Source organism: Capra hircus, chromosome 5 (genome assembly GCF_001704415.2).
Source record: "Capra hircus breed San Clemente chromosome 5, ASM170441v1, whole genome shotgun sequence".
Lineage (NCBI taxonomy): Eukaryota > Metazoa > Chordata > Mammalia > Artiodactyla > Bovidae > Capra > Capra hircus.
The window spans coordinates 27,464,132-27,533,759 of NC_030812.1; the positions used below are offsets into that span (position 1 = coordinate 27,464,132).

The 69,628-nt window shown below is 55.6% G+C and overlaps 2 protein-coding genes and 2 long non-coding RNA genes across 11 annotated transcripts in view; all 4 read right to left on the reverse strand.

Annotated features, from left to right (window-relative positions):
• LOC108635998 lies at nt 14,713-39,000 on the reverse strand. The gene is made up of 3 exons (XR_001918034.1): nt 38,564-39,000; nt 16,049-16,125; nt 14,713-15,009 (listed from the first exon to the last, which is right to left on the reverse strand). It is a non-coding gene; the product is annotated as an uncharacterized LOC108635998 (long non-coding RNA).
• LOC108635999 lies at nt 24,516-31,006 on the reverse strand. Its single transcript, XR_001918035.1, has 2 exons — nt 30,780-31,006; nt 24,516-25,246 (listed from the first exon to the last, which is right to left on the reverse strand). It is a non-coding gene; the product is annotated as an uncharacterized LOC108635999 (long non-coding RNA).
• On the reverse strand, nt 41,304-47,193 carry ATG101 (autophagy related 101). Of its 2 annotated transcripts, XM_013963783.2 has the most exons (4): nt 47,121-47,193; nt 46,699-46,825; nt 43,615-43,942; nt 41,304-42,014 (listed from the first exon to the last, which is right to left on the reverse strand). In XM_013963783.2, the coding sequence occupies exons 3-4, from the start codon at nt 43,864-43,866 to the stop codon at nt 41,610-41,612; spliced, it is 657 nt and encodes a 218-aa protein (XP_013819237.1). In that variant the 5' UTR covers nt 43,867-43,942; nt 46,699-46,825; nt 47,121-47,193; the 3' UTR covers nt 41,304-41,609. The 2 variants fall into 2 exon arrangements, with proteins under 2 accessions (XP_013819237.1, XP_005680001.1); XM_005679944.3 differs by having other exon boundaries at nt 46,699-47,136.
• Nucleotides 55,731-69,628, reverse strand: part of NR4A1 (nuclear receptor subfamily 4 group A member 1) — a 16,669-nt gene continuing 2,771 nt past the window's right edge. For 2 of the 7 annotated variants that reach the window (XM_018047732.1, XM_018047731.1), the window contains 5 exons: nt 60,556-61,433; nt 59,131-59,730; nt 58,592-58,794; nt 58,329-58,507; nt 55,736-56,548 (listed from right to left, as the gene is read on the reverse strand). In XM_018047732.1, coding sequence (XP_017903221.1) covers nt 56,292-56,548; nt 58,329-58,507; nt 58,592-58,794; nt 59,131-59,730; nt 60,556-61,431 — 2,115 coding nt within the window. In that variant the 5' untranslated portion in view covers nt 61,432-61,433 and the 3' untranslated portion in view covers nt 55,736-56,291. The other 5 variants (XM_018047733.1, XM_018047734.1, XM_018047730.1 and 2 more) reach the window with 5 other exon arrangements.

Below are 69,628 nucleotides of genomic sequence, written 5' to 3' on the forward strand. Positions count from 1 at the left end.
CAGGGATGGAACCTGCGCCTCCTTCATTGACAAGTGGATTCTTTACAGCTGAGCCACCAGGAAAGCTACTTCCCTGACCAGGGATCAACCCAGGCCCCCTGCATGGGGAGTGAAGATTCTTAGCCACTGGACCACCAGGGAAGTCCCACGCATCCCATCTTGGCACTGAGTTAGGAGCCTGAGAAGGGGACACAAGGTGGGTGAGCAGGAGGGCAAGGTCAGCCTTTGGAGAGGACCTCACATGTGCAGGCTCACGGTTGTGTGCAGATGTGAACACAGGTACATAGCATGTATAAGTGAACACATATGCACAGATATGCCTGTGTGTACATATGTGAGTCACATGCTCACACATATGCATTGCGTGCACACCTCCATGACTAGGCACAGGTATCCACGCCTATACCTATCTATAGGTGCAGAGAGATAGCATCCTTAGATAGACTGATACAGGTCTGCCATCAAAGCCCACATCTGCACACATAGGCACACACACCTCCCTCATGGGCACACGTGTCTCCACATGCCTGGGGGAAAACTAGACTCTAGAGTCAGAAAGACCTGTCTGAACTCTGATTTGGCTTTACCACTCTCTTACTCCACGACCTTTTGTGTGTGCAGCTTTTCAGAGCCTTGTATCTTGGTCTATAAAGCTGGTAATAGGGTGCCTGTCTGTCGGGTTGCAAGGATTAAAGGAGCTAATAAATGGATCAGGCCTGCCAAATAGAAAGGCAGCAGATGGACCCCCATCCTCAGGGCTGCGTGTGACAGTGACTATAAGGTAACCAGAAGGATCCCCATCTGGGGGTTGAGGCAAGGACGGCCCCAGCACAGGCAGGCACTCGTGCACGCACCCTGGAGCCACTCTGTGTTCCTGCTGTTTGTGCAGGCTGCTTAGCTACCAGCCAGGCTGAGGAGTACGTGAACCCACACGGGAGCCTGGTCCTACCACCCTAGCCTGTTGGGACAGGGCCTGGCCAGGATTCCTGCATTCCTACTGCCTTCCCTCTTCTCCTGGCCACATTTAGGGTATGAAATAGAGGAGTTAGGGAGCCGCCCACCCTCAAGCCACCAAAGGCTTTGCCCTGCCCACAGTAAACTTGCTGGTACTGTAGGTGCCCTCCCTGAGACAGGGGGACCCTGGGGCCCTCCTGGGGGCTCTCCAGCTTGCCTGACAGCCCCTCTCCAACTCCATCTCCTCACATGCCCAAGGCTGCTGAGACTGTATACCCTTATCGAGCTGAGAGGCGGGAGGCCCCGCCCCTACACATTCTCTGCACATGGCCTCCCGGGAAAAGGTAGCCGGCCAGTATCCCGTGAGCTCCTCTCCCTAGCACTCTAAGTCCCCTCACAAAATCCTGTCCCGCAGGCCACCCTCTGGCCACCACAGTGCCCAGGCCAGGGGTGGGGGTGGAGGGAGAGGAACTCGCTGTATTGAGTCCAGAGCAGAGAGCAAGTTGGGCTCAATGCTGGCTCTGAAGACCCTTCTGGGATCAGGGACAGCCACACAGCAGGACATCCCTTGCAAGTGTGCCTTTCTATCGACAAGCCCCAAAGGGATGACTGGGACTCCTCCCCTTGCCTGTCCTCACCCCCAGGCAGGCAGGGGCACCAGGCAGGGACATCAATGTCATGCCATGACAGTGGCATACGCACTCCCATACTGCGGACTGTGAGGGCCCATCCTTTGGTAAACTGGCCCAAAGGTAGTGGGCGCAACCCACCCAGGCCCTCCCACTTCCAGGTCCCTCAAAAATAGGTGTGGGGGTGTGGACGGTAGACAGACAGCACCGTGAGTGTAGCCTACAGCCTCCTTCTACAGACAGACAGACTGGGGCCAGAGAGAGGAAGGGCCTTGCTAGGCCCACAGTGAAGCTGGGCCTTCTGACCACTCCGCATCCTCTTCGGGGCTCTAGCAAATCTCCCACTCAGAGCTTTGCTGTGTCCTGGGACTGCCTGACTGCTGGGATAGAGAGACAAAGAGGGGAGGCACACCCCCAACTGAGCTGATATGTTGGGAGGAGGGCAAGCTGCAAAGAGGTTCTTCCTAGGGCCTAGCCTTAAGGCTGACGGGAGGACTAATGCCCACACAGGGCCTCTTAGGGAATTGCAGGGGCCTAGAGCATGGCCAGAATGAGAGGGATGTCACTGGTGTGACCACAGACAGGCCTGAGTTTGGAAAGAGGGACCCTGAATGTATTCTGAGACCCACACCCTCTCCACCACCGTGACTTTGCAGCTATAAATCCCCCAAAATGTGGAGATTAAAAAAACAAAACAAAACACAGAAAAGAAGTCCTGGACTGGGAATTAGGGGCTTTGGCTCCGGTCTCATTTCTGTCTCTAAACTCATTGCGGGAACTTGAGCCTCCATTTGAAAGCGAGTGTTAAGTCCTCAGTCCTGTCCGACTCTTTGGGACACTATGGACTGTAGCCCATCAGTCTCCTCTGTGCGTGGAATTCTCCAGGCAAGAATACAGGAGTGGGTAGCCATTGCCCTCTCCAGAGGGTCTTCCAGACCCAGGGATGAACCTGGGTCTCCTACACTGCAGATGGATTCTCTATGACTGAGCGGCCACGGAAGCCGGAGCCTCTGTTTACCCATTTATGAAACAGCAGTGGGATCTGTGCCCCCCCTGCCTCCACTACCCCCACTGCAGAGCCTGCCTCTCTGCGGTGGGGTGCGGTACCGGGACCATGGGGCCCCTTCCTGAGGAGTCTTGCCCTAGACTGGGAAGATGTCAGTCCAATAGGGGCAGGTGGGCAGGAACCTTCGTTGGCACTGTCCTGAGCCACCATCCATGAGTGTCTCCTATGGGTCAGTGCAACAGTACCGTGAGGCAGGGTCATGGCGCTCCTTTACAGATGAGGAAACTGAGGCCCAGAGCCAGGACTCCAACTCAGCTCCAGCGGCCTCCAGCAGAACTGGGCGGGGAGGCGGGCACCAGAACGGGGCTGAGCACGTGGGCCTCAGCCACCCACCATCAGGGCAGGTGTGTCATGCCGCTGCAGGCGGAGGAGCCCCTGGGCTAGGAACCTCAGGAACTACAGGCCTGTGTCCCCGGCAGTCGCTCCGCGCCACCCCCCACGGCGCCCGACGGGGGACAGGGCCGGGTGTGGCGCCAGGGTCCAGGGCGGGGCTCGGAAGCCTCTGTTCCTGCAGCGCCGACACCTGTGTCCGCCCGCCCGCGGATCGGCGTGCCCGGGCAGGGAGGCCGCTCGGGGCCGCCCGGACCGGACGGGACAGGACGCGGGCGGCGCCGCCACATCTGAGCCCCGCCGCATTCCGGGGCGCCCCGCCCGGGGGCCGCGGAGGAGGGGCCTCCCAAAGCTGGTGAAGCACCGCCCCGTTCCGGCCGCCGCAGGCGGATGCAGGTCCGGGAGAAAGGGGCACCTCGCTGGTCCCACCACCCGCCTGGGTCACTCATCAAACACTTCCTGCCTGGGGCTAAGGCTGGGGGGTCCTTCGGGGAAAAAATGCCAGAGCCTGGTTTGCGCTCTACCGTCTTGGCTACCTGCCAAGGCTCTCAGCCACCCTGGCAACGCCCCACACTCCCTAGACTGCACCGGCTGTACATCCTGCAGCCAGGCTTGTAGAAGTGGCTTCCAGTACCTGGACTCCCTGGCCCAGAAAGTGGGCAGAGCTGGGGGCTCCTTCTCTCCGCGATGTCCAAGCTGCTCACACTCCAGGCCCATCTGTTATGCTACCCTCCATGCCCACCCCTCCTCTCGCCCTCCACCCAACCAGGAATGTCCGTGCAGTCCTTGCCTGTCTTTTCCAAGACCCCTCAGAGTTGCAACAGCAGAACGCTTGTGCAGCGACTATTATGACCAAACACCATTCTTCCTGCTTTATAAACATACATTTAACAAGCCTGCCCAGAGCCACACACACACACACACACACACACACACACACACACACACACACACACACACACACACACACACACTTTGTGCCTGTCAGTAAGTTCACATTCCCAGGTCTCGGTTTCCGTGGATTTCCTATCGAGGTCCCCCCACCATGGGCAGCTGTGCTTCACAACACTGGGCACTGCCTGTCCTTCCCTTCTCTGGAATCCCCTGCCCCCGCCGCTGCGCCCTGTGCTCAGGCAGCTCTGTGGGCTGAGTTGCTGGGGAAGGAACATAGACTCTAGTCCCAGCCATTACGCACTGCTCTGTGACCCAGGGCAGCACAGGACCCTCTCTGAGCCCCAGGTTTCTGAGCTGCAGGAAAAGGCTATTTCGAAGGCCACATCAGACTTGCCCGTGTGGGATTTTGTATACAACAAGTGCTCACCAAATGCATGAACAGTTGTTCACAGATTGTGACCCCGCTCTCAGCCCCGCTTTGAGACCAGGACCTAGGAGGAACCGTGCCCTCTGCCTCCCCTGTCCTGGCCTTCCTGGCCTCTAGAACCTCCTGATAAATCTTGGTCCAGGCCCAGAGAAGTCAGCGACAGGATGGGGTGATGAGCCGTGAACAGGCCTGGCAGCCTCCTCCTCCTTCTTTTCCTCTCCAGGGCCTGGCACCAGCTACAGGCCAGAAGAGAAAGACAGTCCAAGTTCAGCACCGTGTTCAGATGCCCCAGTGAAGCACTTTGAACCAAAAGCCCTGTGTGTTGGACCTACAGGGTCTATCCTGGAGTTTCCCATTTGGAAAGTCAGGAAGAGTCAGCTGACCGTGGTTTTCAGCATGTGCGAATACTTGAAACTGCCCTAAACAAACTCGTGACACTTACAGAGCACTGTCCGGTGTCAGGCACTGCTCAAAGCAGTGGAAAGACAGGCTAGTGCGGGACACAGAGAAAATGCTGGCAACAGGCTCAGATGCAGAGGCAAGGACAGAACCTGAGGCGGCAGGTTCTCTTCCTGGAGAGGGGAGGCCCTGGCAGGGCCAGATGGCTGGGGAGGGGCAAGGAGAAGGGCACCCCCATGGGAATTCAGAGTACAGCCTCAGGTTTCCCCAGACCTTACAGTGGAGAGGTGGGAAGGACACCTGTAATCCTGACCTCCAACTTACTGTGGCCTGAGCACCAGACAGTCACATCCTCAGCGGACAGGACAAGAAGCTGCTGCTGCTGCTGCTGCTAAGTTGCTTCAGTCATATCCAACTGTGTGCGACCCCACAGACGACAGCCCACCAGGCTCCCCCGTGCCTGGGATTCTCCAGGCAAGAACACTGGAGTGGATTGCCATTTCCTTCTCCAATGCATGAAAGTGAAAAGTGAAAGTGAAGTCGCTCAGTCGTGTCCAACTCTTCACGATCCCATGGACTGCAGCCTACCAGGCTCCTCTGTCCATGGGATTTTCCAGGCAAGAGTACTAGAGTGGGGTGCCATTGCCTTCTCCAGGACAAGAAGAGAGGGGGGTTAAACACACAGCAGGAGAGACTAGAGCCAGGCACCAGGCAGAGTTTCCTGCTAGAACTGTCTGAATTCCAAACTGGCAAGCAACTGAGGGCTTCCCTGACCCCCAAGCCTTTCAAGAAGGGGAGCCACCTAGGGGCTTCAGGAGGGTCTTTTCTGCACTAAGGCAGGAGGCTGTGGGCAGGCCTCTCAGGGCCTCTCCCACAGAGGAGGCTGGGAACAGGAGAGCGTGGCTCAGCCACTCTCACGGGTTTGGCCTTGTTTTCTTCACACAGCAGAAACTGCTTCGTCAGCTCCCTGAAAACCCTCTGTGCAATCACTGGTGGAGGAGCCCTGCCCCAGGCCTCTCCCTCCCCCTCTGCCCTCTCTCCTGATGCAGGAACACAGACCTTCCTGCTCCCAGCACAGGCTTGAGACCCGGCCCTCAGCCTGTCCTCTCCCAGCTGGACCATCCAGGTGTACTGGGCAGCTAGCGCAGACCCCAGAGGCCCCCAGAGGCCCCCAGGCCCAGGCCCAGCCACGGGGAGGGGGCAGGGAGAGCACACAGCCTGCCCCTGGGGAAACGGTGGGGCTGGAGAGTCAGGAGTCCCAGGCTCTAGTCCCAGCTCTGAGTCTCAGTCCCCTAAACTCTGCATGAGAAGCTGAACTCAATAATATCCAAGCACACTCCCAGCTTCAAAAGTTCTAGGACTAACAGGAAGAGACACTCCCTTCCTTCACTGTGCCCACAAGGGGGCTAAAGCCAGCCCAGGGGCTGCCTCCAGGCCTGGGCTCTGCCCCCACTATGCCTCTAACCCCTCTGTTGAACCCACTTGCCAAAGGGTCCTGGCAGAGGGGCTGTCGCAAGAGTCAAATGAGACAATGCTTGAAAACTGCTCCGGGAAAAGTCAGTGTTCTCATCTTTCATCTCCAGAGAGAAATTCCAAGATGGTACATCCGACACAAACAGGATGAGCGGCATGGAAAGATACAACACACACTGCCCCTAGGGCTGGGGAGAGCACAGGCCGGGGCCAGGCTGGGGAGCGCACGGCCAGGGCTAGGGTAGGGGCTTTCAGGGAAGGTCAGCTCCTCAAGGTTGAGAGCTGAAGATGGAGAGCATTACAGACCAGAGACGGGTCTAAAGAGGGGGTACCTGCTTCCTCCCGCTATCTCCACCAGACCCCCCCTGCTGGAAGAAAGCAGGCTGAGCCAGGCTACCTCACCTGGAGAACTGGCCAGAAGAACTGCCCTGGAACCTCAGCTCCCTTGGGACAGAGAAGGGCCACCCAGTGAAGGCTCCTGGCCTTGGGGAAGGGGGCCAGGACTGGGTGGGTATGGTCTTGGCTTGTTAAGTGTCTGTAAGTGAAGGGACATTCTACAGGGCTGAAGATCCTCAGGGAAATTCACAGCCCCTAGCCCACCACCCTAAAAGTGAGAACGAGGAAACTGAGGCTTGGGAAGGAGCAGTCGCTTAGCCAGGGTCACACAGCTGACTCTCTGAGTTCCGACTGCCTCTTCTGCCTCCCAGGTGGGGCAGGCCGGGCCTCCCCCACAGCAGGTCTCAGGCAGGAGCCAGGGTCTCCATGGGAGCTGGGGGGCATTGTAGGGTGCAGGGCCGGACAGGGGTACCACAGACGCCAGCTTCTTCCTAAGCAGGGTGGGGAGGCCTGGAGGCAGGGAGGTAGCCTGGCCTCCACCTGGCAGACAGCATTTGTTACCTTATAAGGTGCTTTCTCTTCTCCCTCAAACAGCTTCTGACAGAACCAGGTGGGGCTGTGGGTGGAGGGGTGGAGCCGCACCTACCCACTCGCCCAAGTGCACTCTCTGAGCCTCAGGGCCCAAAGCAGCCCCCTGGCCTGTCAGAGAAAGGCGGCCAACACACAGGCCCGTCTGAGGCCCCAAGCCTGGCCTGGGAACCAGGACCCCCGAGTTCCCACCCTCATCACCTGCCCTTAACCTGCACTGCTTCCCCCACAGCCCTGGTTTACAGCCAGTCTGGCTCTCCTGCCCCTCACACCCGGGCATGCACACAGCAGAGCCTGGGGGCCAGAGGCGGTGGGACAGGGGAGCACAGTGTTGGCAGCGGGGAGGCTGGTTCGTGTAGAAACTGCACTTTCTGTCCTTCCCTGGGGACAGTGAGGCCTGGTTCCCCAAGGGGGGAGCTGCCTCTCATGGCCTCAGGACCTCCTGCCTCTTGCCCAGAGAAAGCAGGCTGGGCACTGCCCACTGTGTCTGTCTCCATCCTGGGAGGCATGGAGGGGCCTAGGACCCAGGCCTAGAGCCTGGGAGGGGTAACAGGGCTGCTCACTCACCACCCGCCGCTGGGGGACCCCTGCCTGACTCTGAGTGAGGAGTGGAGTCCAAGGGGTCCCAGTGAGGAGCAGCACTGACCCTCAGGACCGGGGCCAGGCCACCGTCACTGATGCCCCCCAGACCTCACACAGGGCAGGCACAGTGAGCATCCGATGAGGGGCTTTAAGGCCTGCTGGCTGCCCTCTAGCTGTGTGACTTTGGGCAGCTGCAAGCCTCCCTCAGCTCTGGTTTCCTCTCCGTAAACTGGGAGTGATAGTTTCCTCCTCCTGAAGTTGTTTCCACTGGTTGACAGTTTGGATATGCTTGTGCTAAGTCACTTTATTCATGTCCGACTCTTTGCAACCCCATGGACTGTAGCCCACCAGGCTCCTCTGTCCATGGGATTCTCCAGGCAAATAGTTGAGTGGGTTGCCATGCCTTCCTCCCACGTCTAGTTGCACATAATGGCCTGCAAACAGGTTTTATTGGGCAGCTGGGGAAGGGTTAGGGTGCTCCCCAGGATCTCTGATTGTACTGTGGGCGCTAAACCCCATTTCAGCTCCTCCAGGCCCTAACTGGAGGGAGTGCAGGGGCACAGGGCCCTTGGTCACCAAGGAACATCAAGGGAGGGGCTCACAGTGCCACCAAGGCAAAGGCACTGAGGCAAGACCCATGCTGGGCAGGCCCCTTTGTCCCCAGGTCGCCCGTGTCTGGGCCCCAGTGCCATCTGTGCACAAAGCTCTGTGTGTGTGTCTCCAAAGTGCCACCTGGCCCACTGGGCCACACCTTGGTGACTCAGGGCTACGGCATGTACCCTGCCCAGCCAGTAGGAGAACAAAGCCACCAACTCAGGGCCTCGGCATCCAGGCTGAGTCACAGGCAAACACACCCAGGCAGGTGCCCCCCTGCCTCCCAGGCCTGTCCCACCCCAAGGGATCTGCCATGGAGAGCAGGGGAGCCCCTCACACTGACAAGGGAGGGAGAGGGTTAGGGTTAGGGACTGCTTTCACTGCAAAGAGGAGCCAGGCCAGCCCAGTGTGACATGGAGCCCCTGCTTTAGCTGATACCCAGGCCTCAGAAGGTCTGAGGCTCAGCTGAAGAATGCCACCACGTTAGGCCCCCACCTGGGTGCAGACGTTGGAGGGGGCCCTGCAGGAAGGAGAGGACAGACCCAGGGAGACACCACAGGACAGACAACCAGATCTCCCAAACCCTCAACCAGTTGCAACCACACCTGCCCCTAACATGGAAACTCTGATCCTGACCCAATCCAACCTAACCCCCAACTGTGCATAATACTAACCTGGGCCTGTCCTCTGACCTTAGACCCACGGCCAGATCTGACACTACACAAACCCCAACCCAAAGTCCAAGTCTGAACCATACTCCAACTCTACCCTGAATCAACTTCCCTCCAAACCTGCCCCATCCTCAAAACCCAGCCCTAAAGCCATCCCATCCACAGCCGCAGCTCTGACCTGCACCCACTCTCAGACTTTTGCCCGAAATGCCAATGTCAGCCCACTTTCTGCTCCAAACCCATAACATTCCTCCAAACTCTGCCTTCCCAGGCTTCCCCCTAACCCCAAACCCCACTCCACATCTCAGCAGCACCCCACACCTTGTGTCCACTCTCACCCCCTAAGTTCACTACCCTAAGCTCCCCAAGCCCCAAGCTCCCCACAAGCCCATGTCTAACTTAACTGCTCCCATTGAGCCCACTCTGTGTCCACTGTCTGATGATCAGTGACCTCTGCTGTGACTGGGGGCATCAGGCGGGGCATAGATCCACAGTGGTGGGTCAGAGACCATTTGCTGAAGCTGGGAGGTGAGGCAAGAGGGCAGGGGCCGGAGACAGGATGCGCCCCCAGTATGAACAGCAAGCCCTCTGCCAGCACCGTGAGTCCCTGCACCCAGTGGCCCGATGTTAGGACTTGCGTGGGGATGGGGGATCATTCAGACTCTGGGCCGGCCCTTGCCTGCCTGTCCTCCCATCTGGGGTGGTGGTCGACCCACCCAGCTCAGGAATGCACCGCAGTACAGCCCCCAGCCCACTCTTCTACCCCAGACCCTGGGGTAGCCACACCTCAGAGGAGGGAGTTTTCAAACCCAGGGCCCTGGGGCCTGTGCCAGCGCTCCCTAGGAGCCCAAACACCTGCTCCCACCTTCTACACCCTGTCCGTGGTCTACATGCCCAGCAGGCCAAGTTTGAGGCCCTCCCTCTGCAGTCTGCAGTGGAAGGAGCAAGGCTGGCGGGCTAGTATCAGCCCCCACCGCCTTTCCCCAGGCCCAGGCTGCATTCCCAGCAAGCCAGGACCTGCCTCTCGGGTAAACAAGCCGAGCTCAGCACCCTCCTCTGCTGTCCTCCCAGACTCCCAGGTGGCTGCTGCAGTCAGATGAGAAGGTCTCTCCCTCAGCTCTAGCCTCAGGCCCTCAGGCTGCAGACTCCCCAGGACCCCTCTGAGGCAGGCCCGTACCCCAGAGGCCCTGCACCCACCGCAGCCAAACGATTCTGGGTGTGTCCTTCCCTAAACCTGCCTCTCCCCATCTGAAGACATGGCCCCTACAGAGACTGTCAGGAGCTGCGGCCCCACACCTCCCCACAGACCACAGTGTGCAGAGGAGACCCTGAGAGGTCGTTAACTCATCACATATCGCCTAATAGGGTTAGGGCTGAAATGGCCTTGCCCCATCTCAGACCTCAGCCAGTCCAGGGCTATCCCAGAAGCCTGGATAAGCATACAGGGCGTGTGAAGGCAATGGGGACCAGGAGAGGCAGGGCAGGGCTCAGGTACGGGTAAGGGAGGACCAGGCCTCAAGGCCAGGGCTTCCCCAGACCTCTGCCCTGGAAATTCTCACGTGACCCAACCTGATACCCTTCAACGCCATCCAAGGGGAGAAGGAGCTTTTCCTCCTTTCCATCTCACCCTGATGCTGGGCAAGACTTAATGGATGTAAGACTGAGCACACTCTAGGAGATAGTGAAGGACAGGGAAGCCTGGCATGCTGCAAGTCTGTGCGATCGCATAGTGTCGGACACGACCTGAGCAGCTGAACACCAGCAACAATCCCTCCAGGAGCCAGCCAGGTCCCCACCCAAGCACCTCTGCCTGACTCCTGCTGCTCTCCCGGGTTCTGAGCCCACCCTCCACCCCATCCCCCATGCTGAGCAGAGGGAGCCCTCCCGCCTCCAGGGATCCGAGCTGCCCAGAGTCCTCCCAAAGCTCCCCTTGCTGGCTGTGGAATTCACAGCCAGACTCCCACAAAGTGCCAACCCACCCCCCCAACAACTGGACGCCTGCTGCACTCCACGTGCCCTTCCCTGGGCCACACTGGCCCCTGATGCCCTGCAGTTTCAGCCTCCTGGCTTTGCTCCAATGCTCCACAGCCCAGAGAGCCCTCCCCTCCACTTCCAGACTGGAAGCAAATCCTATCTCCCTCAGGCACAGGTACAACAGGAGCCCCAACTCCTCCAAAAGCAGTCCTCCGCTCAGAAGCCCAGACCATGGCGCCTTCTGATGGCAGGCCCACCTCCTGACCTGCAGTTTAGAGATGGGCCTTTACCACCCTCCACCTTCAGCTTGCTGAGAGCACAGACTATCTGCCACAACTTTCCATCCCTGGGGCTCAGGGTGGTCTTGTCTGACACCTCCCCACCTCCCCAGCCGGGACACCAGGCGGCAGCAGCGGGAAGCTAGTGCTTCCCACCTGGAGCTCCAGTTCTCACCACAGTCTGTGAAGTGGGTGTTCTCGTCCCCATTTTACTAACTGGGCTACCTCAGGGTGATTGCCCAAGTGGCAGAGCACATCAAGGTCAAAGTGAAGTCGCTCAGTCGTGTCCGACTCTTTGCGACCCCATGGACTGCAGCCTACCAGGCTCCTCCGTCCATGGGATTTTCCAGGCAAGAATACTGGATTGGGTTGCCATTTCCTTCTCCAGAGGATCTTCCCAACCCAAGGATTGAACCCAGGTCTCCCGCAATGCAAGCAGACGCTTTACCCTCTGAGTCAGGCAGAGCGCATATTAGATCTCAAAGCCCACCCTCCAAAGAACTGAGAAATTGCCCCAAGTGGATGTGGATGTGGACGTGGGGACCCCTGGGGAATGATCAGGAGAGTGGCAGGGCCAAGACCAGACTTTCACCTAAGTCCTTGAAACCCTACAGCGGGGTCCCGGGGTCTGGGGAAGCAGCCAGTACCCCAGGGCACCTCCACAGCCAACCAAGCCCTGCGACCAGGCCGCACCTCACAGACATTCCGAGTGCGTGTGCAAACCCAGCACCGCAGCCTCTCCACCGCAGAACGCAGCGACGCGCCTCACGCCCGCCCCCACTTCCGCCCCCGCCGTCCACACCCAGACCAGCCAGACCTGCTGGGCCGGCCACGCCCGCTGAGCGAGGCTGCAGAGGCTCCCCGCCCCCACCGCGAGCCTGCGTGAAGGGATTCCGTGGCGCAGGAGCGCCCCCAGCTGACCAGTGTGGGACCGTCAAGGCACAAGGACCCATCCAGACCCCAGGCCAGAAAGAGTTCTGCGAGGATCCCCATTCCATGACCTTCTTGAGTGCCCAGGACCAAGTCGGAGCGGCTGAGTGAGGAGCAGAGGAGAGGGGAAGGGCAGGTCTGGGGGCCACATTAGCACAAACATGGAGGGGAAGAACAGCAGAGCCGGAGGCCAATGGGTGGCTGGAGCGTGGGTTCCCGCCTTGAACTTGGTGATGGAGCAGGCCCTGGCTGGAGAAAGGAAAATCGAAGGTCCTCTCAGATTTCTGCCACCGGCTGGATGAAGATCAGAGCTACAGGTCTGGGACAGCGACAAAAGGACTTGTCTTGGTCATGCAGGCCTTGAGGGACCCGAGCGACTTCCAGCAGAGACCAGCAGGAGGTGGTCTGGAGAGTCCATGAGCATGGCAGGGAGGCAGGGACAGCATTACAGCGTGGGTCGCCCCTCACTGGCTGACTCATCCCTGGGCAAGTCTCTTCTCACAATGGGATTAGTGTTAGTTAGCTGCTCCTAGGGTCCCTTCCTGCCCTTGTACTTTTCATTACCCGCCCCGCCTCCCTCTGTCTGGGCCTCAGCCCCCTGCAGAGCCCTCCTAAGAACACACTGAGAACATAGTGCTAACTCCCATTTATTGAGCACATGCTAAGTGCCAGACACTGGGCTGGTGGCCTTACCAGCCTGGGGGTGAAAACTGGCCACTTAGACATCAGTGCCAAGTCAGAGGGGCTCTTGGGCCCCACCTGTGTGGCTCCCAAGGTACTTCCAGGGTCTCCCAGGGTTACTGCCTTGCCAGACAGGAGCACGTATAGATGCCCTATCTCAGTGGGCAGTGTCATCCGTGAGCTCTCTGCCCACAGCCCACTGAGCCTTCCCGGGTCCACGGCAGGGTCTTGAGGGGGTGGAATCGGGGTGGCGTAGAGCAGCGCTTCCCTCTCCAACCACCATCTTCCCAGTCCTCGAGGTCACACTGTTTTGGCCCAGAATCTCAGCGGTCTTCAAAACCCAAGGCTCCTTCTTGGCAAGCAGATTCTTTACCACTGAGCCCCCAGGGAAGCCCCTACTATGTTCTGTTCACTACAGCACCACCGTGGTCAAGCCTGAGCCTTCCCTTCGTGGAGTTTACATTTCATTTGGGGGAAAAGGACAGTAAACAAATATGTACAGCATTATTGGGGGCCACTTCATGGGTGTGGCACCCACACAGTTTCCCAGGGCCCCACAGTTAGTTTAACACACTGCTGTCACTAACTTGGAATTCTCAATAATTTTATTAACAAGGTGCCCACGTGTTCATGCTGCATGGAGCCTGCAAATAACGTAGCCAGTCCTAAACATAGTATGTTAGGTGGTCGTTGCCATGGAGAAAAATGAAACAGGAAAAAGAAATGGGGGTGGCAAGGAGGGGAGATAATAAATTTAAATAAGGCTTCATCCGTAGGCGATGTTAGTGAAGACTGAATGAAGTGAGGGAGCCAGTCCAGCGGCTGTGTGGCTGAAGACAAGGTGAGTGCAGAGAGGGGACAGGGCTGGTTTTGAGGAGAGGCAGGACACCAGGGTGGCCAGAGAGGGGCGATAGAGAGAAGGGGCGAGGCGCGAGAGGCCCGTGGGCCAGTCACTCAGGATTTGGCTTTACTGTGAGACAGGAAGGTACGGAGACCAGAGACGAGGGCGCTGTCGTGATCTGACTCGAGGATGTAGCAAGAGCCTCCTCCCGCCACACTGAGGAAAGCCTGCAGGGCCACGGCAGAAGCGGGGAGCCCACCTGACGCTGGGTGGGGCCCCCCACACTTCTCTGTCTCCCCAGTAGATCTGGTGGCTGAGGGTTGGGAGGGACGGTAGAATCCAGGGGTGAGGCCCACGCGTCTGGTTGGGGCAACCAGGTGGGCAGAGGAGCCATCCCACAAACCGAGACAGGGACCATCACAAGAGGGCAGAGCGGGTGGGGAAAAAAAGGCCCATGGCTGCAGGCTGAGTCGGGCCAGGCCCACCTACAGACACCCCACCACCCACCCTCTAGCTCATCCATTCCTAGGTGCTGCTGCAGGAGCTTCAAGGCCTGCCCTTCCCCTCCTCTCCCTGCTCCCTGACCCTTCCCACCCTCACCAAGGGAGCTTCTTCTCCTGCACCCCTCAGACCTCCCCAGCCCTTCTCACAACCGCAGGACGGCCAAGGCTCCAGCAATGGTTAATCTGCTTTTCACTTAGAAACACGACCCCCAGGCAGGGCCACCCAGTCCAGCCGTCAGCCAGGGTCCCCTCTGCAGCCTTCTGTGCACCTCCCCGACCCAGGAGCCCAATCTCTCACCAGGAAGCCCAGCCTATGCTTGGACTGCTCAACCAGCCACCTCCACCTTGGTCCCAGCCTGGTCTTCTCTGAAGCCACATGGTAGACAGCAGCTCCATTCTCCATGAGATGGGAGCAGGTGGAGACAGAATGAGCTAACTAATCACCCGCCTGGCACTTGGGGTGCAGAGGTGAGAAGCAAGCTGGGGTCCCTGCCCTCAGGGGCTATGACAAGTTCCTGCAATACCAATTGAAAAGGAAAAGAACAGCGAGTTTCATGGAGCATTTACGATGTGTAATAAAATCATTTTGTTATCCCCAATGTCCTCAAAACTGGGCTCTGTCATCTTCACCTATGCATTGGCCCAGAGTCCTGCAGACCCTATGGTCAACCAGAGTTCACGCTGAGAAGAGCAAGCTGCAGGAATCAGCAAGTCACTGCCTGTTTTAAGCGTCGGCTAGTGTTTCGTTCCCCAGTTGAAAGGGGTTCTCTCTTGCAAAGGGTTTCTCTGGTTTCTGGCTTCTGTCATCTCCCCCAAACGGATCGCACAGGTGGGAAGGGGTACGGTCCTGTGGCGCCATCTAGGGGCAGAAATATGCACTTCAGCAGTTTAAGCACACACCCCGCCCCACCCCGCCCCCCACCCCAGCTTCCTCCCTCCTCACCCCCCACCTCCACCCCCGCCGCCTTGTAGGGATTCAGAAGGACTGCCTGTTAGAATGTCAAGCATCAAGCACGAACCACCTCCCACCACGCAGGTGTCACTCAGTACTGCAGTATGACTGCACACCCGCTTCATCTAGTTACCAGCCAGAACACGTCTCCCTGTAGAACTGTATCCCTAAAATGTTGCTGCTGCTTCTTTATGTGAACACAGGTGACTTCAAGAGTTTTGAAATCTGATGCTCGGCCAGACAGCTTCATACAGTCCCTGAACACTGTTAAATTGTCCCTGCCACTGGAGTTTGGTAGGCTTGAAACAGACCTTGTTGGGGGAGGCATGTAAGGGTGTATCATTCACAATATTGGCAACATTCTTTTCCTTAGGATGGTCATACTGACGTGGCTGAATTTATTCTCTGTTAAACTTTGTATATAATTTTTATAGATATGAAATATTTTCTTTAAAATATATTACTTCTTTTTGACAAACTTCACAATGTTTGAGACCTACTTTGTCAGCACTCAGGTGTACCCACAAGGAACCACCAACAGCCTGAATACAGGCCCACAGGGAAATCTCGGTTTGAGGCCACACACCAGCCACGTAGAGAATAGAACTAAGCCCCAAGATCAAGAAGCTGCAGGCAGTTCTGTCCTGAGGACTCTGGGCTTTGAGTCACCAAAGTTTAATGTGAAATCTACAATGGATATTTTACACATTTGGAAAATAGCAAGAGGGCTTCTTGGTGGCTCAATAGTAAAGAATCCGCCTGCAATGCAGGAGACACAGGTTTGATCCCTGGGTCGGGAAAAATCCCCTGGAGGATGAAATGGCAACCCACTCCAGTATTCTTGCCTGGAAAATCCCATTGTCAGAGGAGCCTGGAAGGATACAATCCATGGGGTCACAAAAGAGCCCAACTGACTTTAAGACTAAACAATAACAAAAGCACTTACTATGTGCTCAGCACTGTGTGGGGCGCTGGGAATCCAAAAGTGAGCTAGACGTGGCTCCTTCCAGCAGAGAGGTGACTCTGTGGGAAATGAGTCCTGACAATAAACAACATGACAAGAAGGAGAGTGGGTGATGTCATAAGAGGGAAGGAAGGAGACAAAGGGATCACTGCTATCTCGGAAAAGCTGGGAAAGCGGCCAGGAGGCAGAGGCACAGAGCTGGGCCTTTAAGAGCGCTAGAGGTTGACAGCTAGAAGGAAGAGACTCATCCCAGGAGGAGGGAACAGGGTCAGGAAAAGCACAGAGGCTTGGGGAACAGCAAGAAAGGGATGAATTTTTACAAAGGAATCCTGGGGGCTCAGTGGTAAAGAAACCTCCTGTCAATGCAGGAGACGCAAGTTCAATCCCTGAGTCGGAAAGATCCCCTAGAGGAGGAAATGGCAACCCACTCCAGTATTCTTGCCTGGAATATCCCATGGACAGAGGAGCCTGGCAGTCCATAGGGGCTGAAAAAGAGTCGGTCATGACTAAGAGAATAAACAGAAAGGAATCCTGGATTCTCAGGCTGGACAAGTAGCTTGGTCCACCATGGTGGCAGGCCTGGAGCGGGTTTAGATTTGACTCAGGAGGAGCCATGGCAGGTGTTTGAGCAGGAGATTGCCCCATCAAAGTGGTCGCTGTGTGCTAGGTGCTAGGAGCAGAGAGAGCACGGAGGCTGGCCAGTGAGCCGGCCGCATAGGCCTGTGCTGGGAGGGGTGAGGAGCGGGAGAAAGGAGTGACCCCTTGAGTTTGTCTCTGCTGTGAGTCTGTCCAGTGAGTCATGTGGCCAACCCTCCCCCTGCCAAAGGAGGTGGGAGTTAATCAGTCCAGGGTGGTGTGTACAGAGCGCCCACTGGGCCCTGAGGGGCCACAAGAGACCCAGGACAAGAAGCCCAACCTCCACCCATAGGAGCTTGTATCTCCACACGCCGGCAGCGGCTCCATGGAAAGCTACCTCCATGAGGTGGAGGTTTTAGGAGCCCACTTCTCCCACCAGAAGAACACCCCCGCACATCTCCTGTCTAAGGACTGGTCTCACCCTAAGAGATGCATTGTTCAGGTCCAAACTTTAGTCCTTGCAGCGGATTGAATGGTGGCCCCCAAAACGTATGCCCGCATCCCAGAATCTGTGAATCTGACCATATTTGGCTAAAGTGTCTTTGCACATACAATTAAGTTAAAGATTGTAAAGTTGAGATCATCCTGGATTATCTAGGTGGGCCCTAAATCTGACGACAAGTGTCCTGATTCGCTACAGAGGAGGAGGCGTGGACGCATAGAAAGGAGATGGTAATGTGAAGGCAGAAGCAGAGATCGAAGTGATGAAACCAGAAGCCATCATTATTACGACACCGACGCACAGAGAAGTGATTCACTCGGGGTCACACAGCTGCTGCGTGATGGGGCCGAGATCAGTGCCCGTGCCCGCAATCGTTGCAGGCGCCGCCGAGGGCTCCCTGCCCTGCTTCCTGCTTTCTGATGCCTGGTAGCCACCCCTTTTCTGCCCCAGCTGCTGGGAAACTGGAGTCAACACTGACTCTCAGGTACAGCGATAAGACTACCCTTCGCAATCACCAGGTTTATTTTCTTCCCAATTAAGGGGCCCTAGGTGGGCTGCCGTCTATGGGGTCGCACAGAGTCGGACACGACTGAAGCGACTTAGCAGCAGGCAGCAGCTTTCTGTTTCATCACTAATGATAACCCACTTCTTTCTAGAGAGAACGCGGGAGGCAACAAGTACTAAAGACGGAACAGTAAGACCAACACAGAGAACTAAAATGCTGGGCCCACAGGAAAGCGAGATTGTACAAGGCTAACTGAGTGGCCGCAGATGCTGTGATTAAGCCTCGGGGCAGCCAGGGCAGAAGGGGAAGTCTGATGTGTTACAATCTGCAGGAAGCAGGCTCTTTTCTCAGTGGGAACAGTTTTCCTTTATAATGAACTCTAGTGAAAGTTGCTCACATGGTCCTGGGTATTGGGAACACTGAGTGATGTGGTCCGCTATGTCCTGAAAAACTGTTTTTGCAGAAAAGGAAAGTATTTTATGCAACTGTTGGTCAGTGTCAAGGACACCGCACTCAGCCACACTCAGGGAGGGAGCATCCTTCAGGGGAGGGACCAGCGTGTTTCAGGAACAGACTGGCCAGAACTCGGAGACCCAGGCCTGGATGGACTAACAGGGACCTTCAAAGCCATGCCCTAAACAAGCTCCACCAGCTTCGGTTTGTGAAAAATCATATTCCCTGAGAGCAGGGTCTAGTCTTTTTGTATCTACAATGCTGCTCCTGGCTCAATGCCCTCAACAGCCGAGTTGGTTGGGAAGGTGGGCAGAAGGATGGTTGGGGCCAGGCCCTGCGTCCCCCATGCCCACTACAGTAGACACTTTCTTTGCTCCATCCTCATGCCTGCTCTCCTCTTCTGTAGAAGCAGTGGAGCCCTGATCTGTTGTTGGGCACATGGGTGCCCTTGTGCTTCCCAGCACCCCAGGCTCCCGGCTATTGCCACGTGCCTGAGCACAGCCAACAGGAGGTGAGTGGAGGTTGTGAGTCCGCCTCCACGATGGGGGACACCCTCTCTCCACCACTTCCCTTCCACTGGCTGGAAGCCAGACGTGGAAGTCAGTGTGGATGGTGGAAGTCAGCATGGATGGTGGAAGTCAGCATGGATGGTGGAAGTCAGCATGGATGGTGCTCGCCGACAGCTGTGGAGCAACAGGAAAAGCCTGAGACCCGGTTCTGTGTAGCTGCCCCACCAGTCCTGGAATGTTCCTGCCAGACGATATAGGACAGAAAATCATGTTTCATCTGTTTAAGTCACTGTTATTTTGAGTCTCTGATGCATGGCGAATGGATAACCCGACTAATACCCCAGCGAACCCAGGAACTCAGGGGAAAAGCCATTGCCTTTTGTCCCTGGACACCGGGTTCAACCAAGCGGTCTCCCCCGAGGCCAGTTCCCACGCAGAAGGATGGCTGTTCCCACCGCAGCTTTTCACACATCACAGCCACTTGACATATGGGGTCCACAAGGGACCACACACTTGACAGATGGGGAAACTGAGGCTCGGAGACGTGGCCAAATCTGCACAAGGGCTCAAGGCAGCAGAGGTGGAGCCAGTCTCAAATCCAGGTCTGCCTGCTCCCCCTACAAAACTGAGAATTACTCACCACTGACCCCAACGCAGACAAGCCGTTCTCTTGGTGGGAGAGACCCCGTCTGCAGGAGATGTCTTGGTATGTCTGCCAGGAGTCCGAGCCCAGAGGCCCCAAGTCAGAGTGACGGGCTGTGCCAGTCAGTCTGCAGGGCTCACAAAGTGCGGGTGAACTTTGTGATTCTATCAAGGCCTGGTTCCCCAACAGCGCACCAAGTATGGGACATGGGGCTTCCCCACAGAAGAAGGGCACTTATGAGGGCAGTGACCCCAGGCTGCAGGCAGCTGCCACAACATTTCCAACATCTTCCACGTCAGTAGCATAAACATCTTCTGGTTTATTGTGTTCAGAGAATCTGTGGGTCAGGGGGTTGGGACAGGGTGTGTGGCGAGGTGGAGGCTGGGGTTTGGATGGATGTCTGGGGCTGGAGCCATCATCACTCCAGCTCCTTTCTTCATGTGTCTGGACCAGATGATTCAAAAGCTGAACTGGGCTGGCCCCCTCAACTGGAGGACCTTCTTGAGCCTCTTCAGGTGACTGCTTACAGATGACAGCTGGGTCCCAAGAGGAAGCATCCAGAGAGGGATGTCAGAAAAGCAGTGTTCCCAGAGATCCAGCGAGTGCTGCCTGGCCTTTATGACCTAACTTTAAAGATCACAAGGGCTCAGGCGGTAAAGAATCTGCCTCCAATGCAGGAGACCCAGGTTCGATTCCTGGGTCAGGAAGATCCCCTGGAGAAGGGAGTGGCTGCCCACTCCAGTATTCTTGCCTGGAGAAATCCATGGACAGAGGAGCAGGCAGGCTACATGGGGCTACAAAGAGTCAGACACAACTGAGCGGCTAACACTTTACAGGTCACGTGGTATTGTGTCCACCGCGCCAACTGGTGCAGTGGTCTCAAGCCCATCCAGTTTTAAGGAGGGAACGAACGTAAATCCCATTTCAACGGGAAGAGTGTCAAAGAATTGGAGGCCATATTTTTAGGGGCCAAGTCCCATAATACCTGAGGGTATCTCTTCAGTTGACTTCTCTCTCTGATTCCAGAGTGTTTGAATGTCAAAAAACAACTCCTCTTCCAATAGCAGATGCCCAAATTCCCCTGAAGAGCTTTAGTCTTTGCTCTTTTTTTTTTTTTAAGATTTTTTTGACAGGGACCATTCTTAATGTTTTTATTGAATTTGTTACAATATTGTTTCTGTTTTGTGTTTTGGATTTTTTGGCCATGAGGCATGTAGAATCTTAGTTCCCCAAATGGGGATCAAACCCACACCCCCTACCTTGGAAGGCAAAATCCCAACCAGTGGGCAGCCAGAGAAGTTCCAGGTCTTTAATCTTGAAGAGACTTTATTCTAAAACAAGCCCCCCAGGCCCCAGCTGCCCTTCAGACTGTGCTGCAGGCCTGACCCTTCTTATACCTCAGTGTCAACTGGTGAGCCCACCAGACCTTTCCAGAGAGCAACAGCGGCTGAGAAGCAGAGGGAATGCCTGGACCACTGGGTTTCACTAAAACTCCGTCCTGACTGAATACCTGGAAGGAGGAAGCGGAGTAAAGAAGCAGGGCATCTGGGGTCCAGGGGTAAACTTGGCAAGGTCACCATTTGGTTGTCCTCTCTCAAGCTTCTGCCTCACCTACACCTGTACCCACTGCCCCTCATCCCCCTTACTTCAAAGAAACAGGACTCCTGTCCAACCTTGTCCCTCTGAGGGTCCCCCACCTCCTCTCCTCCAATCTACTGTGTCCCTCTCTCTCTCAGACCCAAAGGTCTCTGTTAGGAACAGATTCAGCATTCTGTTTTCCATTCAAACCAGCTTCTTCTGTATACTTACTGTACCAGCAGAGTAGGAAACAAGCCCATCTAGGTCTTAAAAAGGAGGAGTGGGATTCAGGGAATTAGGTGCTTATAAAATCCTGGGTGGAGGCAGCAGCTGGCAGGTGGAGAGGTAGGGAGCTGGAGGCTTCCTACGGAACTGTTGAGTTCAAGGACATACACACATACCATCATGTCTCCACCCACAGATCAGGAGTTGCTGCAGCAACGGGCTCACTGCACTTTCAAACCCTGTACAAGTGCATCATTTGGCCACACCTGATGCACTCTGTGGGCTTCCCAGGTGGCTCAGTGGTAAAGAATCCGTCTGCAACGCAGGAAATGCAGGAGGCAGGGTTTGATCCGTGGGTCTGAAAGATCCCCTGCAGGAGGAAACAGTAACCCACTCCAGTATTCTTTCCTAGAAAATCTCGTGGACAGAGGAGCCTAGCGGGCTACAGGTCATGGGGTCGCTAAGAGTCAGACACGAACGACTAAGCGTGTGTGTGTGTGCGTACACACACACACACACACACACACACACACACACGGTACACTCTAGCTGCAAGGGAGTCTGAGGAGGGTGATTTCTGGCTTTCTGGCCTCAGCAGTGCAAAGGGCATGTTGAAGGAGGAGGGAGCAGATGTTGAGATCCGGGCACCAGCCCCAGCATTGATGAAAAGGCAGGCGTTTGCTGGAGGCATCCCCTTCTCTCAGGGAGCCATCAGAAGGTGGGGTCGCTCATCTCCCCAGCACTTGTCCTCTGGCTTATTTTTCCTGCTATTGCTGTGTCGTCTTTGGAGCCATCAGTCGCCCTGGGGACTTCCTGGAAGGAGAGGGGGTGACACCAGCTCCCTTTGCCACCATGTCCCTTAAATCTCCCCCAAAGGCACATTTACCTCATATGTAAATTTCTTTTCTGAAGTGTTTGGGTAAAAGGGAATTAACTTCTCTGAGAGAAAACCGTTAACTCTCCGATTGGCTTGGACTTTCCCTTTTGGATCACTAAGGAATGCACCTAAAAACCCAGCCTTTCCAAGGGAGGGACTTCCCCAGAGAGTTCCCCCTCCCAATGCCCCTTCCCTCTCCTTCCCTCCCCCTTCGTGTCCCTTCTGTCCTTCCCTCTCCTTAAGGGTATCTACTCCTTCCCTCAGGATCCTCCCTGCACACCCACCCCACTAGCCCTGTGCCTTCCTTCCTAGGGCCCCAGGTATGGGTTCTGCAGCCCTGAAAAGCTCCCTCAGCTTCAGTGGGGCAGGGAGAGGAGGCACTGCCAGGCTGCCTGTCACAACACACCCTTGCGGAGGGAGCTGGAGCAGCTGGGGCACCGTCCCACCTGACCGCGACAGCAATCCTCTCATTCCGTTCCTTTTCAGAACCGCCACTAGAGGGAGCTAGACATTCACCAGTGCCGTCGCTGGTGGTTCCAGCCGAGAAGAATTGAAGCAGCTCCTGGGACCAGTTTACACAAATGAAATTTAGAGGAAGAGCAGTTCCACATTTGCAAAGTTTGGGGCTTAGACGGGGGAGATCAAACTGAGACAGATGGCCCTCCTTCACTTCCACCACTGCATGCGTAAAGGGGGCACAGGGGTCGGGGGAACATGGTAAGGGGAACGACGTGGGACGAGGACACTTTTGCCGGGCTCCTTGGAAAGTGGCTTCCTCGCCCTTCTAGGAGAGCCTCCCAAACCATCTTCCCTCTCGCATGACTTGGATGGGGAAGCCACAGCCCAGGAGGCTGCTGTGCCTTTTTAGGCCACACGGGGGCGCCAGCCTCGGGTGGATGCTGCACCACATCTGCCTGGAGAGAGACCGACTCCCCAGGTCTTGACAGCTGCTGCTGCTGATCACGTCAGTCGTTTCCGACTCTGTGTGACCCCATAGACGGCAGCCCACCAGGCTCCCCCGTCCCTGGGATTCTCCAGGCAAGAACAGTGGAGTGGGTTGCCATTTCCTTCTCCAACGCATGAAAGTGAAAAGTCAAAGTGAAGTCGTTCAGTCGTGTCCGACTCTTAGCGACCCCATGGACTGCAGCCTACCAGGCTCCTCCGTCCATGGGATTTTCCAGGCAAGAGTACTGGAGTGGGGTGCCATTGCTTGACAGACTGAACCTGCATCAAACCAGCCCCGGGGCACATCCTTCCGCCACACCGACCAGTTGGTTGAGCTGATAAGCCCTCTTTACTGCTTATCCCAGCGTGAGTAAGGTGTGTCCTTGCAGGCAAAGCCTCCTGCTAACTCCAGGTGCTTCTCAGGATGGTGTTCCCCAGTCTCTTCTGTTCCCACCCCTAATCACCACCCCTCAGCCAGACTCACAAAGAGAGACAATTTGGTGACAGATTGTCATCAGAGTGCAAAGCTACGGTGATGCAGGCAGGTGTGGGGCCCTGGGGTGGCCGATACAAACAGGAGCAGGGTTTGTGCTGAACCCGGGGTTACGCATGTAAACAAGGGGCTCCAGGCTGCAGGACCAAAGGCAGCCAGGCATGAAGGCTGGAGAGTGTCCACACAGTGCAGCTCCAAGGGAAGGGAAAAGATTGAGAGTCAGGGAACACCAGTTAAGTGGCTATGGAAGTGGTCCAGGTAAAAGAGGGTAAGCAGCCAAAGATAGTGGCAAGGAAATGGAGAGGAGGGTACAGATGCTAGAGATGGATGTTAAGAGGGTTCCCAGGGTGACCTGGGTGATGGGAGGCTTACTGTATCATCAGTGAGCTCAGGGACCCAGGAAGAAGAGGCATGGAGGAGATGACAAGATCAACTTTGGACGATGGGAAATTGAGATGCCTCGGGACATCCAGGCGTACGGACATCTGGTAGGCAGTTCTGTATGTGGCTGCAGCACTCAGGAAAGAATTAGCGCTGGGGATAGAGATTTGTCAGTCACCACTGGTCACTAACTGGTAGCCCACAGGCCAGCTTAGACCACAGGTGGAAGTGGGATTGATTCACACCACTTCTTTAATGGAACCTCCATTTTAAAATCAGCAGAATTTATTGAAAAATCTGGATTTCAGACTTTCCTGGCAGTCCAGCAGTTAAGACTCCACGCTTCCATTGCAGGGGGCATGCCTCACTGGTCGGGAAAGATGCCACATGGCACAGCCAAAGAATACCCCCCAAATCTGGATTTCCATCTCCTCTTGAACAATCAGAAGCTCTGACTCCATCAGGCCTGAATTCCTCATGCAACAATCATCTCAGGTCACTTGGAGGGGCACCGTAGTTTTCCTGCCTAGCCCTCTTGGTATTGTATTTGATCCCCCAATAGGATATTTGGTAGTTACAATAGATTGTTCCGAAAGAAACTCACATCAATCCTGCAATCCCACAGGCTCCTTTACAACGTGACTTTGCCACACCTTTCATTCAGAATCTCTTCACTTCCATTATTTTAGCCCAGCCACAGAGCCAACATGACAACCGCCAGACATAACCACAGCAGCCAGAGTTACACCTCTGAAGTTTACATTCAGAACGTCTAATATGGTGAAAAGACATAGCCGGGTAAGCTCAGATTCATCCCACGAAACATTACCAATCTCTCAACCAGGGCAGCCAACTTCCCCCACGGAGCCTGCCCATCAGGCCTTCAAGCTTCCGAGCCTTGCCCTCCACCCCTGCATCCCCAGTCCTCAGCCAACAGCCCAGGCCGCTGACCCCAATCTCTGAGTCAATCCGTTTTAGGCAACAAGGTTGCTGACCGGCAGGAGAGAATGATTAAACCAAAGCAAGCAAAGCAGCTCTTCGAGGAATGATCTTCCTTCATGACCATCCTGCTGAAGGGAAACCAGCCAAGATCTATCATGTCACAAGAACCACGAAGCATGGTGAACTTTGGGTAAAATAGTTGTGGCAAATTGAAATTCCGGCATCACATTTTCATCCTGTACAAAATTCTTGTACATATTTGGCCATTGCTCCATGCAGAGATTTGTTTCACATAAGTAGTAGTTCCGAAATGTTTTTTAAAACTCTCTTTGGAAAAAAAAAAATGTGAATTTAAATTTAGTAGTGTGGCATTACAGTCCTTGGAAATAAAATTAATTTTATACTGTTGTTCTGACAAAGTAAGAGAAATGCATGATCCAAAGTGGCGTGATCTATGGTTTTTTCCAAAGTTTTTCTTCTCCTCCAAAAGGAAGGTTTTCAGTGTTTCCCTGGAGCTTTGTTGGCTGGAATGGTGATCCCATGGGAGGCTTCTTAAAAAAAAAAAGAAAAAAGAGGAGGAGAAGGGGGAAAATATCAATTCTTTGGTCAAATCTGCTGGGAAGTGCTCCGCGCTTCTCTTAGACTCATCATAATATTGGCATAGCAATGCCTCTTATGAGAACTGCAATAAAGAACTCTCTTTAATTTTGCCTAACACAATAATCCCCAAATTTATTAGACCACAGAACCCTGTTTTCAAGCAACACCAATTAAAGTCCCTTGCAGCTGGAAAACCATGGCACCCACTTTAAGAAACACCGCCTTAGCCCCTGGGGGGAAGGGAACTGGGGCGTCAGTCCCTGGTTCCCACCAAATGGTTTTGAAATATTCATAATTTCTCTCAAATGACAAAAGGATAAACTATTGTTTCTTCTTTTAATTCATTTCTCCTACGATTCCTGTAACATTTGGTGCTTAATCAAGACATTTTAAACGAAAAGATACTTTCAGATTTGGGACCCGACTGGCAGCACGATGCCCCTATTCGTCGCCACCTGTGCCTTTGAAATGGTGGGTTCTGCTCCCGCTGTATCCACAGCCTCTGGACCGAGCTTCCAGGTGCTGGAACATGCTGCTCCCATCTTCAACCAGTCACACAGCCCTGCCCTCTCCACCCTGCTTGCACACAGGGGAAGAAATGCACTTCTCTCTCTCTCTCTCTTTTTTTTTTTTTTTTGCAAACCCACAAACAGTGAAGTCTAAAGAATGAACAGCATTGAAAGCACTTTGGAGTTACTGGATTTCCTCACAAAACCTCATTGCTGCTAAATCCAAAAGATGAACATGACAATAGCTGAAAGTCTGCACACTATCCCCCTTAAACTTTGCTGTCATTTCTCTAAAGCTCCTGTGCATGCCAGCAGCACAGCACCCGGTCCCACTCCCAGGTGCCTCAGCTAAGTTCTAGCACATTGCTGGAAACTAACACATCTTTCACTTGAGAAAACTAAGGGGCTAGGGTCCATTTATAGCTTTTCCCTCCTCCCCACCCCGTGATCAAAGAAAAAACTTAAGGGACTATGCCTTTCGTTCAAACTCTATTTCCTCATAGCCTTCTGTGTGCAGTGAACGAAACAGCAAAAATCCCTACGCTACTGGAGCTGACATTTGAGCAGATGGCTCGGGCAGAGAACTTTCCGGCTGAGAGGGCGGCTCTTGTCATGAGAGCCGGTCCAGGAAGGAAGTAAATTTACCTTTAGCTAGGTTGTTGTTTGGCAAGGAAGAGGTTCAAAGCCATGAAAATAGGAGGGTTCACATGTGCTGTTAACTGTGGGTGAAGAGCCGCTGTCTTAGGACTGAGGGGTCCAGGTTGCTGAGGAGAGAGACCCTAGCACAGGAGTGCCCTGGGATCTCCCCCGCCCCCTGTGGCGGCTACAGAGGCCCAGGCTGCGAACACCTCCATGACAGCGCCCTGGAGCGGTGGAGCGGATCTGCACAAGACAGATGATCAGAGAAGAACGCAGAGGGTGCCCAGTGAGGCGAGAACATCAGGGACCCTCACGCGGTAACAAGGCACCAAGGGGGTTACGTTACCCCCACAGCTTGGAACCCTAACGGCATGCTTTGCTAAAATGTATCTTCAAGGGCTTCCCTGGTGGCTCAGTGGTAAAGAATCCACCTGCCAATGCAGGAGACATGGGTTCAATCCCTGATCAGGGAAGATCCCACAGGCCACGAAGCAGCTAAGCCCGTGCACCGCAACCACTGAACCTGCACTCTAGAGCCGGGGAGCCACAGCTACTGAGGCCTGCTTGCCCTTGAGCCCACGCTCTGCAACAAGAGAAGCCACCAGAAGGAGAAGCTTGTGCCCCGCAACTAGAGGCAATGCCCACGCAGCAGCAAATACATAGCACAGCCTAAATAAATCAGGTTATAAAAATATAGAGATGTCTCCGGCCTGCAGCAAAGGTCAGTGTGATCTGGGCCGGGCAGGGTGGCAGCCAGGGACACGGACAGCATTCCAGAAGAGGCTGTGTGACTTGCTGGCCATCTCGGATGAGAAGAGCATCGGTCAACAGATGCTTGGGCCTGAGAGCTCGGGAGCCCAGTCCCCCAGGCATCCCTGTCTCCCTGAACACTGCTGGTGGGGAACTCTCCTTCCTTCACCCCTGCACCATCATTTCCCGCTTGTTTTCTGGTTGCATAGGGCATGTTCTTTGGGGATTTCCTGAGAAAGCGTGGGAGGGGGGCACGTTCTGGGTCTCTGTGGAAGACCTGGTCAGCCTGTCACTCACCCCTGCCTCGTCTAGCCCTGACCTCGGTCCTCACCACGGCCCTGCTCCCTGGGCCTCCCCGATGTCTGTTCCTCAACCACTCGGGGCGGGGTGGGTAGGGGGGACTCCTTCCTCAGGCTGCCAGCTCCTGCTGCTCTGCCACCCAGAGCCCTTTCCCCACTTAGCTCTATCGCTCCTTCTCACTCCAGTCTTCCTCGTTTAAACATCACCTTCCCCATGACCTCACTGATCATTTCCACCCTGCCCCCACACCCTCCATGCACTCTCCCTGCTTATTACCACTTGTTATACACCGTATCCCCCCTAAAAAGAGATGTGCTGAAGTCCTAAGCCACTGTACCTGGACCCGATTTACACTGTAGAGGTAATCTGTCAAATTAAAGTGAGACCACACTGGACTAGGGAGGGTCCCTATTCCAATGTGACTGGTGTCTTTCTAAGAAGAAAGACACTTGGAGCCAGGCACACGGGTGTCCCGTGGCAAACGGCACAGGACACTGCAGACAGAAGTTGGGGTTATGTGGGTACCAGCCAAGAAATACCAAAGGGTGCCAGAAAGCCACGTGAGCTTGGGAGAGTCAAGGGAAGGTTCCTGGAAAGTCATGGAGGGAGCAGGGCCCTCCAGCACCTCAGTTTTGGATGCCTGGCCTCTAGAACTGAGCAACTTGGTTATGGAAGCTCTAGGAACCAACACACGTCCGGGATTCTATTCTATATCTATTTGATATTACACGCAGTGTTCATCATCTGCCTCCCTTCACAAGAAGGCCAGCAGCATAGGAGCAGGGACTTTTATCTGCTTTGTTACTGCTGCGTCCTCAGGGTCTAGAGCGGTGCCTGGCATGGGGGTAAGTCCTTAGAGCAGTAGCCCCCCACCTTTTTGGCACCAAGGATGGGTTTCATGAAAGACAATTCTTCCATGGGCTAGGTGGGGAGGGGGCTGGCTTCAGGATGACTCTCGTAAGGAACACGCAACCTAAATCTCTCACAGGCGCAATTCGCAGTAGGATTCGAGCTCCCATGAGAAACCAATGTTGCTGCTGATCCGACAGGAGGCAGAACTCAGGTAGTAATGCTAGCAGTGGGGAACGGCTGTACATACAGATGAAGCTTCCCTCACTCGCCTGCCACTCACCTACTGTGCGATCCAGCTCCCAACAGGCCACGGGACTGGTACCAGCCCATGGCCCAGGGGTGGGGGACCGCTGCTTTATGACCTTAGTGGAATGAACGAGTTAATGACTGAATGAAACCTTTGATGTTCTGTACCCACTGAAGACGGCACGTGGCTGCCTCTCCCTCTCCCTCTCCACCCCTGGGTACCTTCTGTGAAGCATGGATAAGCCTCCAACATACTGCCCTTTGATGAAACTCCAGTCACCTGCTGTCCACGCTACCCGAGCTACCTGAGCCCACCCTTGAACTTTGTATCACCTGGAATTGCCCCATCTGGGTCAGCATCCGGGCTAGACCCGGGTCTGGCTGTCTCGGGTGCAGACGACTCCCTGAGAAGCTACTGTAATCTGATAAGTGAGAACAAATGAGTCAAGAAGGAACCCAGGCCTGGGGCAGGGGAGCAGCCTCCTCCACTCGCAGGTCAAAGGGCCAAGCGGGTGGAGTAGAACAGGAGCAGGCAGGGAATCGGAGCTGGAGGGGGTCAGGGCCTAATGGGTTCAGACAGAGGCAGAGAGAATGTCAGGTGGGCAGGGCTCACACTGCTGGGTGAGGCCGAGGTGCCTGTGTGGGTGCACGGGTGGGCAGGCAGCTTCCAGGGCCGGGTGGGCCAGACGCCCCATCCTCTCCTCCCACGGCCTCTCTGTAGAACTCAACCTTTCATTCATTCAACATGTACTGACTGAGCACCTACTATGTGCCGAGCACTACAACTGCACTGGAAAGACAGCAAGGAATGAACACACTCAGGCTTGTTCTTGCAGCCCTGGCCTGACAAGGGGACCCGGGATGTGTAACTGAACGCTTGGGGAAAGACCGTCAGGGGCAAGCCTGGAGCTGTGGGACTGCTTGACAGGAAGCCCCGGGCCTGAAGGAGGGGAAGGGGCCAGTTGGGCAATGGGAGGAGGGCGGTCAGAGGCCCAGAAGACATGATGGAATGCGGACAGAGACAACGAGGAGAGGGGGCAGAGACCCAAGAGAGCAGCAGCTTGGGGACCATGTTTTGGACTCCAGCCTGGCAGGGAATAGCTTGACAGGCTTCCCCTTTGTAAAAGAACCACTCTGGTTCCTGTGAGAAGGGGGGGCCAAGAAGGACCGATGGACATGGGGGCTAGGTGAGAGGTAAGGCCAGCAGCCAGAGACGGAGCAAAGCTTTCTCAGGGGTAGAATGGACCATATTTGTGGTTGGGCTGTGCAGGGGAAGGAGGGGGGCGATTCGAGGACACCTGCTGGGAAGGAGGTGGTCCCAAGCCAGGAGTCAGGCCAGGAGCAAGGATGGTGCACCCGGAGCACAGGCCTTCTTCTCCGACTGCTTCATTAAGCTCCCACCACGCCAGCCTCCTTTCAGACCCTCAGACAGGCCCGTCTCATTCCCACAGCAGGACTCTTTGACCCGTGGTCCCTTTGGCAGGAACACTGAGCCCCAGCCCTTGGCCTGGCTGCCTCCTCCTCCTGGCCAAGTCTTGACCCAGATGCCGCCCCCTTGGAGAGGCTTGCCCTGACCACCTGCAGCTAAAGTCAGCACACAGGTCTCCTCCCCATCGCCCTGCTGTATTACCATCTGCGGTGACCTCATTCATGTATTTGCTCACAGGTCCATCAAACATCCCCTCCCACCAGGATGGAGGCTCTGTGGCAGGGGCCCCTCTGTCTCATTTACGACATGTTCTCCAGCAGCTGCCAGAATTAGCTGCTGAGGAAATCACTGCAGAATGGATCAAGACATTAACGCAACTTTCAGCACCCAGGTTCAGCTGGGGCTGCAGCTTTCAGAGCCGTGGTTTATATATGGCGATTCAAGTGCCAGGAAAGGGTACAGAGTACCCAGAGCAAGAGGGCGGGGAAAGAGGAAGCCCTCAGACCATTCTGAGACACTCAGCATGCACGCCCTGGGCAAAGAGAGAGGAGGTGCTGGCATGGGACCCCCAGAGAGAGGTGAGGCAGGGACAGGGCCAAGCGAGACCTCCCCAAGGGCATCCAGCTGGGAGCCGGGGAGCCTGGATTCAACCCAGGCAGGTGCTCCAGGGCCCTGGGCCCACCCTCTGAAATCCACTTCATCTCAGGAGTTTCCCAAAGTGTTATCCACTTCACTGACGAGGGACAGGGTTTTAGTTACCCAGTGAGTGGCAGACCCAGGGTGTGGACCCAGTATTGTCCTGGAGCCCACCGTCTCAGCTTCTCCTCTGCATGTCACCAAGCTTCTCTCTGAGTGTCTTCCGGAGCTGTCAGAGAAGCCACCGGGACGCTGTGAGGAGGAGGGAGCAGTCAGCAGCAGGATGAGAGACCAGGAGAGCAGCTGAGGAAAGAACGGACAAGCAGACTCAAGCAGCCATCCCAGGGCTGATCTCGACCAGGCAGCGCCAGTGCAGACTAAGCCAGGTGGGAGAGGATTAAAGGAGGCGGTGGGGGGGAGGAGGGGTGCGGCCAGTGTGGATAACCTTGGAGAAGGCTGGCTATAAAGATGAAGCAAGACACGGGGTAGTTACTGGAGGCGCACGCACCAGGCGCAGAGAAGGGCTATTTTTAAGGTGGAAGAAACCTGAGTATTTTGAAGCTGGAGCCAGCCAAGAAGGAGTGGTTGGTTAAAGGAGCATTAAAGAAACTAAAGTGAAGGGGGTATGGTGCAGAGGTGGAGACAGCATCCAGTGTGTGTGTGGTATGCTGGGGTGGGAGGGTGGTCCTCTCATGGGGACACATGGAAAGCCCCTGGCTCCACAGGAGGTCTGGGGACAGAGCGGAGGGAGTCATGTCTGAAGGCACCTCCTTTTTGTGAGCAGCAGGAGGTGAGGGCATCTAAGCAGAGTATGGGAGATGGGAGGCAGGACGTGGAGGCGGAGTTGAAAGTGGTTGTGATTTTGCAGTTAGTAGCAATTAGTACGTGAGGAGAGAGAGAGCAACCAGACAAAGGAGAGGGTCCTGTGGGGTCTGGTAAACAGAGGAACCATGGGCATGGAGGATGTGGCTGCAAGCTCTGCCTACCCAGCAGGATGCAGCAAGTGCAGAGGTCCCTGCACTCGGAAGGGAGGCTCAGGAGCCGTGGAGTGGATGAGCTCATTTGTGTGGGCTTTGTGTTGTTTTGTTTTGCCTACGTGAGCCGTGCGTGCATGTGTGTGTGTGTGTGTGTGTGTGTGTATTAGAGCATTCACATATACAGAGCAGTAAACTAAAGAAAAGAAAGCCACCTCTCTCCCTACAGTGCGTCTGCCAGCCCACAGGGACCATGTTCCCACTTTCTTCTGTATGGGGGCTCCTCCCACCCCTCCCCATCACCCAGGTTTAAGGAAGTGGGAATTGGGGTGGGTAGCTCAGGGAAGCCAGGTGGTCCAGAAAGAAGCCTTCTAACTCCAGAATTACGGGAGCATGGACACTCTCCAGTTCTGAAATCCTTTGTTCCCTGACTCCCAAGAGAACTGGCTCCCCGTGTTCCCTCCCGCCTCCCTGGACCCTGCCCCACCTCTAAGTGGTGGCCTGCTCGCCCCCTCTCTTCTCAGCCCTACCCAGGCCCTTCCCATAGTTCCATTTTCTGCCTCTAGCAACACCCTGGCCTGGAAGTCTCTCTGGTGAGCCCCAGCCCCATAACTAATTGTACACCTTGGATGACCCCGCGGCCGTGCTTCAGACTCAACACACCCAAACTGGACTCACCCACCACCCCTCTGCCCACGGCCCCCCATGAGTCAGTTTATGGACACCCAGCCTCTGTTCACCCCAGAACTAAAACAGGCTTAGATCTAGTGAGGAGACATCCTTCTCCTTTGGGCCCTGTGGTCTGGGATGTCTGAGCAGAGCATGTGACCTAGGCCTAGAACATTCCATACCAGCAACACAGGACCCCAGGGTTAGCACACAGTCACAACTGTTGCAGGGTTTGGCCTGAGGGACCTGGGAGATGACCTGTCCTTCCCTGATAGATTTGAGCTTGAGATGCCTCCTGCCTCACATGGAGGCTGAGGCTGATAACAGCGCTGTTACTGGGCCAGGCTCTCTACATGTATGGGTCTCACTTTATCCTAACGCCCTGCTTCTCCTCACTCCCGCAAGGGATTAAGCACCTTGCCCAGGTCACACAGCCAGAAAATGTGGGGCCAGCTTTCAAGTCCAGCCACGAGATTTCAAGCCCTTGCCCCAACCTTTAGACCACCCTGCCAGAGGCTGACAGAGGCTGCAGACCAAGGCATGGAAGGCAGAGAGGCCAGGGCTGCTCACAGTCAGACCTGAGTCACAGCCGGCCTGAGGCCAGAACTGCCCCTAGGCTCTGCAGTTATGTGGGCCAATTAATTACCCTCTGCTCAAGCCAAATATCTTTAGGGTTTCCTGTAAACTCAGACCAAAATATCCTAACTGATAACACAGCCCCTCGATGGGTGGCAGGCGTCACCACCCCCTGGGTAATTAATTCCAGGAGCTGGGGCTTCGTCCTCCACCCCCACTTCATTCCACATTCAGCTAGTGACCAAAGCCTGAATCCCAAACATCACTTGGATCTGTCCCCTTTTCTTTCCACTTTAGTCCAGGGCATCATCATTTTTGCCAGGTTGTGACCACAGCCTCCTTGCTGTCTCTCTACGTCCAGCCTGCTCCCACCCACAGACTTACCCCCAATTCCCTAAGATCCAGATCTTACCATGTCGTTTCCAGCTTAAAGCCCTCTAGACCCCTGCAGACCCCTTGCTACCTCCAGGATAAAGTCTCCCACCCAGGCTGCCACCCCTCCGGTCTCGCACCTCCACATCCTACTCTACCTACCTGCCTCTAGGGCACCTCCAGCCCTAGGCCCCTCTGTGTCTCTGCCCAGAATTTTCTTCCTCCCCTTCTCTGCCCGGTGAATGTTCACTCAGTACCACTTCCTCTAGGAGCCGAGCCAGTCACTCTCTGCTCTCGGCTTTGTCGACACTCGGCACTTCTTATTGTCTGTGTTAACTTCAGTCTTGTGAGCAGTGCTCTTACGGCACTGTGTGCCTCTTGAAGGCAGGACCTCTGTCTCATTCATCTCATCCCCAGCCCCAGAGCAGGCCTGGCACAGAGCAGTCATTCAGTACTCAAGCGACTACCTTGTCAATTACCAAGGAACCTGGAGACACGCTTTAGCCAGGGGCCCTGTTTTCTGGAAACACCAGTTTAATGTTTGGTGGAACATGTTAACATTGAGCCCGCAATGTAACCGCTTATTTAAAAAAAAAAAAAGCCGAAAAGAGAAAAATATAAATAAATAAACACTCATGGACTCAGCCATACATATACCTGTATCCATTCTTCCTCAAATTCCCCTCCCATCCAGGCTGCCACATAACACTGAGCAAAGTTGCCTGTGCTAATACAGTAGGTCCCTGTTGGTTTCCCATTTTAAATATAGCAGTGTGCACATACCCATCCCCAACTCCCTGACTACCCTTCCCCCCATCCCTTCCCCCAGCAACCATAAGTTCGTTCTCTAAGTCTGTGAGTCTCTTTCTGTAAGTTCATCTGGATCATTTCTTTTTAGTTTGTACGTATAAGTGAAGTCATATATCTTCTCTGTCTTCACTGTTCACCTGAAACTATCAGAACACTGTGAACAATCAGCTATACCTGAATACAAAATAAAAAGTTAAAAAAAAAAAAACGCTCATGGAAAAGACACATGACATGTTCCCAGAAACAGGGTGGGTGGGTGTCTCTACACCTTTTCTCTGGAGATGGTCAGGCTTGGAGAAAAAAATAACATCACACTATAATCACAGTGTAGAAAGCCTTTTATCTATGGACAAGCACGCTGTATATTTGATCCTTATGACATTGTTGCCTCCATTTTAGGGATGAAGAGATTGAGATTCATGGAGGTTTATAGAATGAACCTATAACCTATAAGTATTCCATGAAATATAGAATTCCATGCATATGCTCACAAAATTCACTCTCACGTCGAGGCACAAGCTCTGGCCAAACTGTGATCAGACCCCCAATTGTTGTTGTTCAGTCACTCAGTCGTGTCCAACTCTTTGCAACCCGATGGAGTGCAGCACACCAGGCTTCCCTGTCCTTCACTAATTCCCAGAGTTTGCCCAGACTCACGTCCACTGAATCAGTGATGCCATCCAACCATCTCATCCTCTGCCATCCCCTTCTCCACCTGCCTTCAGTCTTTCTCAGCATCGGGGTCTTTTGAAAGAGTTGGCTCTTTGCCTCAGGTGGCCAAAGGACTGGAGCTTCAGCTTTAGCATCAGTCCTTCCAATGAATAGTCAGGACTGAGTTCCTTTAGACTCTCAAGAGTCTTCTCCACCACCACAGTTCAAAAGCATTAATGCTTTGGTGCTCAGCCTTCTTTCTGGTCCAAATCTCATATCCATACACAACTACTGGAAAAACCATAGCTTTGACTAGACAGACCTTTGTTGGCAAAGTAACGTCTCTGCTTTTTAGTACGCTGTCTAGGTTGGTCACTGCTTTTCTTCCAAGGAGCAAGCGGCTTTTAATTTCATGGCTGCAGTCACCATCTGCAGTGATTTTGGAGCCCAAGAAAATAAAGTCTCTAACTGTTTCCATTGTTTCCCCATCTATTTCCCATGAAGCGAGGGGACTGAAAGCCATGATCTTAGCTTTTTGAAAGTTGAGTTTTAAGCCAGCTTTTTCACTCTCCTCTTTCACCTTATCAAGAGGCTCTTTAGCTCCTTTTCACTTTCTGCCATTAGGGTGGTGCCATCTACATATCTGAGGTTGCTGATATTTCTCCCGGCAACCTTGCCCACACTGACCACAGGGAGGCAGTAGAGTGTCGGTGTGAGAGTCACTGCCCCACCTCCCACCTACCAGTAGGTGTGGATCTGGGTATGGAGAGGGAAAAGCTAGCACTGAGAGCGAGGGAGAGGGGCTGTGGCTGGGGTTGCTATTTCAGGATCTGCCAGAAACAGTGCAAGCTGGAGCGGGCCCAACATGCTGCGTGCTAAGTCGCTTCAGTCATGTCCGACTCTTTGCAACTGTATGGAGCCCACCAGACTTCTCTGTCCCTGGGATTCTCCAGGCAAGAACACTGGAATGGTTGCCATGTCCTCCTCCAGGGGATCTTTCCGATCCAGGGATCCAACCTGCATCTTTTATGTCTCCCGCACCGGCAGGCAGGTTATTTACCACTGGCCCAGGTTTACCACTAATTCCAAGAGTCAGGAGCTGCAAGCACTGACTGTATACTCCAACTTTACATTACCAGCATATTTCATAACAAGCCACAGGAAGTGATGGGGCAGTGATGAGGCATTGCTGGGGCACCCAAGACCTTCAAATTTGGGACACGGGCCTACCGCCCTCAGCAGGGACAAGTCACTAGCCTGTCAGACCACAGCCACCCAGTACCAGAGACGGGACTAGGCCCAGCAGGCACGAGTCTGTCAGCGTCTGAAGCACTGAGCATCCTGAGGGTGTGGCCACTTCAGTGCCCAGGACGCACAGCAGTTGCCAGGAGTGGGGCTGGCCACCCAGGCCAGTGCCATGAGCACTTCAGGAGGCTGGATGGAGCGGGTCAGAGGCAGCAGCTGCGTGCAGGAATCCCAGGTTGCGGTCTCGCCACAGTCCAGGCATCTCCCAGGCCGTCATCTGTACTGTATGTGGATCAAAGGTTCCTTGTGTGGCCGGTAGCCTGGAGGAAAGCGGTCTGGGACACACAGCATGCGAGGTTTGGGAATCTGTACTAGATAGCCGCCCCCATCTTTGCTGGAGAGGGAGCCAAGGAATGACAATTCTTTCCACCTCAGGGTGAGACTCAGGGTTTAGAGGAAGAGTAAGCCAAGATGTCCATGCATGTGTGGACCCAGTCTTTCCATCAAGGACAGCGCAGGCTAATGGAGCTTGTTGGGATCCAAACGCCTGGCCTCACTCCATGGCACACCGACCTGCAGTCATCATCCCTGCCACTCCCAACCTGAGTCTGGCAGATGGTGTGACAACAGCACCCATTTCCCAATTTTCTGAATTCTTTCCCTCCCCGTTCAGTCTGACAGCCTTGACCAGGGTCAGAGTTTCTTAGCAAACGTCTCAGGCTCTTCCTCCAGGAACACTGAGGTCCTCCACAGCACACACCATGGGCCAGCTTCCCAGGCACTGAGCTGAAGGGACAGCAAAGACAGGAAGTTGGATGAAGAAAGTCTTTGCCTACCCCCTCTTCTTCACCCTCACTGCACCATCCCCAGCCCTGCCTGGGTGTGAGCGGACACCATCATGCTGGGGACACAGCCTTTCCTGCCGTCAAATCTCCCTACACCCCTAACACCACCCGGACTTGAACCCAAAGGCCAATCCAAGTCATCATCTTGACCTCTGGTCTCTCTGCCCTGTCCACTTGGATTTCCTTAGATGTATATTCCAGCTGACCCTCTGAGCTCACCCCACCCTCATGCTCAGGCCAGAAAAGCTGAGCCCAGCTACCTGGGAGTTGCTGTGGCACCTGGAAGGCCATTCGCAGCAGCAAGAAGGTATCCAGCAAGGCTGCGGGGGAGTAGGGATGGGAGAGAGGACACCAAGGGGGAGGGGTGTTTAGGGTGCCATGTGTGTGGTATGAAGGTTCATTCTTTTGGGGAGAGAGGCCATATTTTGCATCAGCATCTCAAACAGTGGTGAGAAATCAGGGCAAGAGAGAACAGAGCTAAAGGGGCGACCCAAAGGGTCCTCGCTCAGGGATACCACTTCCACCCAGACGCTCGAAATCAATCAGGAGCCCCAGGGTCCAGTTTGAGCTCTGTCATTCATTCGAGCAGGTCACTTTCTTCCCTCTGAGCTTTCCCATTTGTAAAAGGAAGGCCTCACAGCAGACATGGAGACTCTGGCCCAGCTGGAGAAGGAGGAAAGTGCACAGGCTGGAGATGGGAGACAGGACGGAAATACAGCGGAATGTTGTGGGCAAGGGGGCAGGTGAACTGGATACAGTAAAGAGAAGCAGTTCCAGCCCCTCCCCCAGGACACAGCAAAGGGCGGTGGGGAATGTCCCTGCGCCCAGCCCCGCTGCCCTTGGGCCAGGAGCAGGCACACACACCCCTCACTGCCCTGGCCAGGCGTCCCTCCAAGGGGGTGGGGGCGGCGTGCCTGAGGTGAGAAGTCCACAGCTCAGCAAGTCCACTGCGGCACAGCTGCCCGGGATTAACACCAAATCCTGGGCTCCTCTGCGGAGGGATCACACGTCGTCGCCTTCACAGCTGCTTAGCTCCACGTTGCCCACTCAGGCCCCTCACCCCCACCAGCCCCTCCTTGCACACCCCGCCCTCCCCTCTCAGGGGCCAGCCAGGACCCTGGCTCTGCCTTGGCAGACAGGAGCGGGGCTCTACAGTGGAAGGGGCAAGAGAGATCAGAGGCACCTCCAGTGAACAGCCGCACCCACAAAAACCTCCCAGGAACCCCCAGGTGCGACACTAAATAGAGAAGGGCAGAGAAGGCTTCCCTCACTGGCCCCTGTGGCTCAGCGGGAGACAGCCTTGGCCTAGAATTACCTTGTCTTTAGGCCACCCAGGCCCTTCCCTCCAGATGGTTCCTGTCCTTGGGGAGAGAAAGGCAGGAGGGCCAGATGGAGCCCCTACAGCTGGGAACCCTCAGCTCCAGCCTCCTGGAGCAACGTGCTTCTGAGGTCTCGCGGCTGTTAGGAACCTTGTCACCTACCCCCACAAGCACACCCCAAAGCTGCTTGCTCTGGGCCACGTGCATTCCCCCCAACCTGAGGGGGAGGGGCAGCACACCTCTCCATCCCCCAGAGTCATCCAGGCCCCTTGTTCTGCCCTAAAACTCAACCCACACCCCCATCCCTGCCTCAAGAGGGAGGCCACAGTGAGGAATCGTACTCGAATCTCCTCTGGGGGGAAAGGCTTCCGGAAGGAGAGGAGGGGAGAAAGAAGAAGCGGGGGGCCTGGGATGGCTGCGTCTCTGTCACCTGTGAGCACTCTCACCTGTGCGAGCGCACCAGCATCGGGCAGGGCTCCCCGCTGCAGACGTCGGGTGCTGGGGGACGGTTCCCTCAAAGTCTGGCATGGAGTCCACGGATCGCCGGGAGGCCGCGACCCCCGAACGCAGCCGGGCGCCTAGGAGTCGTCGTCGTCATCGACGCTGGCGCCGCCGGGCTCGCCCTCCCGGGACGAGCGCAGCTCTCGGGCCAGCAGCGCCCTTAAACCCTGGGCGCGGAGCAGGAGGCCGGCGGCCAGGAAGAGGACCCCGCACAGCACGAGCAGCGACAGCACGCCCAGCACCGCCGCCTGCACGGCGCGCGGCCCCTCGGGGGGCTCCAGCGGCACCCCCGACTGGTTGCAGCAGGAGCTCTGCCAGGCGCCCCGGGCCGTGGCGCCCTCCTGCGAGCTGTTCATGCTTCGGCGCCGGCTGCCCAGATGCGCTGAGGACCGCCAGATGTGCGGGAGCCTAAGGCCGGCGGGTGGGCGGCGGCTGCCTCGGGGAGGGGCCCAAGGGGCGGATCCCAGGCGCCGTGCGCCCCCACCCCTGGGGCTGAGCGAGGAGGCTCTTTCTAGACAAAGGACTGGCAGCTACCGCCCAGAATCCCGGGGGCCGGTGTACTTCTCAGCCCAAAGGCCCACACGCCCATTCATGTGAGCCGGCCCATGCACCCAACCAGACAAAGCCAGGAGTCCTGTCCCCAGGGCTCTCCCTCCCGCTTAGAAAAGGTCAGGAGATAGCCCTCTCTCAGAACCCTTAAGCCATTCTAGACCACATTCCAGGTGCTGGCCACGGTGCTGCCCCCACTGAGCAAGACACAGGACAAGCAAGGGCCATCCCTGCTCCTAGGCTTTCTGTCCTGGGGCCAAAGTTAAATGCTGCTTGGGCTTCCCTGGTGGCTCAGTGGGAAAGAATCTGTCTGCCAGTGAAGGAGATGTGGGTTTGATCCCTGGGTCAGAAGATCCCCTGGAGAAGGAACTGGCTACCCACTCCAATATTCTTGCCTGGGAAATCCCATGGACAGAGGAACCTGGCGGGCTACAGTCCCTGGGGTCACAAGAGTCAGATACAATTTAGCTACTAAAAACAACCAATGACCTAGGTGCCACTGGGACAGAAGGCAAATGAGCAGTGTCTAGAGCCTTAGTGATGCATAGCCTTCATCACCCCTTTGGAAACCTCCTGGGTCTGGCTAAGCAGGCCAGCACCCCCCTGGTCCCAGGTGTGATGGAGGGGAGGAGGAATTTAAGGCCTGCCCCATTCCTCTGCTCAGGTCTGAGGTCAAGGAGAGTTACAGATCAAGGGGAAAGATCTGAGTCACCAGGGCTCCTGTCCTGACCTTGAATAAACCAGTCCCCTAGCCCTGGGAAGTCACAGTGCCAAAGGGGATAGAGGTGCTACTGAACTGCCCACTAAACGGAGCCTGCTGCCAACTGGGTGTGCCACAGCCCAGCCAGGGTGAAAGTCTGGAGCAGAGCCTGGCTGCAGAAAAGCGTGAAGTCTGGGGAAGCTGGGATGGAGGAAAGACACTCCTGCCCAGGTTTCCTGAGAACTCCTGTAACAACCCTGAGCTCTGTTTAAATCAAAGTCACCGTTAGTAAACAGCTGAGTCAGCCAACTCCTCAGAGGAAATGAGCTGGTCTAAGGAGAAAAAGGCCCCCCAGACTGCAGCAAGCCAGGTAGGATCACATCTCATTAAGGACTTGCTGACAATGGGCCTTCCTCATCTCCAAATCCCTGAGAACCTCCTGAGTTCTCCAATTCACCAGTGCCCCAGAGGCCAAGGGTATGACATCACAAAACTCCTCATGAAATAACACATGGCCAAAAAGCAGCCTGAAATGAGAAAAATGTGCAAACACTTCCTGGCCATCCTGGCACCTATCTCCTCCAGGACCATGGACAAGACCCCCAGAGCGTGGCCATTTCTCCTTTAGCACTGCTGCTTGCTTACACACTGTTCACTTAGTTTGGTTAGAGCTTGCCCCTGGGTAACAAAAAGCATTGTAAAATATGGAAGAATAAATCAATGAAAAGCACACTGATCTTGACAATGTTTGCCTAGAAATGGATGTGAGATACCAAGTGAAACTGTTAGTCGCTCTGTCAGGTCTGACTCTCTGTGATCCCATGGGCTGTAGCCCACCAGGCTCCTCAGTCCTTGGACTTCTCCAGGCAAGAATGCTGGAGTGGGTTGCCATTCCTTCTCCAGGGGATCTCCCCAACCCAGGGATCAAACCCAGGTCTCCTGCATTGCAGGCAGATTTTTTTACTGTCTGAACCACCACAGAAGCCCATGTCAGCCCAAACCAGAAGTGTCACGGGACACCAGTCTCAAGGTGGCCAATCTCTCTCCAGAGGGAGAAGACATCAAGTCAAATGAGCTTTCTGTCAAGTGGGGGCCTGTGTGTGCTCTATGGATAAGAGGAGATATTCTTTGGGGTCAGCTGATAATATAAAAGGCAGGTCATAGCTTCCTTAGGAAGGGAGGAGAAATAGCACAGCCATTTCCAAAAGCAGCAGATCCTGATCTGTGTCATCATTTATGGGACTGACCATGGTCACACCTGCTTATGTGAATGTCTAACAAAGTACAAGATCGATGAGCTTTAATCTATCTTCAATCCCATCATGCACCCCCATCTTGGAATAATGCCCTCTACACACTCATGTGTTCCTCGAAGTTCTGCCAGAAAGCGTTAAAATGTTTCAGGGCAGAACACCAGTCAAGGGAGAGACAGCTCAACCCAAACTCACATTCTCAGCTTTATTCACCATCCTAGTGATGGCTGCTCTGTACAGTGCAGGAAAGGGGAACCCCACCCCCCGAAAACCAGGAGTATGGAGAGACAGTGCAGGCCAGACTTGACCGTCAGTGAAGGTGACAAGGACGACCAAGGACTGGCAACCACACTATGAGGAAGCCAGGGAGCCCCCTCCAAGTCTCATCAAGGACCCGGAGCAGGTTCCAGAGCCCCAAGGGCCTAACAGTACGATCCCCAGAAGCCAAGGTCCATAAGCCATCAAGGAGCACCGAGGCCCTGGAGAGACCTAGAGGGCCAGGGTGTCTTTGATGAGCCTGCGCATGGTGGTGGTGACGGAGGAGCCCAGGGCATCAGTGATCTGGAAGGAAATCTTATAGAGGTAGGGCTGCACGTCCCGCAAGCCCGTGTCAAACACGTTGTCCACCTCTGACTGCGTGGGCATCTTGGGCAGGTACTCGTGCCGGTTCATCACCTCCACGATGTTGATGATCTTCTCGCAGAGCTTCTCCCCCACCTTCTCTCGGCAGATCTGCCGCTCCTGCTCCGTGGCCAGGGCCACCACGTGCACCTTGACCGTCCATACTTCCCAGGGGATGCACTCGTCGGAGAACGGCCAGCGAGACTTCTTCTTCTGGTAGAACTCCAGGGACATCTGCCCCAGCCCGTCGCCCCCAGAGTTGCGCAGAGCATCCTGGGGAAGGAGGAGCAAGAGTGAGCAGGCCAAGGCCCCCACTGGGTTCTCACCTGCAAGGGCCAGCTTCCTACGCCCCAGAGAACCGCTCTCTCTATCAGACCTCCCGGGAGGGCAGGGAACGAGACCCAGAGAGTACAGGATTTGTGTAAAGTGACACAGATGGTTCCTCTTAAGCAGAATCCTCCTTCATTCCCTCGAAGACAACCTAAACTCACAGTTTCTCAAGAAAAGCCCGGCGATCTTTGAATAGAGAGACAGAAGCCAAGGGACAGAGCAGGCTGGGAGGGGAAGGACAGGCCACATCTAGAGCTTCTCCCTCTTCTCCTTGGAGAAGCAAATGGGGCCACCTGGTCTAATAAATCTGCCCGTCCCCCCATGGGGTGCAATGGCCCACACTCTTCCTCCCAGTGGAGCCGAGACCCCAAAGCACCCGTCTACCTTTCTCTCTGAGTTAGGGTCAACCCAAAGGTAAGGATGCCTCCCTCAACTCCTTAACAGCCCATCAGGAAGTAAGTCTCTCCTTTATTGACAAACCAAGCTCCCATTCCCTCTGCTGACAGTAACAACAGCTACCGCTTCTACAGTGTCTCCCGTGTGACGGCTCTCCAGCACTTGACATATTTGACTCACTTAATCCTCATGGTGCATACACCCTATGAGATGGGTACAGCTTTCGTTCCAAATCTACGTATAGTGAAACTGCAGTCCAGAGGAGCAGAGTCACTTGCCCAAGATCACACATTTGTGGGTGGTAGAGCTGGCTCGACTCCATGCCCTTAAGAGTCCACTGTTTCATGTGCTTGTCATAAGCATCTGGAGGACAGGAGTCTGAACACCTCTGCCTCCCCTGAAGGGGTACTGGGAAACTCATGAACGTGCCCTTTCTAGGCTTGGAGCAATGGGAGGGTGGGGAGTACCCTGTGGCTGGTAGAGTCCACCCCTTATGAGGATCACTCGTCTATAGAATGGACGCCAGACAGACAACCCTCCTCCTCCGATCTTAGGAAGGGCACCTTACGAGAAATTTCCTTCGTTACTTTAAATTTTAAAAATATGCACTCACTGAAAGAGTGAAACACTGCAACCCTGAATGAAGACAGAATTAAAAATCACACCTCCATTCCCGCCCCGAGATGACCAATGTGAGCAGCCTGGCGTGTCCCTTCCACCCTTCTCCTGGGCCCTACAGGCCCACACAGACACCTGCCACACCGCCCACAGGACGCTTCTCTGGGACAGCCACTGTCTGAGCCCAGCAGCCCTCCCTCTCAGAGAATCTCGTATGAGAAAGGCCCGAATGTGGAAGCAGAGCAGAGAGGTGTCAGTAGAGAGGAGGTCAAGAGTGCAGAGCGATGATCAGCCCAGGGGCCCTGGCCGCCAGTGCTCCAGGGGCTTCCTGCCCTCCTTGCTGGTACTTTTACAAGGCCCCCTCATCTACCCCCTACCAAGCACTCCTCACCCAGAGGAGCTCTGAACACGCCTGTTCCTGAAAACCTGCAAGAACCTGATAGGCCCACCTAGGAAGGGCGAGCTGGTCCAGCAGCAAGGAGGTGACGACACTCAGCAGCCACCTGCCGCCCACGGCACCCCACCTTACCCTGAATTCCCCGACGACCTTGCGCAGAGCGCGGTCCAGCTCCTCCGAGGAGACACGCACGTAGGTGAAGTCAATGAAGTCGCAGTCCACATCCTGGGTGCCCACGGTGCCGATGGAGTAGGTGCCCTCCTTCTTGTAGTGGAACTTGCCGGTGCTGCGGTGCAGGAGCACCGTGTGCAGCACGGCCAGCATGGCCTCCTCCACCTGCCGCCCCTCGACCGAAACCTCCAGCACCTCCGATCGGCAGTTCATCTTGCAGTCGGTGGCCCACGCTGACGTCAGGGACCAGAGGAGAGACGGTGGAGCTTCACCCCACCCAGGGGCCACCCTGCCAGAGGAGCCAGATCAGAATGAGGACACATTCTGCCTGATCGGCGTGTCACCTGCTCACATCCTTCCAGGCCCAGCCCTGTCCCCTGCCATCGCGGCCCTTCTCTGCTGGCAGAGGGCCGCAGACTCTTGGGATGGGAGATGGGTAGAGCCTCACAGCTACCAGTCCAAACACCCAGCTCCGGCCTGAATTCGGTGACGGCACCCAGGGTGGTTTACAGTACATGCTCACTGCGAACCCCTGCCAGCCCCAGCCCTTGCGATGCTGCCAGGATGGAGGACAGACAGGCAGGTAAACTTCACCAGAGGTGTGAGACACCATGATGGGAGTGAGAAGAAAAGGAAGACTGGAATCTGACCTCCCGGGACCCTGAATGACCAGGCATCCGGACTCTGTCCCGAGAGCGGTGGAGAGTCCACGCATCTCTGTCCAACACTCAATCTGCGCATCAGAAAGTTAACTCCAGCCGACAGATGAAGAACAGCTCGTCACTCTTTGAGGGGTCACAGACTGCTCTGAGAAGTCAGTGAAAGCTAAGAAGACTGAACTTGAAACTTCACTGACACAGACACACCAAATCTCACAGACTCCGAGGTAAAAACTTGCCAATTTAAGGGACTCTCCCAGTGCTCCAGTGGCTAAGACTCTGTGCCCCCAGTGCAGGGGGCCCGGGTTCGATCTCCGGTCAAGGAACTAGATCCCACAGGCCCCAGCAAAGATCGAAGAGCCTGCGTGCCACAACCAAGAACCGGTGCAGCCAAGTAAATAAGTATCAAAAAAAAAGAAAAAAGAAAAGCTTGTCAGTTTAAGGCAGAAAGGGTTGGGCAAGGAGTCCAGTTAGAGGCCACCACCGTCGTGCCATTTCCAGCCAGTGCAGTGGGATGTGGCAGAGTGGTGGCAGAGTGTGGCGCTTCCACATCCAATGGCCCAGGGTCCGAATCCCAGGTTTCCAGTAACTTGCACTCTGACCTTAAGCCAATCACTCAGTCTCTAAGTCTACTTTCTTATCTGTAAATATGGAATAAAATGACACATGTGAAACACAGCAGGCTGGTGGTTAAGAGCAGGGACTCTAAAGCCAGACTGCCTGGGTTGGAACCCCAGCTCTCTCATCAGCTCACTGTGTGATCAAGGGCATGTTGCCTCACCCCTAAGTGCCTCAAGTTCCCCAATCCATAAAAAAGGGATATTCACAATGGCTACCTTGAAGGTGTCCTCTCCAGAGTAGGGTGAGCTGGCATCTGTAAAGCACCTGAAGCAGTTCCTGGCAAGCACTAAGCACTCAGCACAAGCTGCTCTAATTACTCCGTTGTTATTGCTAAGAGATGACGAAAGGCAATGGCAGGACTGGAGGAGCGAGTGGGAAGGGAAGGACAGACGTGAGAACCAGAACTTCACCAGTGACTGCGTATGAGCTGGGAAGGAGAGGGGACCGCCAGATTTCTTAGCTGAGAAGGTTCAGCTTACACACCTCCCCTGACAGGGAATTCACCACCTCTCCCAGCAGGTCATTCCAGTCTTTTCAAAGTTCTACCCAGAGACTCCCTCTACGGAAGGCCTTTGTCTCTCAGTGCTTTAAACTGCTAATCTTAATTCTGATATCAAGAGTCACACATAGAGTAAGTCCCACCCCTTTCCCACAAAGGAGCCTTTCAGATATTCAAAGGCAGCTCTGCCATCACCCCCTTACTCCTTCTACAGGTTAAAGGTCTCCAGTCCCCAGAAACATTCCAGCTTCACATCACATCTTAATTCCTCAGGGACAGGCAACTCTCTTCAAAGTGTACTGGTTTGTCTCTTTGCGCCTGAAGTGAGGGAGGCAGTCCACAGACCACTCGGAGATCAAGCTGGCTCTGCCTCTCACTGGCGGTCAGCCCAAGACTACCTGTATCATCAGTTATCTTTTCACAGGTGTTAATCTTGTCTGGTCTCTCCTGAAGAAGTGAACTCGCTCAGTCTTGTCAGACTCTTTGCGACCCCATGGACTGTAGCCTACCAGGCTCCTCCGTCCCTGGGATTCTCCAGGCAGGAATACTGGAGTGGGTTGCCATTTCCTTCTCCAGGAGATCTTCCCAACCCAGAGATCAAACCTAGGTCTCCCGTATTGCAGGCAGACGCTCTACCATCTGAGCCACGTCTCTCCTACTAGTAGACAATTCCTTAATGGCAGGGACTGTATCCTATTATCAGTGGAATCTCAGTATACCTGGTTCCCAGTACACAGCAACTGCTCAATTCATCCTGAAAGGATTGCTGGACTGATTTATCCTATATATACTCTTAGGGCGAGCAGGGCTTCTTGCTCATTTCTGCCCTCTAGTCTAACTCCATCCAGCAGTTTCCCATCTGAAAACTCCCAGCTCTGGTCCAACTCTCTTTCCTTCCACAAACCCCCGCTGGTATCCCCCACAAGCCGTCAAACAGGCCATCCCTCTTTTCACTTTTGCCCCCAGTCCAGGTTCTTCCCTCATTCCCAGTGCTATTCAAGATTCCACTTCTTCAGGAAGTCAACACGAACCAACCCCAGCCTCCTTCCCAATGCGGCCACCTTTGCTCTGTGATGGGCTTGTCTGCTCCCTCACCCTCGACCCCCCCACCCTCGCCCCCGTGAGCAGGGGACTTTGCCAGGGCAGTGCCTGGGAAGTCTCATCCCTTCGGTGCCCCCAAGGCCCAGGTCTGCAGAGTACCGGGGCAGACGCTGACTGATGCCTCCACTGAGTCAGCCCGGAGCCCAGGGTTTCCCCCAGCCTCACCTTACACGGAGAGGCTGGCACGCGGGTCACTCAGGCTGGATCTTGCCCTTTCTCCTCCTCACGCACAGGTACGCCCTCCGCAGGTACACCGAAACCTCCCCGCGCGCCACGAGCCACAAGAGACAGGCTGAACGCAAAAACACAAAGTTATTCGGCTCCGCATCGAGAGACCCTGTCGGACGCAGGAATAACTTCCCGGCCGGGTTAAGTTTCTCCCGCCGCCAGTGCCGGCGAACCTCCACGGTCCAGGGACGCGGGAGGAGCGGAGCCCCGCGCCCAGCCTGGCCAGGCCCGGGAGTTCGAGGCGCGCCCGCGTTCGCACAGAACAAGGGCCACTCGGCTAGAACTGTCTCCCACCTCCCAGAACCCCCGTCTGGGACCCGCGGGGCAAGAAACGGCCCTCCCGGAGGAGACTAGATCACCTCGGCAAGAGGCGGTGCCGGCGCCGGAAGACCTGGCCCGCCCCTGCGAGCCCGGCCGGCCCCACCTGCTCCATCGGCCTCCGGCGGGGGCGCGAGCACGGCTGGCCGAGCCCTGACACCAGGGCAGCTGCCCGGACCGCTCTACCTCCACACCAGCGGACAAAAACAACCCCATGGAGCTCTACACTTTGAAGGTTGCTTTCTTCTGCATTATTTCTCGGATTTTAAGATTTGATGGTAAGAAGTATCCCCCTCGTTTGGACGAGTCCATTTAACCCCCACCACGGAGGATGTTGTTGTGTGAATAACTCACTTCCGCCATAGAGATGAGAGGGAAGGAGGGACCAGACGAGCTCTGTGCTGCCTCCCTAGGCGGAGAGGAGTCATCGGCAGAGAGCCACCCCTGGGACGGAGACGTGGTCCCCAATTCTGGTCTCAGAGGACTGGAAGAAGTACCCATCCCCTAAGATGAGGGACATGGCATTTGGAGAGGTGCCCTGGAGATGAGCTCAAGCCAGTGTTCTGAGTGGGAAAACTAAGTTGGTTCAATGTGCATGATGGAAGATATCAGGCAAAGAGGGCTTAACCTTACTCGGTTTTCTTCAGGAGCATTTCTTGGTGCTCTGCCATGATGGGTCTGGTGACTGTTCTTGCTTGTAATTCTGCCGTTGCCTCTGTATGGGCCTCTTGATGTTATTCATCCTTTCTGATTTCCTCCTTTATAAATGGGGCCTGGGGAAGGAGAAAGTAGCCGGCCTGACAGGCCGACACCCTCCTCTAGAGCCTGGACTTAACCGGAAGGGAATCAGGATGAGCTGCTGCGAGGGGAGGATCTGTGAGAAGGCAAAGGAGGGAGAACCAGGGCGGTTAGCACCAGCCCTGGGGAGGGGGAGGAAAAAGAGCCGAGGGACTTCTCTGGGGGTCCGCTCTTCTGCGGCAGGGGACGCTGATTCGATCCCTGGTCAGGGAACTAAGATCCCCTATGCTGTGCGGCACGGCCAGGAAAATAGAAAAATAGCCTAACTTCCACCGACTGCCGGAGAGTGTGGGGAGTGACTGAAGGCACTCTGTGCCCTGACACACTCGTCTCAGGAGCTTTCACTGCCACAGTCCTGACAACACCATCATCAGAATTACCTGTCACTGAGCTTTACAAGGCACCATGCTAGCATTTCACACGCACTAGTGTGTTAATTTCTCCAGCTGCCTTGGAAATTAAGTACAGTTTCTCCCCAGTTTACAGATAAAGAAACTGAGGCTCAGTGATACAGAGTGACAAGCTGTGACGGCATATTTTATGGGTCAACTTGACTGTGCCACAGAGTGCCCAGACATCTGCTCAAATATTATTCTGAGTGTGTCCATGAGGGTGTTTCTGGAAGAAAAACATTTGAATCACAGACTTAGTGTGGCTTCCCTGGCGGCTCCGTGGTAAAGAATCTGTCTGCCAATGCAGGAGATGCAAGAGGCATGGGTTCAATTCCTGGGTCGAGAAGATGCCCCCTAGAGAAGGAAATGACAACTCGCTCCAGGATTCTTGCCTGGGAAATCCCATGAACAGAGGAGCCCAGCAGACTATAATCCATGGGGTCACAGAAGAGTTGGACACAACTTAGGGACTAAACAACAACAAAGCAGATTACCTTCCCTACGGAGGGTAATAGTAATCGTGTTAGCAGCTCAGTCATGTCTGACTCTTTGCAACCGCATGGACTGTAGCCCGCCAGGCTCCTCTGTCGGTGGAATTCTCCAGGCAAGAATACTGGAGTGGGTTGCCATTTCCTTCTCCAGGGAATCTTCCTGACCCAGGGATCAAACCTGGGTTTCCTGCACTGCAGGCAGATTCTTTACCATCTGAGCCACCACGGAAGACTCTATGTGCGGGTGGGCCCCAACCAGTCAGTTGAAGGCCTGAATAGAATAAAAGGTTCTCACCCTCCCTGATTACTTTCAAGTTGGGACATCAGGGTTTTTTTTTTTCCCCTACCTTCAGATTTGAACCAAACTATCAGCTCCTCCTGGGCCTCGAGCCTGCCAACATTTGGAATCACCATCAGCTCTCCTGGACCTCCAGCTTGCTGACTGCAAATCTTGGGACCTGTCAGCGTCCATAATCACATGAGCCAATTCCTCATAATAAATCTCTTTCTATATATACACATTCTATTGGTTCTGTTTCTCTGGAGAATCCTGACTAATACATTTGCCAAGGCCACACAGCTACTCTGTCCTAATTCTGCCAGTCTTTTTTTTTTTTTTATCTTTTTATCTTTTGGCTATGTCACACAGCATGTGGGATCTTAGTTCCCAACCAGGGATTGAACTCGTGGCCCCCGCCCTGGAAGGGTGGAGTCCTAACTGCTGGACCACCAGAGAAGCCCGCTGCCAGTCTTTTTTCCCACTCTCCTCCCTGCACACTCATGCGTCCGTACCTGGAGCCTTTCCTGCCTGAGGATGAGGTTGAGACGTCTCACGTCTCCTGTCTCAGGCCCAGATCCTGACCAGTCCTTGCCTCCTCATACTTCCCTGAATCCTTAAAGGGTCATTCTCACAGTAACTCTGACCCTGAGTCCTACACCCATCTGGGTGGTCCTGTCAGGAACATGGCGCGGGGGGCGGGGGGGGGTCTCAGCCCCTCAAAATGAGGCTGTGTGGAATGAACTCTCCCATCCTCCGCCAGCACTCCTGCTGACCCAGATGGAATCATGCAATCATGCTGCACCTGTGAAACTGTCCCCATGCCAGGCCCATGTCCTACCTACCAAGGGGGACAAGTGGCAATCCTGGCCCTCTGAGAAGGCCTCAGAGTCTCACAGAGGAGATGGACCAGGAGTTGCACCTGGGTGGGAAAACACAGCAAAGGGTATGAAAAAATGACAGCAGGTTCTGCAGGGGCCAGAGGGGGCCAGGATGGAAGCCACTGCTGTAATCCCAGAAAGATGCCTGTGGCCTGGAATAGAAAGTGACACAGTCAGAGTGAAAAGGAGTCCCAGGCCCTGCTCTCAGCAAGCTGGGAGGTGATGGCACCAGCAGAAAACCAGCATGACAGCAACCTGAGGAGATGGACAAGAAGCGGGGTTGGCAATCCTGGGAAGAAGTGGGGCCACACGGAATTATGCTGGGGAGGCTTCCTGAAGAAAGAGAGAGAAAGGAGCTAGAGGGAGAGGTCTCAGCGAGGGTGGAAACCGAGCATTCTGAGGCAGGACAGGCCAGCACAGGGGGAGCTGACTTCTCAGTCAGAGTCACGGCCAGCCAGGCAGACAGGCAACTGGCGAAGGCCCTCTGAGGCACGTCTGCGGCAAAAGCTTGCAGAGGGACCTTGAAGGCCAACCCAAGACCTTGGGAGTAGGCAGCTGTCTTCGCAAGGCGACTGTGGCCTCAGATGGCCCCACCCCATCCCAGTGCACCCAGGGGAGAGCTAAGCCCTGAAGCCACCCCCAGCCGCTCCAGAGCTGACCCCCGTGCGTCACAGGGAGTGACTCAAGCCTCAGCAGCAACAATGAGTGGGACTGACGTCAGGCTGGGGGCTCCTGACAGTGGCCAGCTTGGCTGGGCAGCCGGCACCCTGCCTCCCGACCCTCTAGTCCGAGCCAGGATGCGGGGGCGAGGAGGACCAGCTGTCTGCTTCTGACATCTGCCCCCCGGGATCCTGGGCAGGGGCTACTCCACTTCCCACTCTTTCTGGGCTGCCACTCCCAGCACTCCCCCCACCCCCCGCTGGCCCTCCCTTCAAGGCGGAGGAAATGGCTGGGCGGAGGAGAGAGTGACAGAGAGCGTGAGAAAGAGGGGCCTCCCAGCCCAGCCTCGTCAGGAGCCTCAAGACCTGGGCAGGGCAGGAGGTGGCACTGGCTGCCCTTTGCCCCGGGATGCGTAGGGCTCTGGCCTTTGGTGATGGGGAAGGCTGGTGTGTCTGTCTCCTAGAAGATCTTTGTGTTTATCTCTCTGGCCAGCTGGGGTGGGGCTTTGTTTCTGTGTCTGTCCCCCAGAGGGAAGGGGTCAAGCTATCCTTCCTGCAAGGTCTGTGCCTCTGTTCCTCTGGGAGGTGTGTGCATGACTGTTGTTCTTTGGGGCAGAGGATTCTGTGAGACTAACCGTGCAAGAAAGAGGCCTGTTTACCCACCCTTCGTAAGGGAGTGTCTCCACCTACTCCTTGGGGGGGCTGCTTTTCTCTCCCAGGTTTCCCATTTGGCGGGGTTACCTCTGTATCTGTCCTCATAGTACCCCAGTTACCTGGGATAGGTCCAGGTCTTCCGCTTGGGCAACCCTGATGCTAGACTCCCTGGATGGGGGCCCTGTTGCTCTGATGTGCCTGGATGAGGGCAGCAACAGTCAGCACCCGCCCGCCCAGCTCGCAGCTGGGCACTGCTCCCTGCTAACGCAGCATGTACCCAGAAGGGCCCCCCCGCACTCCCCTCCCCGGCCCAGCTGCCACCCCCAGCCCTCCCAGCCGTGCCGGCATGATTTATGATCCTGAGCCAGCACCTGGGTGAGACCTTGAGGAGACCTCAAGTGGCCACCCCCCCTGGCCTGGCAGGGTCAGGGCCCAGCAGGAAGCAAAGGGGAGCAGGGGTGGTGGGCAGGATGGCCGGAACACGGGCCTAGGGTTGGGGGGCAGGAAGCAGACGCCAAGGCCCCAGGGCCCTCAGGCAGCTCTGAGTCCAGCTGGGGACCCTGAAATGTGCCCCCTGCCCTCAGAATGTTCCCAGCTGTGTGGCGAAGGAGATACTGAGGGGGTGGAGAGGGGTTTCCTCAGTCTTGTGCTCCTTCTTGCCCTTCCCACAGTAGACTAGAAGCTTCCAAGTCCCACTGGGCAGCCTAGGCCTTACCCAACAGCCCCCAGCCTGGGACCAGGGCAGGGCTGGCAGCGGCCTGAGCCTGGAGCAGGGAGGAGCAGAGGTTTGGGGCTGCAGGTAACACAGAGCAGCTGCTGGCTGAGCTTTAGGGCTGTAAGACTGGGCCTGGACAGGGCCGCAAGCGGATGGACAGAGGCTCATCCCTTCAGCCTCATGTTATGAGAAGGCCCAGCAGCCCTGGGGTCACTGCTAACGTCAGGGGCTTGGTGAGGCTGGGGCTCATCTAGATTTAAGCTAAAACACCCTGGGAATCCCCAGGCCCAGCTCTTACCTGAGGCAACCCACCACTGCCCTCAACCAGAACAGGCCCAACAGGGCTCCTCACAGCCATGGAAGGACATCACTAGACCTGCGGACTGTCCCCAGCTGCCTACCTCTGAGAAATTCTCATACGCTTCTCTCTGCAGCCACAGGGCCAGCTACCATGCAGCCCGGCGCACTGGACGTTCAGAGCAACCGTGAGGTACCATACAGCTCAAGTATCAGGTGGTTGCCTATGAGGGTCAGAAGCTTCTGCGCCTCCTTGAGGCCGACCCTCGTCACCTCCCTCCATAACCACAGCAACTTCTTCCATCCCAGGCCCTAGTGAAGGGCCGTCAGCCCCTACTCACTCAGACCTTAGACCTCAGAGCCATAGCCCCTTCACTGTGGCACCTCCGGACTGGGGGCCTCTGGGCACGGGGCCCAGCATGGGTGAGGCAGGGGACAGAGGGAGGCAGGCTTCCTGGGTCCCCTGTGAGGACAAACAGAAAGCTTTGAGGCCTCGGAAAATCCCGCCTGGGATTCCAGGCCCTGCCGGCGTCACTGCCTTTTGACTATTGTCCCCGACGGAAATGACCCAGCCCCCAGGCTGCAGGGACAGAGCAGCCATTGTAAGGCCCCACCAGGCTCAATGCCCCCTTGTTCGTCCTCCCAGCCCCTAGCAAGACTCGGAGGCCAGTTCTTCCAGTTGCTAGTTGGAAAGAAAGGGCCTGCCTTCAGGCACCAGGCCTTGGGTGGGGCAGGGCGGGGCTGGAGAAATCAGCAACCTCCCCCCCCACCCTGTACCCCTATCACCCAAGTCCTGGAAAGAAGCCACTGTCCATGGTGTTTCTTCAACTTACAAGGCCCTGTACAGAGAGACCTAGTGATTAAGTACAGTAGTTAGACCCACCCAGCTCAGCCACTTAGAAGTCAAGTGACCTTGGGAAAGTCATTTCCTTTTCTCTGAAATGAATTCTCCTCTTTGGCAAAAACAATAGCTATTATGTATTGGTGCTTGCTACATGGCAGACACTGCTGGAAACAACTTTGTATACATTTACCTTGTAATCATTATAGCAACTTTGTGAAATGGATACAACTATTTTCCCCACTTATAGATACCCAAGCTGAAGCTCCAATCCTTTGACCACCAGATGTGAAAAGCCAACTCATTGGAAAAGACCTTGATGCTGGGAAAGGTTGAAGGCAAAAGGAGAAGGGAGCAGAGGAGATGGTTAGATAGCATCGGCAACTCAATGGACATGAATGTGAGCAAACTCTTGGAAAAGGCAATGGCAACCCACTCCAGTACTCTTGCCTGGAGAATCCCATGGACGGAGGAGCCTGGTGGGCTGCAGTCCATGGGGTCGCTAAGAGTCAGACACGACTGAGTGACTTCACTTTTACTTTTCACTTTCATGCATCGGAGAAGGAAATGGCAACCCACTCCAGTGTTCTTGCCTGAAGAATCCCAGGGATGGGGGAGCCTGGTGGGCTACTATCTGTGGGGTCGAACAGAGTCGGATACCACTGAAGCGACATAGCAGCAGCAGCAGCAGCTGGGAGATAGGGGAGGACAGAGGAGCCTGGAGTGCTGCAGTCCAGGAGGTCACCAAGAGTCAGACACAAATTAGCGACTGAACAACAACATAGATGAAAACACCGAGGCGCAGAAAGGTGAAGTGACTTGCCCCAAATTCCACAGCTAGGAAAAGACTTTAAAAAAGCCAGGTAGTCAGGTTCTGGAGTCCTTGCTCTCTTCACTCTCCTCGGTTGCAGGCTTTCCTCATAGCGTGGTGTCGAGGACTAGAAATAGCAAATATATGAACTCAGTGGATGATGAAGCAGGTGTGGTAGCTGCTGTCCTCACCATGGTGCCTAGATATCGGTAGGGACCAAAATTCTCCACTGCCCTGCCTGCTTCCTGACCCTGGGAAGAAACTTCTCAAGCACTTTTGCCTTCCCCGGGGCCCTGCCATGTGCTCTACATCTGTCTGTGCCAAAGGGTGACCCAAAGGGAGAGAGACTCAATCCCGCTACAGCTGGTGGGAGATTTCCCAGCAAGCTCTGCTCCTAACCAGAGTACTGCCACCAGACTCACCTCCACACGGAACAGACAGGAAACCAAGGCTCAGCGAGGGAGTGGGGCTTCTCAGAAAGCAGCACGGAGTTGGAGGCAGGGCTGAGAAACGAAGCAGATCTCCTGACCACCCCACCCCACACCCCTGTCTCACCAGGTGCTAGGGCTGTGGCAACTCAGGGGCCCTGGCAGGGCTGCCAGGAACATATGCTTGGATGTTCACACACTGCGGGGGGTGGCGGCCATCATGTACAGGGCCCAGGACTCCCCAGCCTACCCCAACGTGGACCCTTCAAAACACCTGGGGCTTAGCCACCATCCCAAAACCTGAGTGAGGGCAGGTGGTGGGGGACTCTCTGGGGAACCTGTAGGCGGGGCCTGGAGCACCAGGGAAGGCCCTTGATTCTGTTCTACTGCGGAGCAGAGCCCTATTTTGTTGAGCTTCCATCAGGCAGGGGCTGCCCTCATCCAGCCAGTTCCTAGGGGCTGTGTGGGTGGAGGTTCAGGGGTCCTGGGTCAAGGGTCCTCCTGCACAAAGCGCAGGGTAGGGGGCCAGGCCCTGCGTGGCAGCCAGCTACCTTGGACTTTGGTATAGGGTCAGTTCTACATTTGTTTCTCCAGAGTGGCTCCCAGACCTCCAGCCTCACAGGCACCTGGGTGCTGGGTGAAAGTTGAGCTCCATGGGCCCCGCCCCTCGTCAAATCCCAGTCTCTGGGGTAGAGCCAAGGAATTTGCATTTTAAGCCAGCTAAGCATCTGATGGGCTTGGGAGCTGGAGAACCTACTTGGGGGCATTTGGGCACAAGCAGGGAACTCAGAACAGTCTTCCTGCCAAGAAGGTCAGGGTTACCATAACCTGGGTCCTGCTGCTGGTGCACTAGGCTTGTGGGGAGGGATACTGAAAGTGGGGATGGGGAAAAACTTCTGAGTAAGGACAGTGGCTACCACCATCCTGGGCTGCCCTGGACCCAGCCCTACACTCCCAGGGGACATGTGAGCTGGGGCTTCAGGTTAGGAACTTCCAGGCAAAGCTGGTGGACGAATTGGCCCCCAGTGCAGGCCCCATCCACAAGCCTGGCCTGTTCACCAGAGGCTTTCTCCATGTCAGAAACTAGTCTGAGTGCTTTGCCTAACAACGCCATGAAGCAGGTGTCATTACTTTCACCTTTTATAAATGAGTAAACTGAGGCCTGTTAGCCAAGTTGGCAACATGCAAGATTTATGGGAGCTAGGGACTTCCCTGGTTGGTGCAGTGGTTGGGACTCTGCACTTCCACTGTAGCGGGTGTGGATTCGATTCCTGGTCAGGGAACTAAGCTCCCATATGCCACCTGACATGGGTTGCCCAAAAATAAAGACTTACAGGAGCCACCTCTGTCTCTATTATGCTGTTTTGGGGGTGGCTGGTATGGGTAGAGGGTGCCAGAGAGAAGATCTCAGCTTCAGCTACATGTCTATTTTTTATTCAATATATTAAATATATTAATCAGAAAAGTCACATACTATAAATCCAGGAAAATACACAAATATAAATGTCAGAATCTGTCATTTGTCTTCCTCCTAGAATGAGTCTATGTACATGTGGAAGGAGGGCGGCAAGAGAGCAAGTAGGAGGCGGCTGGTGGGGGCCCATTCCTCCCTCCCAACCCCCACTCCCACCTCAACCTCTTCCTTCCTGTATTTACAGCTGCATTCGGCTTATTTACAGCATGGCGGTGTGTGTGTGTTAAAAACGGTTTATCTTACAAAAACATGAAGACCAGGGCTGGGCTGGGGGGGTAAGACAAATAGTAAGGGTCACCCCTGTGAATGCATCCCTCTCCCCGAGGCCATGAGCTCCCTGCTGACTTCCCAGACAACAAAGGGGAGGGGCAGCCAGTCTGCAGCTCAGGCCCAGGCCGGGGTGATGCTCGGGGGTCCGTGGGCCATGGGCTAAAGGCACGTGGGGTGGCATTATGAGCGTGCACACCAAGTGCGCGCATGTTCCCGGGCCAGGGTCAGAAGGGCAGTGTGTCCATAAAGATCTTGTCGACGATGGGTGGAGGGGGCACCAAGTCCTCCAGCTTGAGGTAGAAGATGCGCTGCAAGCCCTGGGTGCACAGGGTCCGCAGCTCGGGCAGCTTGCCCAGCAGGCGTGACAGGCAGCTGGCCGGCTGGGGCTCACCCGCCTCGGCCGAGACGTGCTCCTTCAGGCAGCTGGCAATGCGGTTCTGCAGCTCCTCTACCCGGCGAGGCTCCTGCAGCCCGTGCCGGTCTGCGGTGGAGAGGGGGACAAGGTGTGGGATTAGACGCCCTGCCCGGAACCGGACGACCCTCTCCCCCTGCAGAGTCGGCTGCCCCCAGGTCTCTGGAGCTGCTGCTACTGATCATCTCCCATGCCCCCTCTGCACCCCACGCAAGCAGAGGAGCCCCACTAGAAGCCCAGCAAGGCAGCAATGCTCATCATCCTCATCTTCCAAGGGACAAAGTGAGGCCCAGAGAGGTTACAAGACTTGCCTAAGGTCACAAAAAGGAAATAAAACCTTAAGCAGGTTTCACTGACTAGCCTGGTGTTGTTTTTTTGGTTTCTGGTTCCCCCCACCCCAGATGGTAAAGAATCCGCCTGCAATGCAGGAGACCGGAGTTTGATCCCTGTGTCAGGAAGATCCCCTGGAGAAGGGAACGGCTACCCATTCCAGTATTCTTGCCTGGAAAATTCCATGGACAGAGGAGCTTGGCAGGCTACAGTCCATGGGGTTGCAAAGAGCTGGACATGACTAAGCGACTAACACCGCAGACTATTGTGAGAAACCCTGGGTTTGTGTAGCAGCATTACAGATGTCACCTCCAGAGAAAGCAGGCCTCAAAACCCAGGGCTCTTTCTGTAGCTGAAAGTACCTCTGATTCTGTCCTACAGTTTTTTGGTCCTATGTAGCCTTGTGAAACTTAACTTAAATCCACCTTGCAATGCAGGGGACAGGGGTTTGCTCCCTGGTATGGGAACCAAGATCCTGCATGCCTCAACTATCAAGGCCCATGTGCTCTATAGCTCATGTACCATAACTAGAGAGTCTTTGCACCACAACAAAAGATCCCGGAGAGAAAGAGATGGGGCAGATTCTGGTGCTTTAACAAATAAAGACCTGAAAATCTACACATTTAATGCCAAAAACTCGTATCTTGCAGAATTACATTTACATATTCACATGAAGTACACAACCAGCACAGCTAATCACTGCTGTTAGCAGTCAAGGTGGTAGCTACCCTTCGGGCAGCTAATGACTAAAAAGCGGGCACAAGGAAGGGCTCTGGGGTACTGGTCATGGCTGTTTCTTTTTTTAAATATAACTTTATTTATTTGTTGTTGGCTGTGCTGGGTCTCTGTTGCTCCGTGGGCCTTCTCCAGTTGCGACGAGCAGGGGCTACTCTCTAGTTACGGTGCACAGGTTTCTCATTGTAGGTCTTGTCTTATTTGGAGTACAAGCTTTAGAGCAGGAGGGTTTCAACAGTTGCAGCTCATGGGCTTCAACAGTTGTGATTCCTGGGCTCTAAAGCACAGGCTCAGTAGTTAAGGCACACGCACGTAGGCGTAGGTGTTCCGCAGCATGTGGGACTCTCCCAGATCAGGGATTGAACCCGTGTCTCCTGCGTTGGCAGGTGGATTCTCTACCACTGAGGCACCAGGGAAGCCCCATGTCTGTTTCTTGACCTGTGTGTTGTTTATGTGCATACATTTTGTGATAATTTCCATGCAACATGATTCAGTAAGATTTAAAAAAAACAAACTTTAGGTCACACCTGACACCTACACAGTTAGGACCTTGAGTAGTCTGGGCTCCGTCAGAGGCTGATGGTTTGCCGTCAGCCACAGCTAGGCCTGAAACCCGGCTCTGCCAACCACCGACTGCACTGCCCTGAGCCACGTCTGCCCTCTCTGCATCTTGTCACCCTCACTCCACAATGCAGGGGGCCCAGGAAACACCAGATGCTGGTACATCCAGAGCCAGGCCCTCAGGCCCTCCCCATCTCCCTGGGTCTGGGGACCGGCCTCCCACCTGTGATGAGGACAAGCGCGGAGAGGCAGGCGAAGGCAGGGATGTCTACCACCAAGCTGTGCAGGGAGCGAGAGAAGGCCAAGATGCTGTCGATCCAGTCCCCGAAGCCACGGGCACATTGCAGGCGGTGCAGCACCAGGCCTGAGCAGAAGATGAGCTTCCCCTCAGCTGGTTTAGACCTGGCAGGTTGGGTGCAGACAGCCGTTAGAGGGGCTGGAGGGCAGGGCGCCGGCCGAGGGCTGAGCACACAGTGGGACACTCACCGGTAGGCCAGACGGAGGATAAAGAGCTCCAGAAAGGCGGACTCCAGCAGCAGGTCCTGGTCTCCGGGAGACAGTTCGGCAAAGCCAGGGATTTTCTCGGCCCACTTGCGGATCACCTCCAGGGAACCCGAGAGCAGGTCGTAGAACTGCTGCACGTCCCCAGCATCCTCTTTCCCGAAGTGGGGCAGCGCCAGCTCCTGGAACTGGCAGGTGGTCCAACGGGGTCAGACCCAGAAAGAGCCCCACACTCAGGCGGCCGTGTACAGCCGTGTCACGCTCTGGGATGCCAGATCCCAAGGGTGAGAATGGAGCCGAGATCCCGCCCACACTTGCTTGCCAACTCTTGCCTATTAACCCAGAGCCGAGGCTGCTGGAAGAAGCACATTTTTTTCTAATTGGCCACTGCCCAGAGGGGTACATTTTTCCATCTGGTCAGCCTAGAGGGGCCAATCCTCTTTTCAGTCTGTGGAACTGGGGGCTGGGCGGGTAGCTTTTCTCATACATAGGAAGTGCCGAATGTGGGCTGGGCAGGGCCTCACCTTGGAGTAGTCCAGTTTAGAAGTGCTGGGCCCTGAGTCCAGGTGCGCCCGGACCAGGGAGGTGAGTAGGTGGGCTGGGGAGGTTTCTGGGGGCTGCTTGGGCTTTGAAGGGAGCCGACCCCGCCGTCCTTTCAGGCTGTCTGTCCGGACAACTACAGAGAAAAGGGCTGGAGTGAGGCAGGGAGAAAGGGGCCCAGGGAAGGGACTCCCAGCCCAAGCTGTGCACCCCAGTGCTAGAAGCACATCCAAGTATGAGGAGCTAGAGCCCCCGAGAACCCAGGGGACCCTGCAACGATCTCCGCTCTCACAAGGCAGGCAGGTGGACTGGAGGCGGGGGAGGACAGAGGCCCAGGCACACCCTCCCCTGTGGCCCACCAGGACAGATGTCTGGGGCAGAAGGGGGGGGCATCTGCGTGCCCCACCCTGCTCTGGCCCACCTCTGTCCCTCGGGGCCTGTCCCAACCACCCACCTTCCTTCACCATGCCCACGGCCAGGCACTTCTGGAAGCGGCAGAACTGGCAGCGGTTTCGCCGCCTCTTGTCCACAGGGCAGTCCTTGTTAGCCAGGCAGATGTACTTGGCATTTTTCTGCACTGTGCGCTGGGGGTGGGGGGGGCAACACGGAACAGGCTGTCAGAGCGTGGGGTGGGGTGGGGGGGAGCCAGGGGAGGGGACTGTCCAGATCCTACTGCCATTGCAGACAAAAGCACTCTCTGTTCACAACTATTTTTCTAACATTTGGGTGGCAGGGGAGGATAAGATGGATGGGTTGGGGGAGGAAGAAAAAAAGTCTTGGGGACACTGGCGGCGGGTTCGGCCATATCCTCAGGACGCAGGATGAGGGGCGAGGGGCTCCCCAGCAGCCCAGACACTGACACTTCTTAACGTGCCTGTGGTGCCTGTGTCCGCCTGCCCCTTCCCTGAGGCAGACACGAGAGGGCTGAGGGGCCGGGGGTGGGGCTGGGCAGGGAGGCAGGCACCCAGCGCTGGGACAAACACACAGCCTGTTCCCAAGTCCACCCCCAGCCCTCCAGCACCAAGCCCTCTCCTCGGATCCTTTCATCTCATGCCAGGAACAGGAGTGCCTGGGCCCCCCCTTCCCACCAGGACCTTGAGTAGGGGGAGGCCAGGCAGAGGAAAACCAGAGGCTAGCCACAGAAACTCCCCCTCCTGGGTAACCCCGCAGCCTGCACCCTCTGCCCCACTCTCACCCCTCCCTCCATCTCTCCCCCACCCCAGTGTCAGCATGAAAGGTCCCAGGTCCCTGCTCCTAGGATGGCAGCCCACTGGGCCAAGCATGCCCTCTTCCTAAAGAGCAGACCTGTTGGAAAGAGAACCCAAGTGAAGCCATCACAAAGCCTGCTGGGGTGAGAGACCAGCCTGCCCCACTTCTCATAAAAAGCTACACCCAGGGCAGCCCAGTACCTTGAAGAAGCCTTTGCAGCCCTCACAGGTGCGGACACCATAATGCTGGCAGGAAGCATTGTCCCCACACACAGCACAGCGGCCCTCGCTTCCACCCGGAGCCCCACTCCGGGCCTTGGCAGAGGTCACGGGCGCGTCCAGCCTCCCTGAGCCATCAAGGTGGGGAGAAGTGGGCACCAGGCCTGGGAACGCTGTTGGCATGGAATAGCTCTCTCCCTCCCCCAGCTGGTGGGCGGCCTGTGAGGGGAACAGCTTCAGGGGGCTTGGGGCCAGGCTGGGACTGGGGCCGGGGGGAGGGCTGAAGGAAAAGAAGGCCGGTGGCTGGGGGTGCCCAGAAGCCTTGGGCAGCTGCTCTGTCCATGCCCGCAGGCCTTCATAAGTCTGGCTGGGCGAGAAGGGGCCGAAGGAGCCATCCCAGGGAGAGAGCTGGGGCGGCTGGAAGCTGGGCGTGGATGGTGACGGTGCAGAGCAGGGACTGCCATAGTAGTCAGAGCCGCTGGAGGACAGGGTCTCGTCCAGGGGGCCACTCAGCGTGCCAGGGTAGCAGCCGTACACCTGGAAGTCCTCGAACTTGAAGGAAGCAGAGGCTGGGGAGGTGGCTGACGATGAGGACGTGGAGGAGGCTGAGGAGGAGGCCGAGGAGCACGGCTGGGCCGTGCCCGGCAGTTGGTAGAGGAAGGTGTCAAACTCCCCTGTGTAGCCGTCCATGAAGGTGCTGAAGCTGGGCAAGGCGGTAGGGACAGCGGGGGCCGCCTCGGGGCTGGCCAGGTCCATGGTGGGCTTGCTGAGCTCGGGGGTCAGGAGGTCGCCTGCCAGGTGGTCACGGGGTCCTGGGCTCGGTGCTGGTGTCCCATACTGGGCTTGGATACAGGGCATCTCTGGAGAGGGAAGAGACCAAAGTTGGGGGGAGGGGGAAGTCAGTAAGAGAGGCCTGAAGCCTGATCTCTAGGTACAGGTCCCTGAGCGGCCAGGAGGCAGGACTCCCAGCCAGGCATGGGACACTGAGGCGCTAGGGCCACGGCCCACCACAGAACCCAGGAATCCTGGCACCTGGCCTGGGCACCATCTCAGCGTCTATGTCACAAAGTCCCCGGGCAAGGGTGGGCTCAAGTCGGAAGGCCAACCACACCCCGGGCAGCCTGGGAACCCCAGGGAGGGCATGTAGCCAGCATTTCTCTGCTGGAACAGGGGAAAGCTGTGTTCGTCCAGCCCCCTGCTTCTCCCTAACTGGGTAAGGCGCGGGTGGGGGCTGGAAGAAGGGTGGGTGGGAGAGGCAGCCAGGCAAAGCCAGAGCCCAGTCCTGGGAGCAGATATGCCATTCCTCCAACCTGGCACTTCTGGGAATATTCCCAGGCATGGCTCAGCCTCTGCAAAACCCCCACCTCTTCTCCCCCCACAGTGCCTGAGCTGATGAACAACATCCTGCAAATGGGAGAGGAGCTGAGAGTGAAGGCCCAGTTGCCTATGAAAGCAGCCTAGACAGCAATTAGCCTGTCCCTACCGCCATCCCCAGCCCCACCTTCACCCTACATACTGAGCAAAGGCTGTAGATCCCATGCACACCCTAGTCCTGCCATCTGGGGATGGGCACCCACTCTACATTGCCTGTGATGCTCCCAGAAGCAAAGAGGAAAGGAGCTCGACCTCCTTCCCCAGTACCCCAAGGGATCAGGTAACCGGGCTCCAGACCTTTAAAGGCCATATGCTAGAAGGGAGAGTGTGGTGGGGAGAGCAGCCCCTGGACTTCGAGTCCTGAAAACGAACTTCTCTGCTTTCCCGCAGCATCTCCCCCTATTATTTTTACGAGAACACTCAGAGTCTAGCAGACTACTTGAGGGGCTGTGTAGGGCAGAGGAGAAGCCTGCTGGGGGTGATGGAAGTCTGGGTCCCTCCACTAAACAGTTCTGTGCCCTGAAGAACCCAGGAGCTCAGACAAAGGGGATTTACACCCCCTCAAATCTGGAGGAATCTGAAGGAGCAGAGAGAATCATTCGGGGGGAATCTTTAAGTTCACAGACAAGTCAAAAGCTAACTCAGAGAGGCGGCTCTCAACCTACTTGCTTGCTTTGTCTCCATGACCCTGGTCTCATCAGTCAGGGAGGAAGGCTGGGGAAGAAAGCAAGCTGAAACAGGGAGTGCCATAATCAAAGGGGACAGCAGAAGGGGGCAAAAGCTGGCATTACCTCCTGGCCAAGAGCCTGGGGAGTTCTCCCGTAATAGGCTTTCTCCCGCCTTCTTGGGCCCTGGACAGGGCAGCTCCACCCCTGTCCTGACACTCCCACAACCAACCCAGACAAGAGCCCCTAGACACTCTGGACTCACCAACCAGCGGTGCCCATCCATAGGCATAAAGTACCTGCAAGAGCAAAGGCTGGCCCTGTCTGTCCGCGCTACGACAGCCTGGCAGGGAAGGCTCTGGGGTGGAGTGAAAGAGGCAGCAGCTACGAAGGACTGGGCTGGGCACTCCAGCCTTATTCAAATCCCGTTTCTCCACTTGGAAGTCCCACATCCGGATCAACCCCCACCAATCTAACCCCACTCCTGCCTTCACGCAGGTACTCAATGACACAAGATATGGACCTCCATCCAGCCTTTGGCAGGGACACAAGGTGAAGGAAGAGGCGGGGTTGAAGGAAGGAGCAAGGAGAATCCGGCTACAGGCAGGTCTTGGCAACAATGTGGTTTGCACCTGTTGTGCTAAACAAGCCTCAGGCTGCACCCTACCTGTCTGATCCGACAGAGACTGGGGAGGGGGATCCTCTAGGTGGTACCCCACCAGAGACTCCAACATCAACTTCAATCAAGGATCCCCAAGGACGAAGCTTTCCACCTCTCTCTCTCTCTCACACACACACACAAATTCAAGCTACATTAAAAAGCAATCTTCCCTACGCTTCCAGAGACTGTGCTCTGCCATAAGAAGCCTCTTTTATTCCAACACACAGCAGCACCCCCTCCACAGTTCAGTCGCCAATGTTAAGCCATTTGCTTGGACAATCCAGACCTCTCCTAAGATAGTTCAGGCAGAAACTTCCAACTGGGGAACCCTAGAAACTAACCCACAGTATTAAGAATAAGTGTTAAGAAAACAACTAGGAGTATAGGAGTGAGCTGACAAACTAAGAGACCCTTTTGGAAATCCAATCCTGGAAGGAGTCAGATCCCAGCAGCCCCAAACTCTGTGCACCTTTCCCTGCACTGTACTGAGACCCCCAGCAGCAACTAACTCCTGGGCGCCCTGTGCCAACTAAGGGACCTTGGGAGACTGAACTCTAGACAGCCTCCTACTGAACGAGTCCCCACTGCAGGCGCCAACTGAACTCTGCGGCTTCCACCTTGCACAGACCCCCGCCTCCCCAACACACACACACACAGCACCCAGTAGACTCCAGTCCCATCTGGGTTTTTATCTCGTTCCAACCCCTAACCCCCAAGCCAGGGTTGCAGCCTATACTCGCCCTCCTTCATGCTAACCCCAAAACATTCGGTCCTCGCAAACACTCATCTCCTTCATACAACATCCCCCCGCCCCCCCCCCGCCACAAAACCAAAACGGAGAGCCCCGCTGAGATGCACACTTTCCAGGGGGCACCTACCCGGCTGGCTTCTGCTCCCCCTGCCCGGACCGGGACCGGCGCTCCAAGTCGCAGCCTGGTCCCGCGTACGCTCCCGCTGTCTTGCACACTCCCCCAACTTTCGCAGCCTCCACTACTGGGACTCCCGGCCGCGCCGGACCCTGCTCTTAAGCGCTCCATGACGCACGGGGAGGGGCGGGGGCGCCACTGACGCACGCGGCCCGGCGAGCTTTGGCCATACAAGGGCGCGGGGGGCGGCGCGGTTCCGGCGGGAGGCGGCCAGGGGGAGGCGCGGGGCCGGGGAGCCCGAGGGGGCGGGGCGAGAGGGGGGGCCTGGAATGTCTGTGCGCGTGACGCACGCGGGGTTCCATTGACGCAGGGAGCGCGGATTGTTTGATCTATAAATAGCCCCCTCGCGCCCGCTGCGCCGGCTAAAAATAGCAGCTCGCGGACTCGCAAGGCTCCGCTGGCCGGCCCCAAGACCCCGGTCCCCGAGGCAGAAAACAGGCCCAAGGGCCAGAGCCCGAGAAGAGGGCGCTCTAGCTCCGAGGCCGTGGGGCTTCCCCGGCTTCACCCTCCGGTACTCCTGGGAGCCAGGACTGCGCCTGGCTCCGCCTCTGCACCTTCCCCAGCCTTCCCTGCTGGCTTGGGGTGCCACTGCCCGGCTGGGCGGCCCCGGGCAGGCCTTGGGCTGAGCAACTCAGGGACGCGTTCCGGGGGAACCAGCAGGGTCTCGGGTTGAGAGGTTGGCCAGGGACGTCTGACACCACACTACCCACCACACAGATACACTCCCTTCTAGGGACGTCAGACACCACAGCACCCCACCATCACACAGACACACTTACTCCCTACTCCCTCCCCCCAATTTCTTATGCAAAGTATCTTCTAGAGGGCAGGGATTCGCCAGGCCCGAGACAGGCCAATGCTGTGCTTCACAGCTGAACGAGATTTCTCACCACTATCCTCTCTCTAATTGGGAAATTACCGAATTTCAGAACCGGGTGGAGCCTGAGAAATCTTATCGAATTTGTGCCGACTCTTCCCCATTTTATAAATAAAAGGGCTCAGAAACAATGACACTTGCTCAAGGTCACAGAGCAAGGTGGTGGCACACTAGGGTGGAGCCTGCCTTCATCTCTAGGGGATCCCTTCCTCCCACCTCACCTCCAACCTGCAGGCAGTGTGTCTTTCATGTACAGCAGGGCACAGGCCAGGCTGCAGGTGGCTGGAGCCTTCTCTACATGCGGCTGTCACCCCTCACCTCCCTGGGGTGCCCCAAGTCTGGAGAGCCAACACCTTCAGGAAGATAAAAAGGCTAATATTTAGGAGAAGGAGCCCCTCCCCTCCCCCTGTCCACACTGAGCCTGTGACCAAGGACGCCACTCTCGCTTCCCCTGGTCACCCTGCGGCACTTCCCTCTACCCTTGAGGCACTTCCTGCTCCTCACTTCCATTCTCACCTCCCTCTCAGGTTTCCCACACTCTGCTCTCCAACATCACCCATTCTCTACCATCTGCTGTCTCTGCACTCCTTGCCCACCACCAATCTCTGCTTTTGAAGCCTCACGCGCTACTTTTCACTTTCTTCTGAAATCATATTTTGGGTTTGGAACCAAAATCCAGAATCTTGGATCCTCTGTTCCTTTTGCAGCCATGGCCCGTGCCTCACTGGCACATGAAGGCACCAGAGCATCTGAGTGAAGCCAGTGACTTGCCCTTCTCCCTGCCCACACCCACTAAGAACGTGCCCCTTCACCATCTGTCTCCTCTTCACACCCTACAGTCCACGACAGATGGAGCAGGCTCCATGTAGTAACATCAGTATCTTTCAATCAGAACCTAGCATAGCTCCCTCATCACAGCATACGCTCTCAACACAGACAGGCCTTTGTTAAATGGTCTTCCAAACACCCTTCAAGGCCACCTTCATGAAGGTAAAGTGTGGATAGGATGATCTTTAACCAAAGTTTTGTTTTTCTTTGTCTTAGGCTTTTGCATTGAGATATTACTTGGGAAAAACACGAATTCCACAGCTTAAACCTGCTTTGAAACCACTAATATAATTCATGTGTTCCCATTTTACAGATTAGGACCCAAGGGCGCCCAGAAGAGCTGCACCTTGCTCAGAAGCACAGGCAAGTCTGGGCTGGTGAAACCAATCCAGTCATGTCACAGCTGGTTTCCCCACCTAGCCCCTCTCCCCACCCACCCCAGCAGGGCCTTCCTCAGAAAAGAAAACAATTCTAGTATGGTAGCAAAAGTTGATTAGTCAGGTCAATGTTCTTCCCTCCAAACCTCACCACCAAAACACAAAACAAAAACAGGTGTATTAGCTGCAGCCTTAACGTCTCTTTGAAAGCTGAATCAGCAGCCTTGAGCCCTATTCACCCCACCACTTTCCATTTGTAAAAAGCAACACAGACCTTCCCTACTTTCCCTACATGGGAAAGTCGACCCAGGAGCCTCAGGGAACTCAAGTGTGGTAAGCAGCGGTCCAGGTTCCGAGCCTACATCTCCACATCTAAGCATCTAGCCTCCAGAGCTGTGCCGGCAGCCCAGGCCCCACCTGGTTTGGAGACAGTAATCTTGCTGTCCCAAAGGCAGAGGGTGGGAGAGGCAAGAGCAGCTGCCACCTGGCCATGCTTGTGGAGGCAGGGGATGCTGGGGTCTCAGAACACATTACACTCTGAAAATAAGTAAGGAGAAAAGGCCAGAGTCCTTCTATAGGAACACAGCCAGGAGCACCTAGCCAAAGCAAAAGGGAGAAGGACTGGGGGTCCTTGAGCTTCATCCCTGCCGGCCAGATGCCCTCCAGGGAGGGTGGCCTTGGGCTCCAAATCCAGACTCTTAGTAGAATCCAACTAAGGCGCAACTCTTGAAAAGGTGTTAACAGATGCAAACTTTGGGAGGCCTAGAGCATAAGCTGGTCCAAGGCCAGATGGAGACTCCAAGGGACCCTCCAGCCCTTAAGATAAGCAAGGTCAGAGTGAACAGCTCATTGTAGGGGAAATAAGGAGTGGAAAGGGACAGGTAATAACCATGGGAGGAGAGGTATCCACAACTTTGAAGTGAGGACCAGAAAGTAAGCCAGGGCCAGGATAACACGGGAAGGGCAGGGGAAGATGTCATGCTGGAGACCAGAGAGAGCTGCCCAAGGTCAGGCGCCCACAGCCCGGCACAAGCGCTGTGCCACCAGCACCGGGCCCCCCCACTGCCCCAGTACAAAGACCTTGGGCTTCAACTTCCCCACCACCCACTGGGCACATTGTTCCTTCTACTCTAATCCCACCGACCTTCTAAGACTTCAGCTCATGCCACCCTCCTGGATCAGCCTGACTTGTAATAATAAGTACCTTCTCACCAGAAGATTTGGGGGTGTGAGGAGTAGGGAATACCAGTGAAGGGTCAGACCTTGGCTTAGGACACTGCATGGATTCTTCCATTTCACCCTCTCCCTAATCTTCTAGGAATCAGGACTTCCCTGGTGGCTCAGAGGTTAAAGTGTCTGTCTGCAATGTGGGAGACCTGGGTTCAATCCCTGGGTTGGGAAGATCCCTTGGAGAAGGAAATGGCAATCCACTCCAGTACTCTTGCCTGGGAATTACCACCTGCATTTTATAAATGAGGAGATGGAGGCTTAGTGGCCAGGAATCAGTGGCCACCCCTGCTAACTCCCAGCTCTACGCTGGACCCACTGCCCTCAACTCTGAACTCCAGAGCTGTGGCTTCTGACCCCGTGAGCCATGAGTCTCATAAGTCTAACCACAGAGCCAGGTACACACATGGCCTGCAAACTGAAAACAGCAGTGCCTACAAGGAGGTCTCTGCGGGAAACTGGAGGCATCCCAGTTCCTAGTCTGAATGATGGTCACCTGGGTGTTTCACTATGAAAAAGTAATCAAACTATACACTCTCAAGATTTCACATCTATGGTTTGTATGCTTTTTTGTATGTATGTTATACTCTCAGAAATAAAGTGTTTATTTACAAAATGTGCTCAGTTGTGTCTGACTCTTTGTGACCCCATGGACTGTAACCTGCCAGGCTCCTCTGTCCATAGAATTCTCCAGGCAAGAATACTGGAGTGGGTTGCCATGCCCTCCTCCATGCAATCTTCCCAACCCACGGACAGAACCCAGGTCTCCTACGTTGCAGGCATATTCTTTACCATCTGATCCACCAGGGAGGCCCAAATAATCATGTCTAAATGGGAGAGATACATCGATTCAAATGGATGCAGATGCCGCTGGCATTTACTGAAATCACAGAGAAACGGAGGTTGTTTCTCATGTATTTGTTCTATCAACACAGACTCAGCATAGCTACGGTTAGGAGAGCCCACAGTATCTAGCACGAGAAAGATCTCTCCCAGTGTTTTCTGAATCGCTCAGCTAGGCCCTGGTCCCTGCTTGTCAAATCCTTTGCGGCCCACAGACTTATGTGCTCAGACCATCCCTCCCCGCAACCAACATGTGAACATGAAAGCAAGGCCCTGTCTCCCCTACCTTGGCAGGAGGCATCCTCAAACAGTACGTAGCCCAGGGCAGGCCCCAATGGGCAGCCAGAGTGCACCATCATCCCTTAGACAGTGGGGGAACAGGAGATGGAGGAAGTGGAACTGCACTGCCCCTTTCCCACACTGCCCCCCCTCCCAACACACACACAGTCAGGCTGGCTCCCACCCCTGCTGAGCAAAGGGCAGGAACTTGTCCTACTTTCACCAAGACCATCCCCACCCATGGGCCTCCACACCCTTCCCGGGGGGCGGGCAGAAGGAGTGAGCTTTGCCTCCTCCCCACCCCCTACCCCGAGCTTCCCCTCCTGAGCCCCAGGACCCATCACCAGGCCTGACCCAGCCACTTCCTCTTCCTGCCCCAGCATCAAGTAGGGGGATTTGCTCTGTGGGCAGGGAAGCGCTGCCTACTGCCCCAAGGGGCTGCCACGGACGGTTCTGGGAACTGGGGATGTGGGGTAAGGCCCAGGCCTGATCTCTGCCCCCCTGCCATGACCAGGCGTGTTGTTCCCTATGGGAAAACTGGCTCCCAAGGACACACAGGTCAGCCACTGCTCTCCACATCTCACCCAGCCCCCAACAGGGCAAAAGATACAGGAACTCTCAGATGCATCTTTGACCAGGAGCCAACAAGCCTGGTGTGTGACCCGGGCCAGTCCCTTGCCCTCTCCCAGAGCGTTTCCTCATCTGCCCAATGCTGACAACATCACAAGTGCTGGTGCTGTAAGAATTCACTGACAGAAGGGGGAGGCTCCACAGTGAAATGGGAGCGTTGTCTGGGGACCTGGGCTCTAGAGCAGGATCCTGTGGCAAGCCCAGAAAGGAGACACCAGGGCCATCAGCTCGACTAGGGGGCCCCGCACCCTCCTCCTCCAAGAATCGGAGACAAACAGTACCCCTGCCCTGCCTCTCCCCTCCAGGGCTGAGTAAAAGGAAATGAGAGTATGTCCAGAGATGGGGCTCCACCCAGCACCAGGAAAATT

Bases quoted from the DNA above. Each gene is read 5' to 3' on its own strand.
- ATG101 (XM_013963783.2), bottom strand. From the start codon at position 43,866: ATGAACTGCCGATCGGAGGTGCTGGAGGTTTCGGTCGAGGGGCGGCAG. The intron at 42,015-43,614 runs GTAAGGTGGGGT...CTCCTTCCCCAG, and splicing joins AGGTCGTCGGGGAATTCAGG to GATGCTCTGCGCAACTCTGG.